This window comes from Salmo salar, chromosome 11, assembly GCF_965601325.2.
Source record: "Salmo salar chromosome 11, fSalSal1, whole genome shotgun sequence".
Taxonomy (NCBI): domain Eukaryota; kingdom Metazoa; phylum Chordata; class Actinopteri; order Salmoniformes; family Salmonidae; genus Salmo; species Salmo salar.
This window is the reverse complement of record NC_138301.1, coordinates 86396797-86468885: the sequence shown is the minus strand read 5'-3', so window position 1 is coordinate 86468885 and position 72089 is coordinate 86396797. Positions and strand designations below refer to the sequence as shown.

At 43.4% G+C, this 72089-nt stretch overlaps 2 protein-coding genes across 2 annotated transcripts; one reads left to right on the top strand and one right to left on the bottom strand.

Annotated features, from left to right (window-relative positions):
• Positions 1 to 11674: 11674 nt before the first annotated feature.
• Positions 11675 to 18492, top strand: npy8ar (neuropeptide Y receptor Y8a). Its single transcript, XM_014128279.3, has 5 exons — positions 11675 to 12291; positions 12422 to 12663; positions 12839 to 12985; positions 13460 to 13676; positions 13835 to 18492. The coding sequence occupies exons 1-5, from the start codon at positions 11983 to 11985 to the stop codon at positions 14048 to 14050; spliced, it is 1131 nt and encodes a 376-aa protein (XP_013983754.1). The 5' UTR covers positions 11675 to 11982; the 3' UTR covers positions 14051 to 18492.
• A 44122-nt stretch (positions 18493 to 62614) lies between these two features.
• actr1b (actin related protein 1B) lies at positions 62615 to 71211 on the bottom strand. The gene is made up of 11 exons (XM_014128280.3): positions 70939 to 71211; positions 68689 to 68753; positions 68506 to 68581; positions 68205 to 68330; positions 67934 to 68058; positions 67624 to 67840; positions 67417 to 67509; positions 67075 to 67249; positions 66848 to 66909; positions 66648 to 66688; positions 62615 to 64708 (listed from the first exon to the last, which is right to left on the bottom strand). Exons 1-11 carry the CDS (start codon positions 70984 to 70986, stop codon positions 64606 to 64608), a joined length of 1131 nt encoding a protein of 376 aa, XP_013983755.1. The 5' UTR covers positions 70987 to 71211; the 3' UTR covers positions 62615 to 64605.
• Between the last annotated feature and the right edge of the window lie 878 nt (positions 71212 to 72089).

Sequence of the window (72089 nt, the reverse complement as noted above, 5' to 3'; positions counted from 1 at the left end):
ATTGTTGAAGAAAAAGTTGAGCAGAGGCATTTTTAGGCTATCCACCCATGGGGAACATTTGTTAGCAGGGCCCGGAGAAGAATTGGCCTTTAAAAATGCATTTGTACTTAATTTACATGATAGAAGACATTAGCTAAATCTTTTTTTAATACTACACAAATGACTGAAATTAGTTGCTCCTCTGACGCTGACAAACTGAGATCAATCTGGTCTTGAATTTAAAAAATGATAGTATTATTGTGTGTGTATATATATATATATATATGTATGTATATGTATGTATGTATGTATGTATATGTATATATGTACGTACGTACGTATGTGTATATATGCTGTATATATATATGCTGTATATACTGTATATTGTAGGCTAGAGTAGACTGACTCACCTAATGATGACGTTGACGCCATAGGCTACTACTCAAGGTGATGGTCGATGCGTCTTGGCAAAAGCCTATCTCAAGATGAGCTTCTTTGAAAAACAGTGCTGCTGTTCGCCAAAAATGTGTGAGTTGTTGAGAAATATTTTTTTCTATTGGCTTTACATACAGATTAGTCTTCTCTTTTCAACAGTAGGTCATTTGTTCTCCAAACTGTCCATTTTTCCTGCGATTGTATATTGAAATTTGCAAAAGACAAAGAGCCACAACCAACCACTGAAATATAATCCATAGATGGCAGTTCCCATTCAAGTCAGGAGTGGTAGCCATTGCTAGTGTACCCATGACTTTAATAGTCAAATTGAAAGGGTAAGAGGTTCCAAAACCCTTTTATGGATTATACATTGAACAAAAATATAAACACAACATGTAAAGTGTTGATCCCATGTTTCATGAGCTGAAATAAAAGATCCCAGAAATTATCCATACACACAAAAAGCTTATTTCTCTCAAATGTTGTGCACAAATTTGTTTACATCCCTGTTAGTGAGCATTTCTCCTTTGCCAATATAATCCATCCACCTGACAGGTGTGGCATAAGAAGCTGATTAAACAGCATCATCATTACTAGGCGATTTTAGCATGTAAATCCTGGTGGGGCAAACCCCCCCCTACATTTTTTTTTAATGTATGTCAGCAAAGCAACTACACAACACAATAACAATACATGAATTGTACTATAATGGTAACAAATGGTGCCCACAAACTGTTAGGGCGAACATAAAGCTGTCCCAACAGCAGAGGTTTCTTTTCAGCACAATGGAGCGAATCCTTACCACCGCTACACCTGGCTATCAGTATAGACCTTGTCTGGCAGCCAAACAGTTCATTCAGCCTCATTTACTGCCTTTTAAAAAAACATAGCTGATATGGCTGACTTGCTTAAACAAATGTGGTTTCTACTGACAATTGAGGTGTACAAACTATGGCATAAGGGAACGATGAGTGGATAAGAGTCAATGCATAATTTCGATTAAGACATTAATGAGCGACCTAAGACGGACGTAGTCAATATAACTAACTATTTCTTCAGCACATTTGAAATGTACAGTGACAGAATTTAGAACATGGGCCGTTCTTACAATATTCTCCCTGTACACCAAGTCAGAATAAATAAAGGGGGGATATAAGCAGACAATGAACGCTCTTACAATGTTCGATGATGACATTTCTCTAAAACAGGCTATAGGCTACATGTGCACAACCAAGTTAGAACAGTAGGCTAAGTTATGAGGGGGAAAGGGACCAAATTATTAGGGTGTGGCACATGAGCTATTAACAGCTTACTATACAACATAAACTTAGTATTACTTTCTTAGCTACAGTATACATATCTCCCTGGCATATTACATAATTGATGCAGAAGCATACAATACATTTTTGGACTCACCTTGTTGTGCTGTGCTCACTTGAACAGGAAGGTGGCGCGGCGGTCCTTCTTGTGGGCAAATTTTGTAATCAAAGGTTGTCATCAAAGTCTGACTTCCCCTGGATTTATGTTGCTTTCAAGACAACTGGGAACTCTGGAAAAAAGCTCTAGAAAGAGGTCAGAGTTCCTGGCTTGGAATTCCGAGTTGGTTGACCATTCAAAACTTATTTTCCAAGTCGGAGCACATTTTATTGCGAGTTCCCAGTTGTCTTGAACTCACTGAAGTCTGAGATTTCCTTGTTCCAAGTTCCAGCTGTTTTAAACACGGAAAAAGTCATGCTGGATTGACAGCATGGCCAATGTATTCAACCTTTTCTGGCCCATGGTGTTGAATCTGAATGCCTATCCTTTTATGCTTGGCAAAGAGACCCTTACACCTAGCCTTAGACCATACACCCTCTCCACTGAATAGCAGGCTAGTGATTGGTTTGCAACGCTTGCAGTTAGCCACTGAATCCTTCCAAACCACTCGTTATTGAATTTTGCAATTTCCAACTTGTTGTGTAATGTTTATGTCCAGTGGCCGATGAGCACCTATAACATCTCTTCAAATGACAAGGCGTGAAAATGATTTGCCGACTTGATTCATTCGATTGTCGACTTGATTCATGATGACCGCTTGTCTAGCTTGCTAGCTAAGATTTTGAAAGTATGATGTTGACATGATCAGTCCAATCAAAGCTACGGTAGATATGTGATTTGACGTAATTTTATCTGTGGCAAATGACTTTGAGCTTTGTTGGATAGGCACTTCTAATGTAAACCTATGGCAGCACCCAAGGGGCTTGGATTTTCGAGCTCTCCCCATAGATTTTGCGGTGGTGTATTGTTCCCATGACTGACAGAACACTGAGCCATTCACGGCGCAACTAGAGAACATTACCAACCCCTACACTCTGTATTTTCCGTTGCCTGCCCCTCCAGCACAGAAAGCACTGAGCTAGGCTGAAACTCTTGTATTTTGGAGCTGCCTTACTCAAGAAAGCAAAAAATGACCATGTTTTTATGCGGCTTTATTACCTTTTTAAACTTTATTTTTTTACATTGTTTGCACACTGATTTGTGATACAAATGAATGCCGAAATAACATGCAAAACAGGCAACAAAAAAAGTACAGACAGTTCCAGTCAAAAGTTTGGACACACCTGCTTTTTCTTTCTTTTTACTATTATCTACATTGTAGAATAATAGTAAAGACATCAAAATGATGAAATAACACATGGAATCATGTAGTAACGAAAAAAGTGTTAACCACAACATTTATTTTTGATTTTAGATTCTTCAAAGTAGCCACCCTTTGCCATGATGACGGCTTTGCACACTCTTGGCATTCTCTCAAACATCTTCACCTGGAACACTTTTCCTACAGTCTCGAAAGAGTTCACACATATGCTGAGCACTTGTTGGCTGCTTTTACTTCACTCTGCGGTCCAACTCATCCCAAACCATCTCAATTGGGATGATGTCGTGTGATTGTGAAGGCCAGGTCATCTGATGCAGCAGTCCATCACTCTCCTTCTTGGTCAAATAGCCCTTACACGGCCTGGAGGTGTGATGGGTCATTGTCCTGTTGAAAAACAAACCAGATGGGATGGCGTATCGCTGCAGAATGCTGTGGTAGCCATGCTGGTTAAGTGTGCCTTGAATTCTAAATAAATCACTGACATTGTCACCAGCAAAGCACCCCAACACCATCACACCTCCTCCTCCATGCAACACGGGGGAACCACATATGCGGAGATCATCCGTTCACCTACTCTGCGTCTCACGAAGACACGGCGGTTAGAAGCAAAAAAAAATTTTCTTGGCCCAAGCAAGTCTCTTCTTCTTATTGGTGTCCTTTAGTGGGGGTTTCTTTACAGCAATTCAACCATGAAGGCCTGATTCACACAGTCTCCTCTGGACAGTTGATGTTGAGATGTGTCTGTTACTTGAAGCATTTATTTGGGCTGCAATTTCTGAGGTTGGTAACTCCAATGAACTTTAACCTCTACAGCAGAGGTAATTTTGGGTCTTCCTTTCCTGTGGCGGTCCTCATGAGAGCCAGTTTCATCATAGCGCTTGATGGTTTTTGCGACTGCACCTGAAAAAACGTTCAAAGTTCTTGAAATTTTCCGCATTGACTGACCTTCATGTCTTAAAGTAATGATAGACTGTCATTTCTCTTTTCTTATTTGAGCTGTTCTTGCCATAATATGGACTTGGTTTTTTACCAAATAGGGCTTCTTCTTTTTAACCACCCCTACCTTGTCACAACATAACTGATTGGCTCAAACGCATTAAGAATTATATTTTAACAAGTTACACCTGTTAATTGAAAGGAATTCCAGGTGACTACCTCATGAAGCTGGTTGAGGGAATGCCAAGAGTGTTTAAAGCTGTCATCAAGGCAAAGGGTGGTTACTTTGAAGAACACTTTTTTGGTTACTACATGATTCCATGTGTTATTTCATAGTTTTGATGTCTTCACTACTATTCTACAATGTAGAAAATAGTAAAAATAAAGAATGGAATGATCATTACACAGATGCACCTTGTGCTGAGGACAATAAAAGGCCATTCTAAAATGTGTAGTTTTGTCACACAACACAATGCCACAGACCTCAAGTTTTGAGGGAGCGTGCAATTGGCATGCTGACTGCAGGAATGTCCACCAGAGTTGTTGCCAAAGAATTGAATGTACATTTTTTTTACCATAAGCCGCCTCCAACGTCGTTTTAGAAAATTTGGCAGTACATCCAACCGGCTTCTTAATGCTACAGCATACAATGACATTCTAGACGATTCTTTGCTTCCAACCTTGTGGCAACAGTTTGGGGAAGGCCCTTTCCTGTTTCTGCATGACAATGCCCCCGAGCACAAAACGAGGTCCCATACAGATGGTTTGTCGAGATGTGGAAGAACTTGACTGGCCTGCACAGATCCCTGGCTTCAACCCCATTGAACACCTTTGATTTGAAATGGAATGCCGACTGCGAGCCAGGCCTAATCGGCCAACATCAGTGCCCGATCTCACTAATTCTCAGGTGGCTGAATGGAATTAAGTCCCCGCAGCAATGTTCCAACATCTAGTGGAAAGTCTTCCCAGAAGAGTGGAGGCTGTTATAGCAGCAAAGGGGGGACAAACTCCATATTAGTGCATATGATTTTGGAATGAGATGTTCGACAAGCAGGTGTCCCCATACTTTTGGTGGCCTCGCCAGTCTCATCCTTGATAGGTATCATACAAAACATAAGAGTTGGTTCCAAGCACCCTTAATGGGTTACAGAAGGGAATTTAGAGTTAAGCACGTTCTCTTCCTTTACTGACCTTAATGGGTATTCCCTCGCCCTCCCCCCACTTGGTAAAGTGATCGGTCGTCGTCAGACATCAGCTGTTGCCATTCCTGGATTCCATGAAGGGTCCGATGTTGTCCACGCCCTAATGTTTAAAGTATTAGATAGAAGATTACATCATTTTTACCCATATCTGTGTCATACAGTATGCAGATGTTAATATTTGTAAGGATACTGACACATGCCCATTGTATAATATTGAACTCTGCTGTGGTCAAATAAAGCAGCCATTACAAAACAACTTATCAGGGCAAAACGTGAATTGTGCCACTTACTGATCATGTGCCATGGTGAAACAACTAATGGGCTTCAACTCCGGCGCCACAGTCTTCACCCTCTCAAACTTCTGGTAGGCTAGACAGGTACTGACCTTTTTAAGCACAAAGTGACACATTTAAACATTGTGTGTTCTTTGATTATGACATTCATTTAAATAATAATAATTTCAGATATAATAGAATGTGATTGATAAACAAAAGGTTATTTCACTTGCCAAGCTGTCCACATCCTTGACAATCCCACAACAGAAGAAGCGTAGGTTGAGTTTGGCAATCATGTGCTTCACTCCAAAATGGCAAGCATGCATTTCGGTCAGCACAGCCTCCTTCTCGTGCTTAGTGAAAATCAGCCTCCTGTGTGGCTGGCCATCCTTCCCCCGCATGTGATTGCCTAACAAGTTGGAAGAGAAGAGTTGTTGAAATACGCAAGTCTTAAGTACATTTTCACTGCTGTCTTTCTCTCTCTGTTTCTCTCTCCATCTCTCTCTTTCTTCCACTCTCTTCCCACCTCTCTCTCTCTCCCTCTCTCACTTTCATCCTTTCTTTCTCACCCCCCCTCTCTGTTTGTGTAGTCTAGCTAAGAGACCTAGTTAAGGGCAGTTGGAATTACCATAATTGCTTCCACCTATCCATTTGATTGATCAGGTTTAACTTATAGCTCGATACCTCAATATGACAGACATATAACTAACTGCATGTATAGCTAGCAACATGTAAATGACCAACTAGCTAGATGGAAAATGGTTGTTGAAAAATGGTTGTACATAGCTAAATCTGCTTAACGTTACCCTGAATTGTGAATTTCTGTTTTCGAGATCAGTGGTGCCTTCATAGTACTTCGCCTGGTTGGAAAGATAAAAGAAAATCATTGAAGTGCAAGTTACATACAAACAGAAAACTACAATAACAGTTAGTTAGCTAGCTAACAATAGCTAAATAAAACTGTCTGGCTATCTAGCTGAGTAGGCAGGCTGAGCTAAATAAGTACATTAGCTAGCAACGTCAATCTGAAGACAGCTTAAATTATTTCTTCCTATTTAACAATATTTTCTTATATAAAGACATGTATATGGTAAAGAAAGTGTTCTCTTTCCAGTCTTTTCGGTCCTCTGAAGCAGTAGGTAGCAGGTAGTCGCCGTCAAAAACACCGTCCTTGGGGAGCAATTCTGAGCTAATAATTTTGCGCAGACTGAGCGAGCGCTGATGAGGTGAAATAGAACTAGAACTGCCCGCGTCCTCTGTCCTCCGTGACCGCTAGGTAAAATGGAGCCAAGCAACCTGCAGAGCAATGGACGCTTTGGTTCATTACGTAGACCGGTCAGAATTTTGCAAGTTCTAGCAACAGCCCTAGCAACGGAAGCTAGAACTCATTGAATCCCATTGTGAGGCATGAAGAGACACTTTATGGCAGGTGGACACTATTTGGAATGACAAGCCCCCGACAGGCCTGGGCCCAGGGGCTTCAGTGCCGGTAAGCCCCTGCATTAATCCGTCTCTGGGGCAGCCTGCTGTGAGATACTCAAGTCATTAGGGATGTAGTGGGAAAGTAAAGGGGAGAAGAGAGATGAGGGGTTAGGAGAGAAATGGGGTTAGGAGAGGAAAGAAATGGGGTTAGGAGAGAAGAAGGGGTTAGGAGAGGAGGGTTAGGAAGAGGATCATAGCCCGACCCTACCTTCGGGCTATGCTCAAACCCTACCCTACCACCTCTGGTCTCTTGGCCCTCCCACCCCAGATTCTGCTCACCCCAGTCCAAGCTCTTCTCTGTCCTGGCACCCCAATGGTGGAACCAGCTTCCCCCTGAAGGAAGGACAACAGAGTCCCTGCCCATCTTCCGAAAACATCTGAAATCATACCACTTCAAATAGTATCTTAAATAATCCCATCCACCACCAAATTGATCTGACCCATTCTGATCCTCACAGGACAGTCATGACACAGGATATTGAATGAGTCCATATCCAGCCATACGAAATGTGCATGTGTGATATTCAGAGTAATCCCAATATCATATATGTTTAAAGGACATATCTGGTTTCAGAATTTTCAGGAAATGGTGCATATCCACAAAACTCAAAATATGCTTTGGAAATGGTCTGTATTCTTTAGAATATAAAAAAACATGTCATGCGTTGTGTAAAGTTATCCCCTGTAATGGACCGTTTTCGCCTAGTGACTAAAATGTAAGAGAAGAGGGGTTAGGAGAGGAGAGAATAGGGGTTAAGAGAGGAGAGGGAAGGAGAAAAGAGGGGAGGTGAGTCAGTATTCTACCGTTTGAGAGAGAATACAGCTGGCATTTTCCAGCCCTAACGCCAGGTTCAGTAATTGACCTGTCTCATATCAGCTCGCTTGCGCTCAGATAGGTGTGGTGGAAATATTTGACGTGTGTCCTTAAAAGCATGATCCAAAGTACTAATTTCAGGCAGCGCTGATCGAATATATTAGACCAACCAAAAGCTGGTTTTAGCGGTAACACAGTTGGTTATGGCATGAATTGTGACAGCAGAAACGCAGCCTATTCGGCTGTGATGCACACTGCCCATATGCGCATGAAACAAGAGTAGCCCAATGTGCTTTTTTTGGTGCCTGTATACTTCGTATTTAGAAACATACTTTTTTTTTAAATTAAATTGTTTTTTCCCATTTCGTTTTATTTGATTAAAAACCAAGCATATCCTCCCCTCCTCTCAATGAAGGCTTTTTTTCTGCCCAATGGAATCTCATAGTCAAGACTGTCGATAATGGGTTTGGCTCCGAAGACCGTTTTAAGTTTGAAAGGAGTAAAACAGTGAGCTGACGTTCCCTTTTTATCTCTTCATTGTAGGTAGGCCCACATTATTTTAGACATGCAGTTCCCGTTTTGGACGTGCGTAAAAAACCCTCCATGATGTAGGCTACGTGTCCATGCCCATTATGAAATGAGCGATAAGTACATTGGTGAATACCGGTGAACCTCGTATTTAGAAGTTATCTGTAAACTGTTTTTTAAAAAAGCCCTCCTTTGGCCTATTATAACAAAGGTTGGTTCAACAGCAATGTGTCTTTTTTTATCATTGCATTTTACATTTATTTATTGTAGTTGTTAAAAAAAACTGCTTGTTTTTCGTTTAATGTTATTACAACCAAACTTATTAGAAGGATTCATCTTCCTGGTTTTATGGTGAAAACGTCCGTGGCGCACTTGCAATGCAACTTCTGGAGATGTGTGAATGCGATCTGATCTGTAAAATGGTTGCGATTGTGTTCATAAAACAGGTCTATTTGGGAGCAGTATAACGGCGAGTGGACATTCTCCCTTTCTCTTTATATTGGATCTTTGTCCAGCTACTGTGAACATTTTGGATATGCATAGAAAAGGTAATATTATATGCCCACGGGGAGAAATGATGATGCATGTAAGTGTGACATAGCCTATTTAAAACAAGTTGTGTTTAGAATTTGATTACAACTATTTGTTCTTTTTTAGGCCTTATCAATAATTAATGTAATATTGCTTATTGACAATGTTCGGCATGTCCATGAACAGCCATAATGCAATTTACAGTAGGCCCCTATATCAGTGTGAATGCTATTGAGGCCATGCAATTACTTAGAACAATGTGGACTGTAAATGGGTTCAAGTGAACACATTTAGCATAGATAGGTCTACGTTTTGTTATTTTCTTTCTGTAAGCAATTTAACTAACTATAACGCACTAACATTGCAATTGGAGTTGATTCCAAGGCAATACATAAAATACCATAATTTCACACCACATATTTCGCCATGGAGCACTTTCTGATTGGCCAGTCAGGGGCCAAGCCTCGACACACACACACACACACACACACACAACTTGATTATTCATCAAAACTCAGCCTTTTCGCTCCAACGCCAGCAAGTGCGCCGATAATTGTGATAGTGAAAATAGCTCAAATATTTCTGACACACTCTTGAACCAATAGTGCTACCGCCTGCGCTTAGAATTACCACTGCGATAGGTTTGTTAAAATAGAGCCCGCCGTGTCCATTTCCACTAGAACACCTATGGAGACACAAACGCTAGTGTGTGTGTGCGTCTGTGTGACAGGGTTAGTTGTTTATCCAAGCAGGGAGTTCTGGGGGATGTTGGATGGAGGATATTTGCATGATTATTGTCTTCCGCTGGATAAATTGTTTCCACTGAGTGACTCAAGTCTCTTGTCTTGCACACGCTAAGAAAGACGCTTGGCGAGACTGAGACGTGTTCTTCAGGCAGACAAATCCGATTGAAATCACTGGTCCTGTAGCATTTGTGTTCTACCTTTTTTATAATAAACCAGCCGTATGCTGCTCATCAACCCCTACCTGCTGCTTTAATGACTGAACAATATCATCAGACAGAAATAGAATGGGGAGGGAGGGAGAGAGAGAGAGGGGAGAGAGAGGGAAGCAGGAGGGAGTTAAAGAGCCAGAAAAAAGGAATTGGTGGTAAAAGATAGGGGAGACAGGGGGGAGTGAGGGAAGAGGCGGGGGAGTGTTAAATCTTGATGAAAGCGACTGGTCATTTGAGAGCAATATTCAGAGCACAGTAAAAACACCTAGAGAGTAGCTGGCGAAACAGAAGAGAGATATTAACGTTGTTTTTCCTGATTAGTGTTCGCGATAAGTGTCTGAGTTAATGAGACGGTGTCAAAAACATGATGTATTGTCTTTCAAAGTAGGTTTAATTAAACAGCTTTCTCAAACCAGGACACCGCTGGCCTGAGGGAGAGCGTGAAGCATGAACCAGATAAAGTAGGAGGGAGAAACGCTCACTGTGTTTGCGTACATACAGCATGTGTGTGCACGTGCATATTTGTGAGTGTTCATACTTGCGTGTGTGTGTTTGTGTGCATCCGAGCATGCATGCGTGTGTTATTAAATGTGTCTGGGAGCCATTGGTATTTTTAGAGAGGCCAGGGATTTCAGACAGGGAATATTCTACTACAGTTTATCTGTGTTCTACAGCCTATTCTATGTTTACGTTGTCTAGCTATACTGTTGTATATATCTACTACAAACTGTCTAGACTATTCGAAGGAGACACACGGGCGTGCATGTACGCGCACACACACACACACTTATTTTAGGGTCATATTAAGCCATTTGTCTCTAGTGTTTAATCTCATCAGAGGAGCCAGTAACTAACACCATTAACCCGAGGGCAGTGTGTGTCTGTTTTTGTTTTTGCTCTGTGTGTATTCCCAGTCTCTCTATAGTTGCCCACATCTCTCCTCTCCTGTGTGTGTGTGTGTGTGTGTGTGTGTGTGTGTGTGCTTGTTTCCTGTCCTAATGGGTAGTGTATGTATGATTGCATGACTTCATGCCTCATCTGAGCTGCATTCTCTCTTTTATGCAAATGAGCCAGAAATTACTGTTGCTGTCCAGCATTTAGCTTTGTGTTTGCTTGCGTGTGCGTGCATGTGTGTGCGCAACCTGCTGGGGGAAAAAGAAAGAAAAAAAAGACATGAAAGATGTTCTGAGGAAAGAGAGATGATACGATGGTTACAGTGGAGAGAGGGAGACAGACAAAGAGGTAGACAAAGAAATAAAGATGAGAATGAGAGAGGAAAAGAGAGAGTGAAAGAGAATCTGTAGTAATTGTTAGTCATACAGCGTTAAACAGAGACCTGCTTTCTTGAGGGAAGATAGACCGACATAATTATAGTCTCCCCTCCTCTACTTTCTCCTCTGTTAATATCTATCCCTGAGCTCTTCAACACTGGCTAGAGACTTAATACATTTTATGCATATTAAGTGGACATTTTTATATATAGTGGACAATGAAAGCCTTTCCTCCCTCTTATTTTCTTCTTCTCTTCTTATTAGTTATCCCCCTCTTCTCTCTTTTTCTGTTCAACTTTTTTCAACTCCTTTTTTCCGAATCTCAACCCTTCTCATATCTTCTGTCTTCATCTAAACTCTCTTTTCCTTTTTCTCATTTCCTTTTTCATTATCCTCTTGTCCTCTCCTCTCTTCTAGTCTCTTCTCTCCTCTCATCTCCTGTTCTGTCTTTTCACATGTTCTCTCATCTTCTCTACATTCTCCTTCTTATGGTCTTTTCGAAGCTATATTCTCTTTTCCTCCATCCCCTGCCTTTATTTTTTTTATTTGTAGATTATTCTCTACTCTTATACAGTAAATAGACTATGAGATTATCTTCTATTGTCTTCCCTGTTTTACACATAGAGACTTTGAGCTGATCCTGAGCCAAGCCAGTCCCAGTGTCTCCAGCAGACCGAGGGAGTGGGCTCAACCAATAAAAGTGATTAGCAGACTCGGACAGCCAATCACGGCGACTCTAGCAACATGACGACCAACCAGCTGTGGCCAACTGAGAAGAGTATAGAAAGACTATAACTGCCTGTCTACCCCATCACCCTGTACCCCTCTACACCGCCTTGAACTCTCTCTCGAGCCCCCCATCAACTCCCAGTCTCTACCCCCTCAGAGGGAGTTCAGTAAGCACCCTCTAACAGCCTTCAAAGCCCTTCTTCCACCATGACCAATAACAGCAGCTCCCCTGGCATCTGGGAGACCACTGATTGGTCCGAGTCAGGCCAGTGCCCGCCCTCGGTGTGCGGGGCCACATTCCTTATTGTGGCCTACAGCACGGTGATCGCGGTGGGGTTACTAGGCAACGTGGGCCTGGTGTTCATCATTGGGCGGCAGAAGGAGCTGCGTAACGTCACCAACATTCTGATCGCCAACCTGTCCTGCTCGGATATCCTGATGTGTGTGGTGTGTCTGCCAGTCACTGTCATCTACACTCTGATGGACCGCTGGGTATTGGGGGAGGCACTCTGCAAGGTGAGAACACAGTTCCTGCACCTGTATGTTTGTTGGATAACCGTTCCGTCTTTGTTTGTGTCTGTAATCTGTCTTTTTTTCTCCTCCCGCTCCCTCTCTTCTCCCTCATATCTCTTCTCTTCCCTCTCAGGTCACTCCGTTTGTACAGTGTGTGTCAGTGACGGTGTCTATATTCTCCCTGGTGTTGATTGCGTTGGAGCGCCATCAGTTGATCCTGCACCCTACTGGCTGGTCTCCAGCAGCAGGCCACTCCTATCTGGCCGTAGGTCTCACCTGGTTGGTCGCCTGCTTAATATCCCTCCCCTTCCTATCCTACAACATTCTGACTGACGATCCCTTCCAGAACCTCACACTGCCCGCCAACCCCTTCAGGTTAGTGTGTGTGTGTGTGTGTGTGTGTGTGTGTGTGTGTGTGTGTGTGTGTGTGTGTGTGTGTGTGTGTGTGTGTGTGTGTGTGTGTGTGTGTGTGTGTGTGTGTGTGTGTGTGTGTGTGTGTGTGTGTGTGATTGTGCATGCCAGATGTAGCACTCTCTCTCTCTCTCCTCAGAGACCATGTGATCTGTATGGAGAAATGGCCGACAGATAGACACCGTCTGGCCTACACCACCTTCCTGCTGCTGTTCCAGTACTGCGTCCCTCTGCTATTGGTGCTGCTCTGCTACCTCCGCATTTTCCTACGCCTACGTCGACGCAGGTGACACACACGTGCACGCACACTCACACACACACACACACACACACACACACACACACACACACACACACACACACACACACACACACACACACACACACACACAGGACAGTCAAAGAATTGGCAAATTAATGAGTCGTTCATAGTCAATGGAGTCATTGTGAAGAAAAGTTGAAGACAAATGAGAGTCTGCTTACTCAGACGCAGGTAATACATCAGGACAGGATTAAATGAATGGTAGTCAATAAATTACCAATGATGAATTGAAGAATGAAATAAATGAATGAGTGCAGTAGTAGTCCAATGATTATCAAAGAGGATAGCCAGTGAACAGTTAATGAGTAAATGTTAATGAAGTTAATGAGTACCTGGTATAGTGTGATATAAATCCCATCCATCTAGTCCGTTCCTGTGCCCCCCCCCCCCCCCCCCAAGTACAAATATAAAGTCCGTTCCTGTGTTTCTCCTGTCCAGGGACATGGTGGAGCGGAGCCGGAAGGCCCGAGGAGCCCAGAGGATCAATGCTATGCTGGCGGCCATCGTAGCTGCCTTCGCCCTTTGCTGGTTGCCGCTTAACGTGTTCAACGCGATATTCGACTGGCACCACCAGGCGCTGCCCGCCTGCCAGCACGATGCTTTGTTCTCTGCCTGCCACCTCACTGCCATGGCCTCCACCTGTGTCAACCCTGTGGTGAGTGGACTGGACTAGAATTGAACTTAACTGAATTGAAATTAAATGAAAAAAAAAAAATTTGAACTCAACTGTATTGATACAAATTGTGGAAATGTCATTACAAACATGTGCTGGTGCTGTACATTAACACCTTTTCTACACAAACACACACACAGGTGTACGGCTTCCTGAACAGTAACTTTCAAAAGGAGTTGAAGGTTCAGCTGCAGCGCTGCCACTGTGGCTTGGGGGCGCCAGAGAGCTATGAGAATTTCCCGCTCTCTACCGTCGGCAGCGAGGGGATAACCAAGATGTCAACGCTGAACCGGGCACGGTCAATGAGCACCGCGCTGCCTCCACGGGCCGAGCCCATTGTTAGCATACGCAGCTAACGTCTAGCCAACAGAGTGGCTAATGCTAATGGATAAGTAGTGTAGCGTGTACAGCTGTCAGACAGGGATACAGTTCACATCAAGTAAGCAGCAAACGAACAAACCCCCAAATGAACAGAGCTGGCATAGAGCAGCTAACGCTAATGGACAGAGCTAGCGGCTGATGCTAAAGAGAGACAGAGTGGAAATAAGCAGCTGGACAGACAGAGCTAGTTGGCCCCAGTCTCCATGAGGTTCAGTCAATTTCTGAATTCCTATAAAGCATTGCAGGCCGCGCAGACTATACAGAACTAATGTATGCACTTAGCTAAAATAAAAATGAACGAACAGATCCATACAGCTAATCAACAGTGCAGCTCGTGGCCAGAGTGCACACATGCAGCTACGCTAGGTAGCACACAGCTGGAGAGACTGCGACAGAGAGAGTGACGGACCCAGGGACGTGTGGGCTCTGTTTCCATGGTGATGGTGTATTTCTGAACTAAGTCAGTTTGTTCCCAGAAGAATTGTCGTCACCAGAGTTTGACATCATCCTAGGGTGTTAAGCTGCTGTCACGCCAGTCGGATGGATGGACGGACAGTCAGTCAGTCAGACAATTCTGAACTCAGGGCTGCCTTGAGCTGATATGACAGCTGTCTCTCTAACATCAGAATAACCTGTTGACACTGACAGCCCTCCCTCTCAGTCGCTGTCTCCCTGTGAGCTGTTCAGTAATCAGAGAGATCAGTCTGAGACATGCTGATGAAAGAGACAGAGAGAGGGGAGGAGAGAGAGAGTCCCTGACGTTGCTTACGCATTGCAGACAGATCATACACACACAGAGCAGGCTGACCGGACTGGCTGTCTGGTCTACTGACTGTCTGGCTGGTCTACTGTCTATCTGTCTAGGTGGCCGAGGGGCCGATTGGTTGGCTGGCCTACTGTAGATCTTCGTCATTAATCCACATCAACTTTATGATTGTATAAAACAGTGGAAATGGATGTAAAAAAATATATATCATGATTTTTATATTTTTGTCTAAAAGTGAAACAAAATTCTACTTCTTTCCATTTGTGATGAAACTGCCAAGGCTCCAGCTTGATGTTGTGCATCTGTAAATGTATATATGGAGTGTTTTTGTTATTGTTTTTAGTTGGCTCTGATTTTAATGATCCAACCATATTGCTCATGTATAAAATTAGTATTAGCTTGTGTGTGTGTGTGTGTGTGTGTGTGTGTGTGTGTGTGTGTGTGTGTGTGTGTGTGTGTGTGTGTGTGTGTGTGTGTGTGTGTGTGTGTGTGTGTGTGTGTGTGTGTGTGAACCCTCTTAGGTGTGTGTTCAGGATATAATCACCTCAGCCCTTCTCATTGGCTCCTGCCCCAGACATTGAGGCCTGTTTGGATCTTAACGTCAGGCAGTTTCCTGCTTCACTAGAGCCAATCATGTGTTAACATGTAAATGCTGCTACATGCTAACGTGTTAGCTTTGGCCAGTCCAGAAACAATCCTGGCCCTAACTCCTGGGCCCTGAACTAGAACAGGATCCTAGTGCAGATATGACCACTCACCATTGTAGTACAGATGTCGGATTTTAATTTGATCACTCTTTTGTCCCTCTCTCGCTCGCTCAAACACTAAAGCACCAGACAGTATATCTTTTTTTCTTCCTACTGCTACTGTAGACCTATAGGTCCTATTACTGCAACATTAAAATGTACAAAAATGTATCTGAAAGGAACCTATACACGTCAACAACCGTTGTTTTATATAGCTTAATAACAAAAGATAAAAATTGGTCCACTACGACATACAAATGTCAAGTGTATCCGAAATGCAGCCGTACAGTAGGCTACACCCAAATTATAGCCTACTGTAGCCTATCAAAACTAATTGCACACACAGGCCTATAACATTAGATGTAAAAGTGAAATTGAGAATAGTGAGGTAGCCTACGGAATGGAGCGTAATGCCGCATAAGAGAGCGACTGATTAAAAATACATTTAAAAAAAAAAACATTCTAAAAGGTTACGAATCAACTATCAAAATGTAGTTCAATTATGGCATGGGTTGGTCTAGCAGTCAGGGCTGCTACCTTCAGTGCCGTGTAGGCATGGGCTTGATTCTGGCACACACCCTTCTGACACCCACATTATTCAAACCACCCGATTGACTTGATTTAGTTACACATTTCAAATACTTACACATTTCAAATACACATTATTATTATTATTTTTTAAAGAGACCATACCAGATACTAATATTTTAAAGACTTTTGTATTTAATGGAACATAAATAGGAATTATGAATATCAAATAATAACAGTAGGCTACACCAACATTAGTTTCCATTCATACAAAGTGTTGGGTAAAATGCCACAGTAGATTTGCCATGGTAAATGAGGAAATACTTGATTTCAATTGTACTGAATGCTTGTAAAACACATAACTCACCCTTAGTCTGTTCGAAAAGGACAGAGGCCTAGGTTCAATCAGATCAACCGTTAACCGGAGAAAGCAGACACCCGCATAGTCGATGCTTTGGCGTTGTTGGAGGTGGAACTGCACTGGAGCCATCAAATGGTGAGCAGCTGCTCTTGCAATCATTGTCATGAAGCCACACCTGCCACCCTTGAATTATGAAATTCAGATCGAGGAAGTGTACGCTATATAGAAATAATTATGCTCAAATTGAAAATCATGAAACTAAATAATGAGGGTTTCTATCATCCTAATCGAGGTGTATAGTACATCTCAAATTCCAGTGTTCCAACTTGTAAACAAGGCTGCATGGGATTTCTGTTAATGCGACTCCGTGCAGCCAATGGCAATGTCCGCTTTAGGTATAATCAGTGGTGTGTATTCATGGGTGCCAAGGGAAGCCAGGCTTCCCAAAATATACAGTACCAGTCAAAAGCTTGGACACACCTACTCATTCCAGGGTTTTTCTTTATTTTTACTATTTTCTACATTGTAGAATAATAGTGAAGACATCAAAACTATGAAATAGCACATATGGAATCATGTAGTAAGCAAAAAAGTGTTAAACAAATCAAAATATATTTGAGATTCTTCAAAGTAGCCACCCTTTTGCCTTGAAGACAGCTTTGCACACTCTTGCATTCTCTCAACCAGATTCATGAGGTGGTCACCTGGAATGCATTTCAATTAACAGGTGTGCCTTGTTAATTTGTGGAATTTCTTTCCTTCTTAATGCGTTTGATTCAATCAGTTGTGTTATGACAAGGTAGGGGTGGTATATAGAAGATAGTCCTATTTGTTAACCTCTTACATCTAGACGTTCCGCTAGCGGAACACCTGCTCCAATATCCAATGATGGGCGTGGCGCGAAATACAAACTCCTCTAAAATACAAAAACTTCAATTTTTCAAACATATGACTATTTCACAGCTTTTTAAAGATAAGACTCAGATTTATCTAACCACACTGTCCGATTTCAAAAAGGCTTTACAACGAAAGCAAAACATTAGATTATGTCAGCAGAGTACCAAGCCAGAAATAATCAGACACCCATTTTTCAAGCTAGCATATAATGTCACAAAAACCCAGAAGACAGCTAAATGCAGCACTAACCTTTTATGATCTTCATCAGATGACAACCCTAGGACATTATGTTATACAATACATGCATGTTTTGTTCAATCAAGTTCATATTTATATCAAAAACCAGCTTTTTACATTAGCATGTGACGTTCAGAACTAGCATACCCCCCGCAAACTTCCGGAGAATTCGCTAACATTTTACTAAATTACTCACGATAAACATTCACAAAAAGCATAACAATTATTTTAAGAATTATAGATACAGACCTCCTCTATGCACTCGATATGTCCGATTTTAAAATAGCTTTTTGGTGAAAGCACATTTTGCAATATTCTAAGTACATAGCCCAGGCATCACGGGCTAGCTATTTAGACACCCGGCAAGTTTAGCACTCACCAATATCAGCTTTACTATTATAAAAGTTTCATTAACTTTTGTTGTCTTCGTCAGAATGCACTCCCAGGACTGCTACTTCAATAACAAATGTTGGTTTGGTCCAAAATAATCCATCGTTATATCCGAATAGCGGCGTTTTGTTCGTGCGTTCCAGACACTATCCGAAATGGTAAAGAAGGGTCGGGCGCATGGCGCAATTCGTGACAAAAAAATTCTAAATATTCCATTACCGTACTTCGAAGCATGTCAACCGCTGTTTAAAATCAATTTTTACGCCATTTTTCTCGTAGAAAAGCGATAATATTCCGACAGGGAATCTCCTTTTCGGCAAACAGAGGAAAAAATCACAAAGGCGGGGGCGGTCGGGTCATGCGCCTAAGCCCAGAGTCCCTTGATCGGCCACTTGAGAAAGGCGATAATGTGTTTCAGCCTGGGGCTGGGATGACGACATTCTGTTTTTTCCCGGGCTCTGAGCGCCTATGGACGACGTAGGAAGTGTCACGTTAGAGCAGAGATCCTTAGTAAAAGATAGAGATGGAAAAGAAGTTCAAGAAATGGTCAGACATGCCACTTCCTGTAAAGGAATCTCTCAGGTTTTGACCTGCCATTTGAGTTCTGTTATACTCACAGACACCATTCAAACAGTTTTAGAAACTTTAGGGTGTTTTCTATCCATATGTAATAAGTATATGCATATTCTAGTTACTGGGTAGGAGTGGTAACCAGATTAAATCGGGTATGTTTTTTATCCAGCCGTGAAAATACTGCCCCCTAGCCATAACAGGTTAAAACACCAAGTCCATATTATGGCAAGAACAGCTCAAATAAGAAAAGAGAAATGACAGTCCATCATTACTTTAAGACATCAAGGTCAGTCAATCGGGAAATCGTCACTCCTATCAAATCCCATTGAGAGCATACGTCATTGACAGAAAAACTTGAATTGTTGCATCTCATTGTGTTGTCCTCCGGTGGCTAGCTAGCCATCTCCTAAAATTGTCCTTTTCCTAAATTAGCCATGTATGGAGATAGGGATTTAGATTTGTGGTTTTACTTAATTCTCTGTACTGTTCAATGATTATAACGAAACAAGATTCTCTGGTCTGATGAAACCAAAATTGAACTCTTTGGCCTGAATGCCAAGTGTCACGTCTGGAGGAAACCTAGCACCATTCCTACTGTGAACCATGTTGGTGGCATCACGCTGTGGGGATGTTTTTCAGCGGCAGGGACTGGGAGACCAGCCAGGATCGAGGCAAAGATGAACGGAGCAAAGTACAAAGAAATCCTTGATGAAAACTTGCTCCAGAGCACTCGGGACCTCAGACTGGGGCTAAGGTTCACCTTCCAACAGGACAACGACCCTAAGCATACAGCCAAGACAATGCAGGAGTGGCTTCAAGACAAGTCTCTGAATGTCCTTGAGTGGCCCAGCCAGAGCCCGGACTTGAACCCAATCGAACATCTCTGGAGGGACCTGAAAATAGCTGTGCAGTGACACTCCCATCCAACTTGACAGAGCTTGAGAGGATCTGCAGAGAAGAATGGGAGAAAATCCTCAAATATAGGTGTGCCAAGCTTGTAGCGTCATACCCAAGAAGACTTGAGGCTGTCATCGCTGCCAAAGCTGTTTCAGCAAAGTACTGAGTAAAGGGTCTGAATACTTATGTAAATGTCATAAAATTCTACAAATCAGTTTTTGCTTTGTCATTATGGGGTATTATGAGAAGGAAAAAAAACGATTTAATCAATTTTAGAATAAGGCTGTAACATAACAAAATGTGGAAAAAGTCAAGGGGTCTGAGTACTTTCCGAATGCACTGTATATGTGTACATATAGGTAGGGGTAAGGAGATTAGGCAGCAGGATACTAGGGTTCCTTCGGTAGGGCATGCAAACCAGAGTTGGCTCGGCTGTGCATCCTGCTGGAAGCATGCATTGTCCAACAGGATCCTGAAGGCATGGTCAATCAATATAGGGCTTTTCAGTCTCAAAAGGCCGTGATCCTTTGAATGTGTATTACCATGAATAAACAGAATATTCCTAATTTAAGTTCATACTGTATGGGTTAAATGGAATAGTAACTGAAATATGGACACTGACTATAGGCCTATAACCTCTCACGTAGCGTAATATAATATAATTATGCATTTCTTGCAGTAAAATTATACAACAAATGTTAATTTTGTCTTAGGAACAAGAGAGGAGAAATATGATTCTTTCAGCATCTCTTGAGAAAATGCAAATGCGCATGTAATGTGTTATCTTTCTTTGACACTGTTATGCAAGCAGACAGTATTTCAACCACATAAAATATGCACCCAAGATGAACTGAAGTCTTTCATCATTTTCTCAGCTTTTTCATTTTCATTAAACCAGTCAAACTGATGACATTGGACATTTTGCACAGGACCCAATCTTTCCGCTGTTTTGAAATTCTTGATATTTCTCCCAGGTCCCTAAAATGAAACAGACAAATTTACCTGTGTTAACTAGATTACTAATGCATTCATTCTATCAATGTAAAACATTATTCTGGTGAGGACGTCTTTATTTAGTCTTCTGGGGCAACAAGTTAGGACAGAAGAAAAGCTGCCTGTAAGCCTATCTAACTATAGTCCGACAAACAAATGGCTTACCAAATGTCGGGAAATATAATATGGCCTACCAAATGCCGGGAAATATAATATGGCCTACCAAATGTCGGAAATTATAATATTCTAATCAGATGAAAACATCGTCACACAACACCTATGATATGTAAAACTGAGCCTGCGCAGCCTGTGAAAAACAACAGTAAGCGGGAAAAGAAGTTTACATGCCACAGTATCCCGTCTAAGATCAGCATATCCCTTATATGGGTTTCTCATATTCGGATACAAGCTTTTTCGGGTTATTGTAAACGGGATATGATGTTTCTATGCGTCAACTCAGAAAACAGAATACTTGAGTATCCTGAATAATAATGGGGATATTGGTGTGCATGTAAACGTGGTCATTGTAATCCAAACCCAACCCAACATTTACTCATTGTGACGCACGCAGGTTCCAAACTCCTTTTTCGATGAGACTAATTTATGTCAAAAATTATCCTATTTACAGTTTGTAGTCAATGTTGTCACTAGAATAAATGTTTCGTACTCATTTTGATGCCACAGAGGCCGTTTTCAAAGGGATTAGTTCTTTTTTAGGGGAAGTTGCTCTTGAAAGACTTTGGTTGCAAGCAGGACTAAGGTAACACAGACATCTTTTAGGGATAATGAGGTAACCAATATGGTTGCAATTGAGATTAGCTTTTTTTTTATTGATGGTTTAACGAGACATCAACTGACGATAATCTAGTGCCATCGATGGTTTGCAATAGGCCTCTTGTTTTTTGATTATATTCTAATACATTCTTTATGCTACCCGTTAGCCTGTCCATTGTTACATACTGTAATAAAAGGTGTGAAAACCGATAATAGCCTATTGTTTGTGTTTCCCTGGCTGAGTTGATGAGCTGATTTGAGCCATCAGTTGATTGACAGATGTAGGCCTACTGTAGAAAGATAAACCTTCCTCCAGTGTGGATGCTCGCCCATGTTTTATAGTTAGGCTATTTACAATACCTTCAGAAAGTATTCATACCCCTTGACTTGTTCCACATTTTGTTGTGTTACAGCCTGAATTCAAAATTGATTACATCGATTTTTTTTCTCTCTCACCCATCTACACACAATACCCCATAATGGCAAAGTGAAAACATGTTTTTAGAAATGTTAGCAAATGTATTGAAAATTAAATACAGTAACATTTAATATACATAAGTATTTACACCCCTGAGTCAATACATGTTAGAGTCACCTTTGGCAGTGATTACAACTGTAACTATGCATTTCAGGAACATTCAATGTTCCTGGTAAGCAACTCCAGTGTATATTTTGCCTTGTGTTTTATGTTATTGTCCTGCAGAAAACTGAACCAGGTTTTCCTCTAAGATTTTGCCTGCGCTTAGCTCCAGTCCATTTATTTTGTATCCTTGCCGATGACAAGCATACCCATAACATGATGCAGCCACCACCATGCTTGAAAATATGAAGAGTGGTACTCAGTGATGTGTTTTGTTGGATTTCCCCCAAACATAATGCTTTGTATTCAAGACATAAAAATAATTTCTCTGCCAAATTTTTTGCAGTTTTACTTTAGTGCCTTATTGCAAACAGGATGCATGTTTTGGAATATTTGTATTCTGTACAGGCATCCTTCTTTTCACTCTTTCATTTAGGTTAGTATTGTGGAGTAACTACAATGTTGTTGATCTATTCTCAGTTTTCTCCTATCACAAGCTATTAAACTCTGTAAATGTTTTAATCCCGGGGCAGTTTCCTTCCTCACCGGGAAACTGGTTTAGGAAGGACGTCTGTATCTTTGTAGCGACTGGGTGTATTGATACATCATCCAAAGTGTAATTAATAACTTTACCATGCTCAAACGGATATTCCAAGTCTGTTTAAAAAAAAAAAAAGGTTTTATCCCATCTACCAATAGCTGCCCTTCTTTGTGAGGCATTGGAAAACCTCCCTGGTCTTTGTGGTTGAATCTGTTTGAAATTCACTGCTCAACAGCGGGACCTTACAATTATCTGTATGTCTGGGTTACAGAGATGAGGTAGTCCTTTAAAAATCGTGTTAAACATTATTATTGCACACACAGTCAGCCCATGCAACTTGTTATGTGACTTGTAAAGCACATTTTTACACCTCAACTTATTTAGGCTTGCCATAACAAAGGGGTTAAATACTTTACTGACTCAAGACATTTCAGCTTTTCATTTGTTATTCATTTGTAAACATTTCTAAAAACATAATTCCACTTTGACATGATGGGGTATTGTGTATAGGACTGTGACACAAAATCTCAATTTAACACAACAAATTGTGGAAAAAGTCAAGGAGTGTGAATACTTTCTGAAGACAATATAGTTATGGTCTGGTGTGGATATCCCTTACTGTTGGTGAGATTTCCATTGCTAAGCTGTTATGGTCCGGCTACAGTAGCATAGGCCTACTGTACTTTCAGTTTGATGCCAGCATTTGAAGTCATTCTTATTGTGAATTTAAAGCCTGTATTGTATGGCTTTAATATTTCATTTCATAAAGGTGTCAAGATGTTGCATATGCATTTGAGCCTATCCAAAGAAAATGTTGTTGAGCTGAGACACTTTTCTTTGATGTGTAAATGATCAGACTATTCATTTTACTTCTTGAAAAAAAAGTATTACCTTGTGTGCCTAAATTAATTGTAAAATTAACAATCCAATTGTGGAACTTTTCCACTCATTCAGTGTGTGAATCAAAAGTGAAAGGGAAAACTTGCAATGTATTCAAGACTTAAAAGTCCTCTGAAGTGTTTCATTTCCTACTCAAAATATTTGACCTGAATTCCAGCACACAGAGTTTATTTTCTATTTCTTTGTTGCTTTCTCTTTCAATGGTGGAACATAGCATATATTGTTGCTTGCTAGATTTGTGCACGTTCGATTAATCAGTTTAGCCTACCTTGTATTTAGCCTAATCATGTTTTATGTTGGACGTGTGCTCACAATCAAATTGTTATTGTCCAATGATTTATTCTTTCTAAAAGGTATTTTTTTTACATGTTCGTAATTTTGTAGCTTTTATTGTAGAGATAGAACAGTGTTGGAAAGACGGGGAAGCTGGGGGAGTTTAAGGGAAGTGGAAATGTACTGTATTGCTTGCCTTAAACATATATATAATAAAACAATTGATATAAAAAATTCCCTGACAAAAAATATACAACTAACCCAAAAATAAAATATACATTTATTATAATCAACATAAGAATTCACACGAGACGTGCTGTATCCTGCACGTAGCCTACATAGGCTACTTGAACTGGTGCCCAAAGGAACTGCAGTCTAAGGTACAATGTATGTACAGTACTGCATTGTATACAAACGCCGCTTCCAGTTGTCCCCTGGCGGCGATTCAAAATATTTCTTCAGACATTCAAATCCCCTTGCTGCAGGATTATTTTCCTTCTGTGACAAAACGGGTCAAATTAAGATCCGACATCTGTAGGCGTGCTACAGAGGGTTATATAATATTGACTATGTTTCTAGTCTACAGTCTATCTGGTCATGCTGTTGATACTCCTATATCACATATTGATATAGCTCCAGTTCTCATGGTAATTGGGCATTGAGGATAATATGTTGGAATCTGAATGTATTGAAGAGAGATAGAACAATGAAAAGAATACTACTGTAAAGTACTGTTACTCAGACTGGTTGGTATGACAACCACAAGGAGTTGTCTTAAGCAGAAACGATCAGGCTGTAGATCAGAGTTGCTAAAAGGATAACAGGTCCTGGATCAGATAGAAGAGGGTTAGATTGAGGGAAACTTGTGTACTCTAGCTCACAGACTTGAACTGTCATCCTTTCTCTCTACTGTATCTCTCCACTGTACTTACATGCTTTACTCACATGCTTACTGTATTCTGACAAATTACTGTGCTGCTGTAAAAATACTGTACTGAGAAATACTGTACTGAGAAATATGGTACTGAGAAACCGGGCATTCTTATACTGAAGTGTTGGGAATAACCCTGCCTCATACTTGTTGTAGATGTTCATACGTTGAAATAAGAAACCCTGAATTTAAATTCCTGTTTCAGAATAGATAAAATTATGGTGTATGCACTTCCAACACACTTCACCGAGTCAGAGTACAAAACATGCCATGGAAAAGAAACACTACACACATGCACAACAGTGTGTGCACACACACACACATGCACACACACACACACACACACACACACACACACACACACACACACACACACACACACACAGAGGAGTTAAGACTGCTGTCACCAGCTGTTCAAATCGCACACAACAATTTGACAAGACAAATTTGACTCAGCATCTCTGGATGATTTCCTTGCCAAGAATATACTGTTTAAACCATCAACTCCAAGGGCTAAACACCCACGCACACACACACACTCACACAGTGACACACACTCACACAGTGACACATTCACACACACAGCCATTTTGCACCAGAAAGATCTCACAGCTAGGTGAGGAGAGAATCACGGTTTTATTTCTGGTTTTGTTTCCAATCACTTTTATTCATCTGAAAAGAAGAGGTGCAAACTCTAGATATGTTAAGTTGTGTTTCTCTCTGTGATATGACGATCTCTCTCTCGCCTTGGTGCCCCATGGTGCATCACTCTGTATGTTGTGGAGGAGTGTTTGGTAGGCTGATGCATGTTGCTGGTTAATTTAAGACACGTGCGCATGCGCGCACACATACTCACTCAAGGACATGAGTTAAAAGATAGATAACAGGTGGTTAAGGCTGTATGAGTCACAACAACATAAACATAATCATCGTGTGTGTGTTTGTGCGTTGCATAATCACTAGCCTAAGTGTGTTTGCCCTCACTAATGATCACACACTCATACATACAGGGACTTTGACATAGATTGCAGATACAGCAAACACAGACATTTAATGACACTACAGTGTGCTGGACATGACTACAAGACATCTGGACAATTGATGTGTGTGCTTTTGAGTGTGTCTGTACCGTAACTTTCAGAGAGAGCAGTTTATTATGTTGAAGTGGACTGAGATTCTTTTTAAATGCACTTTAAACCCCCCCCCCCAAAAAAAAAATGAACGTTTATCTTTCTTTTTCTTCTGTTTCCTGATGAATGTAACAGAGCCTCAAGCAGATATAGCCTCTGAACTAAGCTTTTAGATGTCTTAATTGATTTCTAATATACTTTCCATTATAGATTTTTATGAGGCTGAAATGTTCTGTAAATGTGTTTGAATACAAGGGTCCAACCTGTATCTCTGTAGTTTTGTGTTCTTTCAAGGATTCATTGCTAAAAAATGTTATTTTTCTGTTTTGCTGAAATGTCACAGGTCAGAGGAGGATACTCGGCTTGAGAGAGGGATGGATAGGAGTCAGGGCTTAAAGAAACAGGACCATCATGTTCGAAGAGAGCTTGTTGCCTCCTATATTCCTTTCCCTTCCTCTGTAATTCCTGCAGATCTAAGTCTCCATGGAGCAGATTACAGTGCCTGTGGAGTAATCTTTTCTCTTTTTTTCCCTCGCACATATGGGCCTGCTTGTGTTTTGCGTTTGCGAGAGAGAGCAAATGTGTTTGTGTTAGGGTGTTACTCTCTCCTCTTTGTGTAGTCTGTCCCTGATATTTCAGTGGTTCTTTCCTCCCTCTCGCATGGCGGAAGATTTCACGGATGGCTGCAGGAACAGGTCTCTCACCTCACTGGTGTGTTAAACATGATGAGCGACAGAGAGACTAGCAATTACTGATGCAATGCAGTTTCCTTGACTTCACGTTCTTCCTGCTCCCCCTTGTCGTTCCCTGGGCCCCCCACTCTGTTCTCTCCTCATTTATCTCTTGATAACTCATCCATAATTCATCATGTTATTTTCCTTCAAAATAAAGACAGAACATCAGAGACTTGCCAGACATTTTTTTTTAAAATTTATACTCTTTCTCTCTGTTCCTCCCTGTCTCTCCCATCCCCTCTCTGTTCCTCCCCCTCTCTCTGTCGTCCCCCCATAAATACCATGACAACACCATGGTGAGACAGACACACACACCCACACACTCACTGAAACACACTGCCAGGTCTGAGTGTATGCCAACCACTGGCTTTAAAACATTGAAGCGTACTCTTTTATTACCTTGTCTGTCTCTCTGTGTGTTGGTGACTGGGGAACTGGGCATGAGACATTTGCACAGTCACGCACGCACACACACACACACACACACACACCGCCACAGCAAAGATAACTGCATAGCAACTGTGTTAACACCGATAACACGATGCACACTTGAACTGTCCCCAACACTACGGTGGCCCTCTACTCATATTTGTTCTAATATCTGTCCGCTTGGACACAACCATAGATCCTTGTTTGTGTGCATAATAAATAAATCAGGTTTGATATATCCCTCAGAGAAGAATCCCTACAGACTGCCATGGTAAGTCTGGCTTACTGCTGCTCGTTACTTCTCACAGTCCGTCCAGCTCCTGTTGTAACAGAGACACCTGCTGGTGAGAGGCCCATTGTTAGACTAGCTCACTGATGAAAGTGGCACGTCAGCTCTACTGTAGAGAACCCTTCAAAACAAGAAATGTCTTACAAAATAAATACTTTTTTTATTTTATTTTTTTAAACAACGTCAGTCTCAGGTGGTGACTGTCAGTGTTCCATTAGGATAGAGTCCCCGCATCAATGGGAGACAACACAGTGCTAAATGTAAGCTTCATTCATATCACCGATTACTAATGGCCTCAACTAACAAGCACATAATATACACATGCGTTACTCATTAATCCTTCACTGTAGAGTAGTCTCCGAAACCAGGAACCAAATCTCACGTTAGTGGCATGCTGCACATCTGTACACAATCAGACTACTGCAGAAATTCTGTATGTTTAAGGTTTCAACATTTACAGCAGTATGCCGGTGAACTTTGATCGTTGAAAGGTTGGCAAAATAAAGCTAATGACACTCCTACCTTGCTCTTACACTTGTAATATAGACCTCTTCCGAGTTCTGTTTCAGTCTCTCTATCTATCTTTATTCTCCATCTGTCTGTTGAACTCCCTCAGCATCTTTGTCTGTTAGATCATGATGTTCCTCTGTAACTCCGGTAGAACTATCTTCATCAGGTTTCTCTCTGCTTCATCTCTGGCATCTTCTTCATGGTTCTCCATGATCTCCTCAATCTCCTGTCTGTGTCTCTCCTTCCTCTCATTCTCTCCATATCCTCCCTACTATCAGACTCTCTCTTCAGCTCCATCTCCAGCTCTTTTCTTCTCCTCTCTCTTCTTTCACCTGTCTCTCCAGTTCAAATCAAATCAAAGTTTATTTGTCACGTGCGCTGAATACAACAGGTGTAGACCTTACAGTGAAATGCTTACTTACAGGCTCTAACCAATAGTGCAAAAAAGGTATTAGGTGAACAATAGGTAGGCAAAGAAATCAAACAACAGTAAAAAGACAGGCTATATACAGTAGCGAGGCTATAAAAGTAGCGAGGCTACATACAGACACCGGTTAGTCAGGCTGATTGAGGTAGTATGTACATGTAGATATGGTTAAAGTGAATATGCATATATGATGAACAGAGAGTAGCAATAGCGTAAAAGAGGGGTTGGCGGGTGGTGGGTGGGACACAATTCAGATAGCCAGTGTGCGGGAGCACTGGTTGGTCGGCCCAATTGAGGTAGTATGTACATGAATGTATAGTTAAAGTGACTATGCATATATGATAAACAGAGAGTGGGTCTTTCTCTGAGTGTTCTGATATCTACCTCATATATCACCCCCTCTATCTTCTTTAGAGTCCTGCAGCTCCCTCTCAACCCTCTGTCTCATCTCTTTCCTCTCTCTGTGTGTATTATTCCTTACATATCTCTGACCTGGGCCTCTGCCTCCTAGTATATCTGACTGCTGTAGAAGCTCTTTCTGTTTCCTGCCAACATCTCCACTACCTGCTCCAGGAACTCTGAGACCTGAGTGCCATGTCCTTAATGTTGAAAACATGGTACCTGCTTCCACATTTCTCTACAAGCTGCTGGAGGTCCTGGCTCCCTGCTTGGAGAAACTGCACAATGCTCTACTGGTAGGATCAGATGGAAGGCATAGGGTCCCAGGGTCAGGCAGACTGACACAGAGCCACACATCCTGTCTCATCTCCTCCAGAGAGAGTCCAGGGCAGATTCAGTCTGGAGTGTCCACCAGCACCAATTGTCATTTACATTGAATTATAAACTGGGTGGTTCGAGCCCTGAATACTGATTGGCTGACAGCCGTGGTATATCAGACCGTATACCACTGGTATGACAAAGCATTTATTTGTGCTGCTCTAATTACGTTAGTAACCAGTTTATAATAGCAATAAGGCACCTCGGGGGTTTGTGATACGTTGCCAATATACCACAGCTAAGGGGTGTATCCAGGGACTCTGTGTTGCGTCGTACATAAGAACAGTCCTTAGCCGTGGTATATCGGCCATATACCACACCCCTTGTGCCTTATTGCTTAAATATATCGTGTTTGGACAAAATGAGGTTTTATTAAACCCTTATTTTACCAGGTGAGTTGACTTAGAACACATACTCATTTACAGCAACAACCTGGGGAATAGTTACAGGGGAGAGGAGGGGGGATGAATGAGCCAATTATAAGCTGGGGATGATTAGGTGGCTGTGATGGTATGAGGACCAGATTGGGAATTTAGCCAGGACACCAGGGTGAACACCCCTACTCTTACAATAAGTGCCATGGGAACTTTAGTGACCACAGAGAGTCAGGACACCCATTTAACATGCCATCCATAAGACGTCCACCCTACACAGGGCAATGTCGCCCTGGGGCATTGGAATATTTTTCCTCCTACTGGCCCTCCAACACCAAATCGAGCACCATTTAGGGACCAACCCTGCTTAGCTTCAGAGACAAGCCAGCAGTGGGATGCAAGGTGGTATGCTGCTGGCCAATATAATAATAACCTCACAATATAACAATATGCCTCAGTTTCATAGCTATGTTGATATAGGTTCTGAAAAATGCAAACAATCAAATGCTATAAATGGATTGGATTATTGGTGTGATGTGTGATGTCATGCCTGCTCATTAATACACTAATAGTGTTCGTGTTCCCCTCCAAATCCCTTCATAGATTTTATGCTACATCGAAACATTACTTTACATATTTCCTCTAGTTCTCTCACCAGAACATTGCTGTAGTTCTCCAATTCTGTGAAAGTCGTTGAATTGTTTCGATACATTTCAGATATTTTGGGGATATTTAGCAACGTCTTCTTTATGAGCAGTGTGTGTCAAGTTGACACGTCGGAAAAGACCGCGCTAAAATAAAACCAACCATCCACTGGGAAAAAAACTGGTTGAATCAAAGTAGTTTCGATGTAATTTCAACTCCCAAAAATCTGTGATGAAGTTGAATCAACTTGGAAAACTGATTGGATTTGCAAAAAGTTCTCAATGTAAGGGCATTTCGTATTTTTTTCATCCAGCTTTCAACCTAAATCCAATGACGTGAGACATTTTTAGTTGATTTCCCGTTAAATGCACGATAGTTGAAAACTCGATCAAATGTAAAACAAAATCAAGACTCTCCTTTCAACAGTTTATTTATATTCACAAATGCAAAAAAAAAAAAAAAACACCTAGGAGATTTAAAGCAGAGAGCTCGAATGTTTACAAGCAGGGTGTGACTTCTGCTTCCTATTATAGTGAGGAAGAAGAAAAATTGGCAATCACGTGTGACAACCTGACGGATGCTTTTGGCCCCATCAGGTGGCTAAATAAACCTGGTAATTGACTGCAGCTGCACACTACACACCTGGCGGCAATTAGGGCTGCAGCAGCAGCAGCAGCATATAGGCCATGCAGTGGCATTCACATTTTGGAGTAGTGATGGGAAACCAAGGCTTTCTGAAGGCTTCGGCACTTTCACCAAATTGGGCCAAAAACTATTTGTTACTTGGAGCTTCATAATCTGCACATTAGTGACATCTGGTGGTCAGCAATAAATAGCAGCGTGTGATTATCAGAATGATAACGTGTGATTATACGTCTTTTTCTACAGTGTTTTCATCAAAACTTCGTGGTGCAGTGGTAAATCGTTGGCTATAGTGGCCTGTAGACAGTTGGAATACCAGGTTTTGCATCTTCCATCAAGTTTACTATTTTTCAAAAACGGAATCTATGGCATTTTCTAGGATGGTTAAGACAGAAGCTTATACTATACTAAATAAAACAAATTATGTGAACAACAGTGCAGAAAGTGTGGTTTCAAATAAAAATATTTTCTAAATAGTGTGTCTTCAACGGGTTTCGACCACTAAACACAAATGCTTCATATGTCAATTCCATTTATTTTGATACTAGTATATTTAAAACCAAATACATTTAGACTTTTACTCAAGTAGTATTTTACTTGGTGACTTTCACTTGAGTCATTTTCTAGTGTCAAGTATGACAATTGAGTACTTTCTCCTACACTTCTCATACCCACGTCCCTGAATGTTCCCTACTCTACCTGCTAAACTACCCCATCAACTTTTGTACAAAATCCTGACTATGTTTAAGTATTGTGTCCAGTAGGTCACTGTTTGAAAGAAGTTTGTAATAGAAGAAAGCTCTGGAACCACGGCGAAATCAGTGGGTTCTCGCATTTTGCAATACACCATTTGAAAAAGCATGTGATCAAACGAAGCTTCGGACGTCATTGATGACGTACTTCTAATAAAGCGATACAAACATCGGCACACTGCTTCAAAGTAACATGCTGACCACACTGATCGAGTCGTGTGCGCGAGCATTGCAAAATAAATGTGCACATACACATTGGTGGATTTAGGTGTGGGCCACATGGGCAGCTGCCCACGACGGGGCCGGAATGGGGCGCACGCACAAAAAAAAATCTGAAAATTATGACATTTGCACGTTCGGTTTTCTATTGCTCATTTGCACATCACGTCAATGATATCATGTCACCATGTGGGACTTTGGGTCAATTAACTTCTCTAGGGTAGGGGGCAGTATTTTGACGTTCGGATGAAAGGCGCACCTATATTAAACTGCCTGCTACTTAGGCTCAGAAGGTAGGATATGCATATTATTAGTAGGTTTGGATAGAAAACAATCTGAAGTTTCTAAAACTGTTTGAATTATGTCTGTGAGTATAACAGAACTCATATGGCAGGCAAAAACCTGAGAAAAATCCAACCAGGAAGTGTGGAAATCTGAGGTTTGTAGTTTTTCAAGTGATTGCCTATACATTATACAGTGACTTAGGGGTCATTTTGCACTTCCTAAGGCTTCCACTAGATGTCAACAGTCTTTAGAACGTTGTTTCATGCTTCTACTGTGAACATGGAGCGAACAAGAGGGCCTGGAAGTTGATGAGTGAGAAAATGACATGAGCTCAGAGGCGCCCGCTCACATGAGAGTTAGCTGTGTTCCTTTTCTTTTCTGAAGACATTGGAATTGTCCGGTTGGAATATTACTGAAGATGTATGTTAAAAACGTCCTAAAGATTGATGCTATACATCGTTTGACATATTTCTACGAACGTAAATATAACTTTTTTGGACTTTTCGTCGTGACATTTTGCGTGCGCTTCCTGCATTTGGAGTAGTGGACTGAACGCACAAACAAAAATGAGGTATTTGGACATAAATTATGGACTTTATCGAACAAAACAAACATTTATTGTGGACCTGGGACTTCTGGGAGTGCATTCTGATGAAGATCAAAGGTAAGTGAATATTTATAATATTATTTCTGAGTTTTGTTGACTCCACAAAATGGCAGGTTTGGTTTCGTGTCTGAACGCTGTACTCAGATTATTGCAAAGTGTGCTTTCGCTGTAAAGTTTTTTTGAAATCTGACACAGCGGTTGCATTAAGGAGAAGTGTATCTATAATTCTTTGAATAACAGTTTAATATTTTATCAATGTTTATGATGAGTATTTCTGTAAATTGATGTGCTCATTCACCGGAAGTTCTGGGAGGCAAAACATTTCTGAACATTACACGCCAATGTAAAATGGGGTTTTTGGATATAAATATGCACTTTATCGAGCAAAACATACATGTATTGTGTAACATGAAGTCCTATGAGTGCCATCTGATGAAGATCATCAAAGGTTAGTGATTAATATTAGCTGTATTTCTGGTTTTTGTGATGCCTCTCCTTGCTTGTAAAATGGCTGTGTGGTTTTTCTTGTTTAGGTGCTGTCCTAAAATAATCTAATGTTATGCTTTCGCCGTAAAGCCTTTTTGAAGTCGGACAATGTGGTTGGATTAACAAGAAGTGTATCTTTATGGGATATAATAGTTGTATGTTTGAGAAATTTGATTATGAGATTTTTGTTGTTTTGAATTTGGCGCCCTGCTATATTTCACTGGCTGTTGGCAGTGTGTCCCGCAGGTGGGATGCTAGTGTCCCACATACCCCAGAGAGGTTAACCTTGTCGGAGTGGGCGCCCTGATTCTAGTTTGTCAGCTAGGCAGGCTAATGCCTGGAAAGGTCTCCCACTTGTTATGTTTGTTCCTTATATAATGACAAACCGGGGCATAGGTTTAACTACTTTTAATGAACACATACTTCAGCTAGAAAACTCCATGTTTAGCCATGCAAGGCATTCTTCAACCACCTGCCCCCCGCATAGCCTGCTGGGTACCGTAGTCTAAATGTTATTAAACAATAACAACACATCTTCTTTCCTTTAAAAGAAAACTACTTTTCTATGTAACTACACATCACATCAGTTTACTCAACCTGCATAACATGCAATTTTCAATAACACATTTCTTTCCCCAAATATTTTTTTCTTAAAAAAAAAAAAAAATGATTTTTTCAACTAAATATAGTCTGTCCAACAATACTCTATTGTGGCTCTATTTCTTTTCACATTAACAAAACATTCAGTCCAGATGCCCCTTTTTTGTATTTTCTTTTTTAGCAATTCTCAATAAGCCTTTCAGGGGCTCTGACAGTCCTTTTTGGTCGTTCTGCTAAAGTGCTTCCTGAAACAGTTGAACAGCGTTCATTGTCAGTCAGGGTATTCTGAATGAATTGTCAATTTCTAAAGGCATTTGACGCTTCAGCAGTATCCTGATGATCCTCAGTCCCTTGAGTGAATGGCTGAAGCCTTAGATCCACTCTGTTTCGTCTCAGTTGTGATCCATGCTCCGTTTGGATCTCATAGGACCGCGGTGCAACTTCTCTCTGCACACACCCTTGCTGCATCCAGGTTCCTGTCGTGATGTCTCGGAGTCGTACATGATCTCCAGGTTTCAGTTCAGGTAAGTGTCTTGCACTTTTGTCGTCTCTCTGTTTTTGTTTGTCTTTCTGTTTTTCCTTTGCGAGTTTGACTTTGTGAGCACCTCTGGGTGTTAGCAAGTCCTCGTGAATGGGTAGGTTGGTTCTGATGCGACGTCCCATCAACATTTGTGCAGGTGAAAGTCCATTCTGCAGCGGTGCGCTGCAGTAGATCATCAGATTATTTAGGAAATCCTCCTTTCCAATCGTGTGCCTTTTTCATCAGACCTTTGACAATTTTTACTGAACTCTCTGCTAAGCCATTGGACCTTGGGTAGTTGGGGCTGGAAGTGTTGTGTTGGAATCCCCAGTCGTTAGCAAACGATCGGAATTCGGAACTTGAAAACTGCGGGCCATTGTCCGAGTACAGTTCAGACGCAACCCCATGTCTTGGAAATACTGATTTCAGGTAGGTGGCTTACAGCTTTGCTGGAGGTAGTTGGCAGTGTTGCTACTTCAGGGTAGTTTGAGTAGTAGTCGGTAACAACAATGTGACTTTTGCCATTGCAGTCAAAATGGTCAACTCCAACTTTGTAGTAGGGTCTGTTGGGTACTGGATGAGGCATTAGCGGCTCTGCTTGCTGCTTTGGCCTGTAGGTCAAACACAGTTCACATGAAGTAGTGGTCTGGCTGATTTCCTGGTTCATTCTTGGCCAGTACATTACTTCTCGTGCTCGTCGTTTGCATTTTTCCTCACCCAAGTGGCCTTCGTGTATTTTCTGTAACATTTCTTTGCGTAGTGTCATGGGTATGACAATCTTGTTGCCTTTGAACACTATGTCATCCACAACGGTGAGCTCTGCTCTGCACATCCAGTAATCCTGTATTCTCCTTGGACAGTTGTTTTTCTGTGCGGGCCATCCTATCAGTGTTGTTTCTTTCAACTCTGTCATTGTTTGGTCAGCTGCGGTCTCTCTTTTGATCTGCTCCATTCTCTCAGAAGACACAGGAATTGATGCTACGATCATGTCGACGTAGGCCTGAATCTCAGTGTTTTTCTGTGTGTCGAAGCTCTCCTTCTTGTCGACTGCTCGAGAAAGTGTGTCGGCGGCAATCATGAACTTTCCCGGGGTATAGATCATCTTCACATCATACTTTTGCAGTCTGATCAACATTCTCTGGATTCTCATTGGACAATCATTCAGTGGCTTAGACATGATTGACACCAATGGTTTGTGGTCGGTTTCTACTTTGAAGTCTCGTCCGTAGACATATTGGTGAAACCTTTCGCAAGCGTATGTGCTCGCCAGTAGTTCTTTCTCCATTTGTGCATACCTTGTCTCAGCGCCTGTCAAGGCTCTGGACGCATAAGTGACGGGTTGCCATGTGTCGTCATGCTGTTGCAGAAGAACTGCTCCCAGGCCAAACTGTGACGCGTCTGCAGAAATCCTTGTGCTTTTCTCTGGATCATAGAACCTGAGCACTGGCTCTTCTGTGATTGTCTTCTTTAGGTTTTTGAAGCAGTTTTCCTGTTCATGGTCCAGCACTTATCTCACTCTCGCATCGTGTTCTTCTTTTGTGGACGCCAGACGATGATGTCATCCATCATAGTCTCCACTCCTGGAATGTGCTCGAAGATCATGTGGATTGTCTTGTGGTATACCTCTGGCGCTGAGAGAATCCCATATGGTAGACGAAGAAATCTGTACCTGCCCTCAGGTGTGTTGAATGTGCATAGCCTTGAGCTTGCATCATCTAGCTTCATTTGCCAGAATCCTGATGAGGCATCAATCTTAATGAACCACTTTGCTCCAGCAAACTGTGACATTATCTGTTCTCTGGTTGGCAACTTGAAATGCTCTCTCTTGATTGCTTTGTTGAGATCTCTCGGGTCTACACATATCCTGAGATCGCAGTTCTTTTTCACCAGAATAACCAGTGAGCTTACCCAGTCTGTAGGTTCATCCATTTTTGTGATGACATCCATCTTTTTCATTTGTCTGAGTTCCTCTTTGAGCTTCTTCCTCAGTGCCAATGGAACTTTTCTGCATGCATCCACAACTGGAGTAATTTTGTCATCAGTACATATTTTGTGTTCTCCTGGTAAACATCCAAGACCCTCAAACACGTCCTCATACTCAGCCAGGATCGATTCTTGGTCATTTTCAGTCTGTGATGTCACTACATACACTCTTTTCAACAAATTGAGCTTTTCACATGCATTGATTCCTAGAATAGGCTGTACACTCTTTTCCACAATCAGCAGCTGTGCTCTGAACTGTTTTCCTTTGTGCTGTAAAGTTACTATGCAGCTACCTTTGACTGGTACGTTCTCCCTCAGTATAACCAGTAACCTTAATTTTCACCGGTTGTATTTTGCTCTTCACCTTCAGTGTTTTGTAGTCATCCAGCGACAACAGGTTTACCTGTGCTCCAGTATCAAGCTTGAATGGTATTATAGTTTCATTCACAGTCAATGGCACAATCCATTCAGCTTTTACTGCATTGCATATTTCCACAGAATCAACAAAGAATTCTTTAATCTCCTCCTTGACTGTGTGAACCTTTTTCTTTATAGCCTCAGCTTTGCAGCATTTTGAGAAATGATTATTTTTCCCACAGTTGTTACATGATTTGCCATATGCAGGGCATTTTTTTGGCTTGTGGATAAATCCACATTTTCCACATGTAGAGTTTTAATTTCTCTCTTTTGCTTGTTTTTGTTTTGTAAGGAGTTGTGTGTGGTGCTCCTGTCTTTTTATTGCATACACTGATGTCTCATCCCTGCACAGCTCTTTAGCTTGTGCTCTGGTGGTTTCAGCTGCTGGACACATATTCACTGCTTTATCCAAAGTTAAATCTCTCCTTGAGTCCATTATCAAGTATGCCACAGACTATCCTGTCTTTCACTAGTGAGTCTTTCAGATTTTCAAATTCACACGTTTTGCTTAGTGTGTTCAGCTCAGCCAAATACTGGTCAAAACTGACTCCCTGTTTCTGATCATGAGAGAAAAACTTGTATCTCTCAAACGTGACGTTCTGGCTTGGTACACAGTACTCCTCAAATTTAGCCATTAGCACAGTCAATGTCAAGTTTGCTTCGTCTTGCTGAAAGCTATTGTAAATGCCCAATGCATCCTCTCCGATAACATGCAGAAAAATGGAAGCTTTCAATTTGTCATCATCTCCCCCTGCACCACTGGCTGCTAGGTAGATATTGAATGTCTGCTTGAAACGTTTCCAATTGTCAGCTAGATTGCCTGTTAACTGCATGGGAGTAGGAGGACTAAGCCTATCCATGACGGAGAACAGGAACAGTGTCAATTCCTCTTACTTCAGTATGTTGCTCATCAACTTGCTCGTCAACAGATCCCAATGCAGCCTCGCTCTCGCTGCTGTCACTCTCACTGCTGTGGCTCGTTGTCCTCGCTCTTGCAAGCTAGCATCTTCGACTACTCACGTCACTTGACTTGTGGTAGAATGTTCAATTTTCGTCGCGGAAATTTGCAGAGTTACTCCTTTCTTTTCTCTGTCTCGTCATAGCGACTACCAATCTGACACCATGTTATGTTTGTTCCTTATATAATGACAAACCTTGGCATAGGTTTAACCTCTCTGGGCCAGTGGGACGCTTGCGTCAACAGCCAGTGTAATCCCGTGGCGCGATATTCAAATACCTTAGAAATGCTATTACTTCAATTTCTCAAACATATGACTATTTTACACCATTTTAAAGACAAGACTCTCGTTAATCTAACCACACTGTCCGATTTCAAAAAGGCGTTACAACGAAAGCAAAACATTAGATTATGTCAGCAGAGTACCCAGCCAGAAATAATCAGACACCCATTTTTCAAGCTAGCATATAATGTCACATAAACCCAAACCACAGCTAAATGCAGCACTAACCTTTGATCTTCATCAGATGACAATCCTAGGACATTATGTTATACAATACATGCATGTTTTGTTCAATCAAGTTCATATTTATATCAAAAACCAGCTTTTTACATTAGCATGTGACTAGCATGTGACTAGCATTCCCTCCGAACACTTCCAGTGAATTTACTAAATTACTCACGATAAACGTTCACAAAAAACATAACAATTATTTTAAGAATTATAGATACAGAACTCCTTTATGCAGTCGCTATGTCCGATTTTAAAATAGCTTTTCGGTGAAAGCACATTTTGCAATATTCTGAGTAGATAGCCCGGCCATCACAGGCTAGCTATTTTGACACCCACCAAGTGTGGTACTCACCAAACTCCGATTTACTATTAGAAAAGTTTGATTACCTTTGCTGTCTTCGTCAGAATGCACTCCCAGGACTTCTACTTCAATAACAAATGTTGGTTTGGTTCAAAATAATCCATAGTTATATCCAAATAGTGGTGTTTTGTTCGTGCTTTCAAGACACTATCCGATGGGTAAAGAAGGGTGACGCGCCCGACGCGTTTCGTGACAAACAAAAAAAAAATATATTCCATTACCGTACTTCGAAGCATGTCAACCGCTGTTTAAAATCAATTTTTATGCTATTTTTCACGTAAAAAAGCGATAATATTCCGACCGGGAGTGGTTGTTTTCGTTCAAAGAGAGAGAAAGTAAACATGGTGCCGGCTCGGGCACGCGCCTCCAGTCTCATTGTCCTCAGATCGACCACTTACAAAATGCGCTAATGTTTTTCAGCCAGGGCCTGCAAAGCCACCATTCAGCTTTCTGGCGCCTTCTGAGAGCCTATGGGAGCGTTAGAAAATGTCACGTCATGCCAGAGATCCCCTGTTTTGGTTAGAGATGATCAAGAAGGCCATGAAATGGTCAGAGAGAGCGCTTCCTGTTTGGAATCTTCTCAGGTTTTGGCCTGCCAAATGAGTTCTGTTATACTCACAGACACCATTCAAACAGTTTTAGAAACTTTAGGGTGTTTTCTATCCAAATCAAACAATTATATGCATATTCTAGTTACTGGGCAGGAGTAGTAACCAGATTAAATCGGGTACGTTTTTTATCCGGCCGTGCAAATACTGCCCCCTATCCCCAACAGGTTAACTACTTTTAATGAGCATATACTTCAGCTAGAAAACTCCATGTTTAGCCATGCAAGGCATTCTTCAACCACCTGCCCCCCACATAGCCTGCTGGGTAACATAGTCTAAATGTTATTAAACAATAACAACACACCACTCAGAAGTACGAGATGGGGAGGGGGGGCGGGGGTAGGTTGACCTCAAGTCTCCCCACTGGAAGCCCGAGGTAGGGGGAGTGGAGGAATCTATCAAATAGCGCACATCTAACTTTGTACAGTACTAATGCAACTGGACAAATCAGTCACACTACGGAATGCTACCAAATAAACCACAATTCATTCATAATACTGTGAATATATAGTTTCTCAGACATATTGTTGCATTTATATACTGTATTTCAATGCAATTTCAGAGGCACTTCTGAAATATTTTGGAGCACCCTCTGGCACTGGCCAGGATGAGGAGCCATCCACCTCCTCAGCCACACAGGTGTCTTCATAAATGTTGTCTGAGCCTGAGGATGAGGATAAAGACCCATTTGCTTCCACTTCTCCTCAGCAGAATTCTTCAGGTGTGTTTGTGTGCACGCGCACGTGTGTGTGTGTGTGTGTGGGGGGGGGGGGGGGTACACGTACATGTGTTTATATGTGCATCCCTGCATAACATAAATACAATAAATCAAGTTTTAAGTTTCCATATGGTCGGTAACAATGATGATTTTATTATTACTGGGTTTGTATGTGGTTTGTATGTGCCACCATCCGTCGGTGTCGTGACAGTACTCCCCCCCTGACGCGCGGCTCCCGCAGCGCGCCGACGCCGGCCTCGAGGACGTCCCGGAGGGCGAGGCGCAGGGCGATCCGGATGGAGGCTGTGGAACTCCCGGATGAGCGCTGGGTCCAATATGTCCTCCACCGGTACCCAGCACCTCTCCTCCGGGCCGTACCCCTCCCAGTCCACGAGGTACTGCAGGCCCCTCGCCCGGCGTCTGGAGTCCAAGATGGACCGGACTGTGTACGCCGGGGGCCCCCCGATGTCCAGGGGGGGTGGAGGGACCTCCCGCACCTCATTTTCCTGCAGCAGACCAGCTACCACCGGCCTGAGGAGAGACACATGAAACGAGGGGTTGAGACCCAGCTTCCCGGCAGGGCAGGCGGAGGGGCAGGTTCCGGGTCGAGAGCCAGACTCTCTCCCCTGGGGTAAACACGGGGGCCTCGCTGCGGCGCCGGTCAGCGTTCGACTTTTGTCGTTCCCTGGCTCGTTCCAGGGATTCCTGCACAGCGTCCCAGGTCTCCCTTGAGCGCTGAACCCATTCCTCTACCGCAGGGGCCTCCGTCTGGCTCTGATGCCATGGCCCCAGGACCGGCTGATAACCCAACACACATTGGAACGGCGACATGTTGGTAGAGGAGTGGCGTAAAGAGTTCTGAGCCATTTCGGCCCATGGCACGAACCTTGCCCACTCCCCTGGCCGGTCCTGGCAGTAGGACCGCAGAAACCTGCCCACTTCCTGATTTACCCTTTCCACCTGCCCATTACTTTCGGGGTGAAACCCTGAGGTCAAACTGACCGAAACCCCCAGTCGCTCCATAAACGCGCGCCACACTCGGGACGTGAACTGGGGGCCTCGATCTGAGACGATATCCTCGGGCACCCCGTAGTGCCGGAAGACATGGGTGAATAAGGCCTCCGCGGTCTGCAGGGCCGTAGGAAGACCGGGTAAAGGAAGCAGACGGCAGGACTTAGAGAACCGGTCCACAACGACCAGGATCGTGGTGTTGCCCTGAGACGGCGGGAGATCGGTCAGGAAATCCACCGCCAGGTGGGACCATGGTCGCTGTGGAACCGGGAGGGGCTGTAATTTCCCTCTAGGCAGGTGCCTGGGAGCCTTACTCTGAGCGCACACCGAACAGGAGGAGACATAGTGCCTCACGTCCCTCACCAAGGTGTGCCACCAGTATCTCCCACTAAGACCACACACTGTCCGCTCAACCCCGGGGTGACCCGAGGAGGGAAGCGTGTGCGCCCACCGAATCAGACGATCGCGAACACCGAGCGGAACGTACTTACGACCCACTGGACACTGAGGAGGAGTAGGCTCCGTCCGTAACGCCCGCTCGATGTCCGCGTCCACCTCCCAGAGCACCTGTGCCATCAGGCAGGAGGCTGGAAGTATGGGAGTGGGATCGGTGGACCGTTCCTCGGCGTCATGGAGACGAGACAGTGCGTCGGCCTTAGTGTTCCGGGAACCTGGGATATACGAGATGTTAAACTGAAATCTGGTAAAGAACATCGCCCACCTGGCTTGACGCGGGTTCTGTCTCCTCGCCGCCCGGATGTACTCCAGATTGTGGTGGTCAGTCCAGATGAGAAAAGGGTGACGCGCCCCCTCAAGCCAATGTGTCCACACCTTCAGGGCTCTGACCACAGCCAACAACTCCCTGTCCCCCACATCATAGTTACGCTCCGCCGGACTCAACTTCCTAGAGAAGAAGGCGCAGGGGCGGAGCTTGGGGGGGGTGCCCGAGCGCTGGAATCGCACGGCTCCTACCCCAGCCTCGGACGCATCCACCTCCACTATGAAGGGCAAAGAGGGGTCCGGATGCGCCAGCACTGGAGCTTCGGTGAACAAAACCTTCAGACGACTAAAGGCCCTGTCCGCCTCCGCGGACCATCGCAACCGCACCGGGCTCCTGTTCATCAGTGAGGTAATGGGAGCCGCCACCTGCCCAAAGCCCCGGATAAACCTCCGGTAGTAATTGGCAAATCCAAAAAACCGCTGCACCTCCTTCACCGTGGTGGGAGTCGGCCAATTACGCACGGCTGATATGCGGTCACATTCCATCACTACCCCTGATGTGGAAATGCAATACCCCAAGAAAGAGACGGCTGGTTTGGAAAACTCACATTTCTCAGCCTTGACGTATAGCTCATGCTCCACCAGTCGCCCAAGCACTTTACGCACCAGAGACACATGCTCGGCGCGTGTAGCGGAGTAGACCAGAATGTCATTGATGTACACCACTACACCCTGACCGAGCAGGTCCCGGAGAATCTCGTCCACAAAGGATTGGAAGACTGCGGGAGCATTCTTTAACCCATACGGCATGACGAGGTACTCATAATGGCCAGATGTGGTACTAAATGCAGTTTTCCACTCGTCCCCTCCTCGGATACGCACCAAATTATATGCACTCCTGAGATCCAATTTCGTGAAGAAGCGCGCCCCGTGAAATGACTCTATCGCTGATGCGATGAGAGGTAGTGGGTAACTGAAACCCACTGTGATGGCATTTAGACCTCTATAGTCAATGCACGGGCGCAGACCTCCCTCCTTCTTCTTCACAAAAAAGAAGCTCGAGGAGACGGGTGAGTTAGATGGCCGAATGTATCCCTGCCTCAAAGACTCAGTGACGTATGTTTCCATAGCCGCTGTTTCTTCCTGAGACAGGGGATAAACGTGACTACGAGGAAGTGCAGCGCTCACCTGGAGGTTTATCGCACAGTCTCCTTGTCGATGAGGTGGTAATTGGGTCGCCTTCGTTTTACTGAAGGCGATAGCCAAATCGGCATACTCTGAGGGAATGTGCACGGTGGAGACTTGGTCTGGACTCTCCACCGTAGTCGCACCGATGGAAACTCCTATGCACCTGCCCGAGCATTCATTTGACCACCCCTTAAGAGCCCTCTGTCCCCACGAAATCTTAGGGTTGTGAGTAGCTAGCCAGGGAATCCCTAGAACCACTGGAAACGCTGGGGAATCAATGAGGAAAAGACTAATCCGCTCCTCATGACCCCCCCCCCCCCCCCGCATTACCATGACCAGTGGCACAGTGACCTCCCTGACCAGCCCTGACCATAGTGGTCGACTGTCTAGGGCGTGCACGGGGAAGGGTTGGTCCAACTGGACCAGGGGAATCCCTAACTTAGCCGCGACCCCACGGTCCATAAAACTCCCAGCCGCGCCTGAATAGACTAGCGCCTTAAACCGGGAGTGAGGGGAGAAACAAGGAAAAGACACTGACACATACATGTGACGGACAGGAGGCTCTGGGTGAGGCTGGTGCTGACTCACCTGAGGTGTCAAAGGAGCGCTCTGCATGCATTCTGGACTCCCAGGTGAGTCTCTCCAGCACCCGTCCACAGTGTGCCCTCTGCGACCACATGAGGTGCAGGAGCGAACTCCCCCTCCAGTCTTCCTGGCTGCTGCCCCCCCCTATCTCCATAGGCGTGGGAGCAGGAGGGCTGGAGGGTGGAATGAGCAGGGCCCGGGTCGGACGTCCGCGGGCAGCCAGCAGATTGTCCAGTCGGATGGACAGGTCCACCAGTTGGTCCAGGGTGATGGTCGTGTCCCGACAGGCTAATTCCCGGCGGACGTCCTCCCTCAAACTACATCGGTAGTGATCTATAAGGGCCCTCTCATTCCACCCTGCTCCCGCGGCCAGGGTCCGGAACTCGAGAGCAAAATCCTGCGCGCTCCTCGTCTCCAGTCTCAGGTGAAACAGCCGCTCACCCGCCGCTCTCCCCTCTGGGGAATGATCGAACACTGCCCGAAAATGGCGGGTGAACTCTGGGTAGTTGTCCCTGGCTGAGTCCGGACTGTCCCACACGGCGTTTGCCCATTCCAGGGCCCTACCCATGAGACAGGAGACGAGGACGCTGACGCTGACGCTCTCCTCCCCCGAGGGAGAGGGACGAACGGTCGCCAGGTATAACTCCAACTGGAGTAAGAAGCCCTTACAGCCGGCGGCCGTCCCATCATACTCCCTGGGGGGAGCGAGTTTCACCCCACTGGTACTAGGTGCTGTGGGTGCTGGTTGGGGCGCAGGCTGTTGACCTGCCGCGTTCGTGGGGCCGAGAGCGCTTCGGTCCCAGCTCTCCATGCGCGCCAACACCTGATCCATGGCGGTACCCAGACGGTGGAGCAGGGTGGAGTGTTGGGCAACTCTTTCCTCCATGGACGGGGTTGGCGCTGAAGCTCCTGCTGACTCCATCAATTAGTTGTGTGATTTCTGTCAAGGCTGGCTCAAGGAAGCAGGAGAGGTAGAGTCAAGCGCAGGAGACAGTAAATTCTTGAACACACTTTAATCCGTATGTACAAAAATAAAGATAGTCCAAACACGGTAGGGTAGGGCGTCAAATAGTATCGCGCTCCAAAACCCTTGTAGACGTCACAAAATGGGACACAGCCCATAAATACCTCTGCGGTGATAAAACACAAAACCAACCACAGGCAGAGGGAAAAAACACACGTTCCTCAAGAACCACAAAACCTGACAAGGAACATAATCACGCACAAACACAGACATACCTCGCTAAACTAAATAACCCCCCCCTACTAATAACTAACCCAAAACAGGTGCGTGCCTACCTAGACCTAACCAACAGAAAGTGAAACAAAAAGGATCGATGGCAGCTAGTAGGCCGCGACGACGACCGCCGAGCGCCGCCTGGTCGAGGAGGGGCGCCACCATCCGTCGGTGTCGTGACACCACTGTCTACAGACCCTGCTGACTGGCCTTCAGTTCTGACTGACAGGACTCGGACACAACTAGTTTGCAGAGGATCAAGTGAGGTCCCACCTAACTTTGTTTTCCCAAGGAATGAGAGTGATGGAAGAAGTTGCCACCACCAGTATTTCAGGAAGACCTTGGTGAGTGGTGAAAATAATCCCTAGAAGTTGGTTGTTGTATTCTGAAAGAAACAACAGCATTTTCCTCTTCTGTTGCAAACTATTTTCTATTTTAATTTAGCTATCTCAGCACTGACAGACTGGGAACATGCAAGTTCTTTGCTGACTTCACACGACAGCAGTCCAGAACACCAAAACTGCATGAAAACAAGGATAGAACTGGCAATGAGGATAAAAAAAGGGGAAACAATTGATAAGCACGAGATGGCACTTATGGAGGCTGAGAGGATAAGATGGAGAGAGTTGTTGACACGTCTGACTGCTATTGTACAGTCTCTGGCAATTCGAAATCTGGCACTAAGGGGACACTGTACTCTCCATCAAATGGACATTTCCTCAAAGAAGTTGAACTGATTGCACAATTTGATCCAGTCATGAAAGAGCACCTTAACCGTGCCTTAAAAGAGACCTCGAGTCACACCACCAGCTACATTGGCCAAATACAGAATGAACTCATTGACATGTTGAGCAGCGAGGTCATTTCAATAACGGTGAGTGATTGGCAAAATTATTCTCTATCATTCTAGAACGCACCTCAGATGTCAGCCACACTGAGCATTTGTCAGTTGTGATTGTAATTGTGTCACTGAAGGAGGAGCCCCACATAAAGGAACATTTTCTGGGGTTTTTTGGAGGCAGAGGAGTCCATGGGCCAACATTTGGCATCCCGGATTCTCATTTGGTATCCCTGATTCCTTTTGAGGACTGCAGAGGACAGTCTTATGATAATGGGGCCAACATGAGAGGCAAAAACAAAGGTGTCCATGCCAGACCCCTGGAAATGAATCCAAGAGCTCTATTTGTGCCATGTGGGGCTCACACATTGAACTTGGTTGTGGCTGATTCTGCTAAAAGTTCTGTCGATGCCACAGCTTACTGTGGCATCTTACACAAACTGTACACCTTGCTCTCAGCCTCCACACAGCGATGGGCCATTCTGAAAAAACATGTGGACATCGCTTTGAAGATGTGAACTGAGACATGGTGGGAGAGTAAAGTTAAGAGTGTCGAGCCACTGATGTATCAGGCAGCAGCGGTGAGAGAGGAACTGATTGAGGTGAGGGATCAAACCAAAGACCCTGTGATAAAGATTGAGGCCCAGTCCTTGTCAGAGGAGGTGGGATCATACCGCTTCAGCATCTGTACAGCGGTGTGGTATGACATCTTGAGCCAGATCCAACATGTGAGAAAGCTGATGCAGTCTCCCAGTATGCATGTGGCTGTTGCAGTCAGTCTTCTCAGAAAGACAGAGAGAGGTCTCAGCAACTACAGGGCAACAGGCTTTATAACTGCACAAATGTCAGCCAAGGATATTTGCCAGGGTATGAACGTAGAGGCCGTTCTACAACAAAAAAAGACTGAGGTCCACAAAGCTGCATTTTTCATACGAATCATTTGATGAGCCTTTGAGTGATGCCTTTAAGAAGCTGGAGGTGACATTTTTCAATGTCGTCGTTGATGCTGCAACCTCAGCCCTTCAGGAAAGATTTTTCACATTGGAAAATGTGGGAGAGAAGTTTGGAGTGCTGTCAGCTTTCCAAAGTCTCTCAAATGAGGAGCTGACAGAACAATGTGAGGCCCTTAGTATGACGCTGCACTATAAAGAACACTCAGACTTGTATGGCAGAGAACTTGCACAGGAAATGAAGAACTTGCCTGACTTGCCATCGAAGACCATGACCCTGCTTGAGATGCTGATATTTATACACGAAAGGGAGCTCTCAGAAATGTATCCAAATTTGTGGACTGCTCTCAGAATTTGTCTTCCTCTTCCAGAGACCATAGCTGAAGCAGAGAGGAGCTTTTCAAGGCTGAAGCTTATCAAATACTACCTGAGGTCCACCATGTTACAGGAACGCCTTAGTGGCCTTGCTGTCATCAGTATTAACCATGCAATTGCTGGGCAGATTTCTTATGATTATGTAATTGATGACTTGCATCAAGGTAGGCAAGAAAGGGTTAGATGGCAGTTGTGCAATTTAGTTTGTGTGTTTCTTGTTTGAAGTGCAATAGTGTAATAATCAGGTTCTCTTCTTTATAAGTGTGTTATTCTATTTGTGTATTTGTGTGATATAGGATTTGTGCAATTTAGTTTTATTTGTGTGTTTTTTGTTAGCAATAGGGTAATAGTGTAATAATTTGATTCTCTTTTTTATTTGTATTTATACTACAATTTGTATGTATTTGTATTTGTTACTTCTTTTTGATATTTATGAGTCTTATTTTTGTATATATTTTTATATGTATATACTTCTAAATGTTATGATTATTTATTTGTGTTGTTCCAAATGTCTGAATAAAAATTACAGTTAGTGCAGAAGGGGGGGGGGGGTTCGCCCAGGGAGCCATGCAAGCTAGAACTGCCACTGAACTTACATGTTATTCAATCATTGCACCCACTTTGCTCGCGAGCGTCTGCATAGCCAGGTGCTAAAATAGAACTTGGTTCTATTTGTGACGCATGACGTGCTGCAAGTCCCGCCTCTCTCATCTCCTCTTTGGTCTTTAGGAGCATATACCCACGTGGGAGATTGAAAGATGAACTGAGGTCCAAACTCCAGCCCAGTTGGTTGTGGTAATGCACCTCAAAGTTGGTTGCCAACCACGATATAAAGTCCAAAAAAGGAGAAGAAACCTGAAGGAGGAGAGATTACTAGAAACTAACTCGGTTTACCCTTTTATCTGTGGATGAATTGTCGGAGTAGAGGACCATGTGCATTTCAGGTAAAATTACAACCCAATGTTTATGTCCCAGGACAAATTAGCTAGCAACAGCAAGCTAGCTAGTTAAATTGCCATAAATGTTTAATGCTTTTCGACCCGTCCCCAAATTAATACAGTTGGTTCGGAGTTCGTTTTGATATCTCAACCTGCGTGTCCTGATCGCGTCTGGTGTGGGTGGACAAAATCAACATGCGCGTGATGGCGCACGCGGACGCACACATGCGAGCAGTTTGTTGAGCATGTTAGCTGCTTAGCAAATGCAGCGCATTGCCTCGGAGCTCCGGTATCAAACGTAACATCAATAGTTTGGAGAGAGAGCTGTGTGGAGGACCTGCTGAAGCTCAGTGAAGTCATTAGGCAGGTTTTCATTGACCCAGATTTATTTGACAAAAACAATGTCGCAAAAAACTACAACATTGGGACATGTGTAATGGAAATGGCAGCTATAAGGAGAAATGTTCTAAACATAGACAACATTTGTATATGTTCGACAGGGGTGGATTTTTCTTTTGTCAAACTTTCTTTATTGCGACAAATGATGATCGAGACAGTGTTTTTGAAATAAATGATTCCTGAATCATTTTGAAGGTACCCGGGGCACGTGAAGTCAACACATAACTATAAAGCTCCACTCCACAATGTATTCTAAATGCCTACTGCATCGATTTTTTCAAATACAAAAATGTTTCTTGTAGGACAAGGATTACCCTGACTTTCAATATTGCCTGAAATGCTTCACCTTGCTATTCTGGTTGGGTGGATGCAAGTTTCGCCATCCAATTATTTCAGATCTAGAAGAGTGAAAGTTTCAGCAAGGCACAGACCGTGGCAATATGTTTGTGGGCTGTATTTTCCTGGCATGGTTTAGGTCCACTTGTAGAATCTATGCCAAGACACATTGAAGGTTTTCTGACAGCTCATGGTGGACCAACATCTTTTTAAGACACTTGATGTTGGTGTTTCCTTTATTTTGGCAGTTACCCATATGCTCTTGAAATAGCATTTTATCCACAGTTATATTTTTGAAACTTTTGATCCTCTGTTGCTAAATTATGCTTTCTGGTGTATTTTGAACATTGAGAGCGGGCTCCTGTGGTTGGGCCCCTGACCAGTCATATTTATTTATTATGCAGTTAACTTTTTTATTTTCAGTTACCCAATCAAGGCAGGGCCCCCCAGTTACCCACGTGGGCCCCTACCTCCTCCCCTCCCCCATCTGACCACTAGCAGAGCAGCAGGCTGTCTACACTCATTGAGAGCGGGCTCCTGAATCCTTCCTGCAGTTGGCGGTTGCAGTAAATATACTGTGCCTTAGGAAAGTATTCAGACCCTTTGACTTTTTCCACATTTTGTTACGCTACAGCCTTGTCCTAAAATCGATTAAATAAATAAAATATCCTCAGCAATCTACAAACAATACCCCATAATGACATAGCGAAAACAGGTTTTTAGACATTTCTTCAAATGTATTCAAACCAAAAGCCATGAGGTTGAAGGAATTGTCCGTAAAGCTCCGAGACAGGATTGTGTCAAGGCACAGATCTGGGGAAGGGTACCAAAACATTTCTGCAGCATTGAAGGTCCCCAACAACACAGTGGCCAACATTCTTAAACGGAAGATGTCTCTCCAGAGATGCTCTGGCTGGGCCACTCAAGGACATTCAGACATCCTGAAGCCACTCCTCCGTTGTCTTGGCTGTGTGCTTAGGAGCGTTGTCCTGTTGAAAGGTGAACCTTCGATCCTGACTAGTCTCCCAGTCCCTGCCGCTGAAAAACATCCCCACAGCACGATGCCGCCACAACCATGCTTCACCGTAGGAATGGTGCCAGGTTTCCTCAAGACGTGACGCTTGGCATTCAGGCCGAAGAGTTCTCCCCGATTGCTCAGTTTGGCCAGGCGGCCAGCTCTTGGAAGAGTCTTAGTGGTTCCAAAAAAACACTTCATATAAGGGCTATGTTTCGTGTAGGCTTACCCTGGCATGACGCTTTGATAACCATGTAAATATCTCTCGGACAAGGTGACTTTTATCCATATATTCCACTCTATTTTCTCTCAGATTCGAAAATGATAATTAGTATCAAAGTAGACATCATGCAAGACTACAAATTCCTGTAAGCTCCTGCATGCCATCTCTAGCTAACACCTTTGCTAAACAGGTATTGTGTAAATGTAAAATTTGCAGAAGACAGTTCATAGAACTGTCAATTTAAAGAAATGTAGCCAATAATATGAATTACTCAATTTAGCTAACATTAGATAGTTAATCCAGAGATTCTTACCTTTGCCTGGATTCAGTAGTCTCGTACAGATCATCATGGCATTTGTAGTTCTTTATGATAGCCACATTAGCAGCTAATTAGCATTTCATTTTTGGGGGGTAAATACAGGCGAATATATTGATAAAAGTCACCTTGTCCTAGAAAGATTTGCACGCATATCGAAACATCAAGCCAGTGTAAGTCCACATGAAGCACAGCCCTTATTTTAAGTGTTTCTAAAAAAAACAAATAGGGAAAATTAATGATGGAAAAAGAATTGGAACCATTTCTCTGTTTGACCACTAGGTTTTGTGGGTATTATGACTCATACAGTGGTACTCTAGGCATTGACAAGTCTACTAGATGCTAATAGGCACTCCTGTCCTTAGTGGATGGTATAGTGTCCACATTTCACCAAGGTCAAACGTAATCTGATACCTGCAGAATCGGCACCTCCTGGCGTATTCCAGAAGAGAATAGGCTGGAGATGCTCGCCAATTTATAACATAATGGTTTTGTCTAATGGTTTCATTAGTTGGTTCAATCTGATAGGCTACTGCGTTGATAGTACTGTATACTCTAAGATAGCTTCCTCTCCTTCTCTCCTTTCCTTTAACTGCACTGTTGTGAAAGAACAGCACAGGTCAAATTAAATTCAGGTGGGGTGAAAGTAAATTAGTTAGCATCACCAATATTACTTTCTCCTCCCCTACATTTTCAGATCAGTGCAGAAAGAGTTCAGGAGAGGAAACAAAGGAGACAAGAAAGGGAAAGAGTGGAGAAGAGGAGACAAGGAAGGTGAGGAGTGGAAGCCAGCCAAGACCATTGAGATGAAGAGATGAGGAGGTAGGAGAGGTAAAGCTAAATCAGATGAACCCGTACTGTATAAAAGCATTGAGAGGAAGCTCATGTTAGCTCATTGAGCTGTGCCCCTGGTGTTTTCTGTCAGTAAAAGGAGCGGGTAGGTCCATATTTATCAAGTGTAAAAGGACAGAACATCCCTCACCTCTCCTTTCAGATCAATCATCTCATGTGGGACACATTCACTTGGCTGCCCTATTCGTAGGGTTGCTGGTTCAAGCCCAGCTCAACCACCGCTGTCTTCTACAATCTCTACATTGAGGCAGTTGTAAGTAGAGTTCCTGTCTGCCATGAGTAATTGGGAATCAGTGTGTGCGTGTGTCAGTGCTCAACAGGCCTCTACTCTCTCTTTGAGGTGTCTGTATGGACATGATGCCACACATCTCCATGGGGGCCACATCATTTTGGGGGGGAAATCATTGCTAATGTTCTTTAGAAGCTTCAGGGAAGTTGCATTCACTGTGCAATCTGAGTTCACACATTGTTCAGAATAACTGCTGCCGAAGGTGAAAAAAGCCACTGGGAGAAATGAAACAAGCAGATTGTAGAGCTGCCTTTGTTCACAACTGTTCGCAATTTACTTTGATAATGAGTTCCTGATTCTCAGAGATGGATTGCATACTAAGAGAGAAATACAGAGAGAGAGGGGTGGAGGGAAACAGGGTGGGAGAGAGGGATACAAAGATCCCAGCTAACAACAAACGTTCTGAAAACTTGAGAGAATGCTCTGAATATGTTTGTTTTCTAACATCAGGGCCGTTTTCCTAAAGAAGTTAAGTTTGCTTCATGTTTTGTTTCCTTGCCATGACACTAACAAATATTTTGATACTGGTATCGCCCCGGCCCTAATGCTTATGCGCGAGTGAAGCGAGTTCAGAAAAACTGAAGGTAGGCCTATGTATCTTAGAAATTGTTTTTACTTACAAACATTATATGTCCGAATTCAGAAGTCAATAGGCTTCCACAAAATAACATGGTCGCTGTGGTAGAAAGTTTATTTGTGAATTTCTCAAAATCCCATCATGTAGCCTGATTACAGATGTGTCACGTAAACAAGATTATTAGGGAAATCGTTCCTCTTGCACAGCATGTAAATGTTTAAATCAAACTATTATATTAATATGACTTCACAATGATCGCATTATTGTGTGCATACTCAGTGCCGATCGTGTTCCTATTGGTCAGTCACCGGGATCAGCTCGTAACACCAGCCACACGACACGATAAAGGCCCAAAAAATCTGACATGACCAGAACTTTGTCTGAGCCTACGACCACACGTAGTGGTACTTAATCGGCAGACCTAGACCCTGCCACACTGAGGAGCCAAGATTACTGACAATCGTTTACGACCTATGAATTTGCCCACGACTTAAATGTTGTCTGGGACAGCAAAATCGTGGCATAAGACGGCTAAAATCGTACTGGCTGCAAAGGCCTTGAGTAGTTGGAGTCATTCAGTACTCACCATCTCATTTTGATGAATCATCAATTCCTAATTACTGATTGGTTTGAAGGTAGTGGTGTGTGTGTGTGTGTGTGGTGTGTGTGTGTGTGTGTGTGTGTGTGTGTGTGTGTGTGTGTGTGTGTGTGTGTGTGTGTGTGTGTGTGTGTGTGTGTGTGTGTGTGTGTGTGTGTGTGTGTGTGTGTGGGGGATGCATTCACAGACACGGCGATCAGCTTGTTGGGGGGTGAACTGGGAGCACAGTGCTGTAGAGGTGGGACCAAGGAGACGGCAACAGAGAGGGCTTTGTCATGAGCCCTATACTAACGAATCAGGTTGAAGGAGTTAGTGAGGTAACTTTGGTCAACTCTGAGTTCAACTCGGGATAACCGGTACCATGAAAGTGGCTCACCTTATAGCCAGGTAAATTTGTATGGCAATACATTCTTCAGAACTAACTTGCTTCAGGGCAGGCAAGCTCAAGGCCTAACTCCATTTATCCTGAATAAAGTGTCTGAGGCACGAGTTGAGGACAAATGAAATCAGATACCCTCCTTCTCGGAAAGATTGTGTCATCATACCCTTCATTTGAGGAAAACAAGTGATTCAATATTTTATCAATCAAAAATGATCACGTTAAAATATCTATCACAATACACATTTAGTTAGAACAGCATTTGCTTTCCAAACTGAATGTTTTTAGCGTGATTGTATTTTGATTGTTGTGAAAGGTAAACTCACAGCCACAACCAACCATAGACACATAATCCATAGATGGCAGTTTCCATTCAAGTCAAGACTGGCAGCCATTGGTAGTGTACCCATGAGTTTAATAACAGTCAAATTGCCAGGGTTAGAGGTTCCATTTACATTACATTTTACATTTACATTTTAGTCATTTAGCAGACGCTCTTATCCAGAGCGACTTACAGTAGTGAATGCATACATTTCATACATTTTTTTCTGTACTGGTCCCCCGTGGGAATTGAACCCACAACCCTGGCGTTGCAAACACCATGCTCTACCAACTGAGCCACACGGGTTCCAAAACCCATCTATTGGTTATACGGTATGTCTATGGCCCACAACAAAACAAGCTGTTCCAGAAGGATCGAGTGAGAAAAAGGTGCTTGTGCATTGATGAGCACACCAAAGACAGCATTAACAATAATTCAAATCAAACTTTATTTGTCACATGCGCCAAATACAAGAAGTATAGACCTTACCGTGAAATGCGTACTTACAAGCCCTTAACCAACAGTGCAGTTCAAGAAGAGTTAAGAAAATATTTAACAATTAAAGAGATGAAAAAACTAACTTTTTTTTTTTTAAGTAACACAATAACATAACAATAATGAGGCTATATACAGGGGGTACAGCTATATACCAAGTCAGTGTGCGGGGGTACAGGATAGTTGAGGTAATTTGTACATGTAGGTAGGGGTGAAGTGCATAGATAATAAACAGCTATTAGCAGCAATGTACAAAACAATTGGAGGGGGGTCAATATAATAGTCCGGTGGCCATTTGATTAATTGTTCAGCAGTCTTATGGCTTGGGGGTGGAAACTGTTAAGGAGCCTTTTGGTCCTACACTTGGTGCTCCAGTATTGCTTGCCGTGTGGTAGCAGAGAAAACTGTCTATGACGGGTGACTGGAGTCTCTGACAATTTTATGGGTTTTCCTCTGACACCGCCTATGATATAGGTCCTGGATTGCAGGAAGCTTGGCCCCAGTGATCAAATCAAATCAAATGTTATTAGCCACATGCGCCGAATAAAACAGGTGTAGACCTCACAGTGAAATGCTTACTTACAAGCAACAATGCAGTTTAAAAAATACGAATAACAATAAGAAATAAAAGTAACAAGTAGTTAAAGAGCAGCAGTAAAATAACAATAACGAGACTATATACAGTGGGTACCAGTACAGAGTACAATGTGTGGGGGCACCGGTTAGTCAACGAAATTGAGGTAATATGTACAGTTGAAGTCGGAGGTTTACATACACTTAGGTTGGAGTCATTAAAACTATTTTTTCAACCACTCCACAAATTTCTTGTTAAAAAACTATAGTTTTGGTAAGTCGGTTAGGACATCTACTTTGTGCATAGCACAAGTCATTTTTACAACAATTGTTTACAGACAGATTATTTCACTTATAATTCACTGTATCACAATTCCAGTGGGTCAGAAGTTTACATACACTGAGTTGACTGTGCCTTTAAACCAGAAAATGATGTCATGGCTTTAGAAGCTTCTGATAGGCTAATTGACATCATTTGAGTCAATTGGAGATGTAACTGTGTATGTATTTCAAGGCCTACCTTCAAACTCAGTGGCTCTTTGCTTGACATCATAGGAAAATCAAAGGAAATCAGCCAAGACCTCAGAAAAAAAATTATAGGCCTCCACAAGTCTGGTTCATCCTTGGGAGCAATTTCCAAATGCCTGAAGGTATCACGTTCATCTGTACAAACAATAGTACGCAAGTATAAACACCATGGGACCACCCAGCCGTCATACCTCTCAGGAAGGAGACGTGTTCTGTCTCCTAGAGATGAACGTACTTTGGTGCGAAAAGTGCAAATCAATCCCAGAACAACAGCAAAGGACCTTGTGAAGATGCTGGAGGAACCAGGTACAAAAGTATCTATATCCACAGTAAAATGAGTCCTATATCAAATCAAAATCAAATCAAATTTATTTATATAGCCCTTCGTACATCAGCTGATATCTCAAAGTGCTGTACAGAAACCCAGCCTAAAACCCCAAACAGCAAGCAATGCATGTGAAAGAAGCACGGTGGCTAGGAAAAACTCCCTAGGAAAAAATATCGACATAACCCTAAAGCCCGCTGCAAGGAAGAAGCCACTGCTCCAAAACCGCCATAAAAAAGCCAGACTACGGTTTGCAACTGCACATGAGGACAAAGATCGTACATTTTGGAGAAATGTCCTCTGGTCTGATGATTCTGGTCTCCTGATTCTGCCTCCTCAACCCTCCTCTCCTCCCTTTCTGCATCCTTTGATTTTCTCTGTCCCATATCCTCCAGGCCGGCTCGGTCCTCCCCTCCTGCTCCGTGGCTCGACGACTCACTGCGAGCTCACAGAACAGGGCTCCGGGCAGCCGAGCGGAAATGGAGGAAAACTCGCCTCCCTGCGGACCTGGCATCCTTTCACTCCCTCCTCTCTACATTTTCCTCTTCTGTCTCTGCTGCTAAAGCCACTTTCTACCACTCTAAATTCCAAGCATCTGCCTCTAACCCTAGGAAGCTCTTTGCCACCTTCTCCTCCCTCCTGAATCCCCCCCCCCCTCCTCCCTCTCTGCGGATGACTTCGTCAACCATTTTGAAAAGAAGGTTGACGACATCCGATCCTCGTTTGCTAAGTCAAACGACACTGCTGGTCCTGCTCACACTGCCCTACCCTGTGCTTTGACCTCTTTCTCCCCTCTCTCTCCAGATGAAATCTCACGTCTTGTGACGGCCGGCCGCCCAACAACCTGCCCACTTGACCCTATCCCCTCCTCTCTTCTCCAGACCATTTCCGGAGACCTTCTCCCTTACCTCACCTCGCTCATCAACTCATCCTTGACCGCTGGCTACGTCCCTTCCGTCTTCAAGAGAGCGAGAGTTGCACCCCTTCTGAAAAAACCTACAATCGATCCCTCCGATGTCAACAACTACAGACCAGTATCCCTTCTTTCTTTTCTCTCCAAAACTCTTGAACGTGCCGTCCTTGGCCAGCTCTCCTGCTATCTCTCTCAGAATGACCTTCTTGATCCAAATCAGTCAGGTTTCAAGACTGGTCATTCAACTGAGACTGCTCTTCTCTGTGTCACGGAGGCTCTCCGCACTGCTAAAGCTAACTCTCTCTCCTCTGCTCTCATCCTTCTAGACCTATCTGCTGCCTTTGATACTGTGAACCATCAGATCCTCCTCTCCACCCTCTCCGAGTTGGGTATCTCCGGCGCGGCCCACGCTTGGATTGCGTCCTACCTGACAGGTCGCTCCTACCAGGTGGCGTGGCGAGAATCTGTCTCCGCACCACGTGCTCTCACCACTGGTGTCCCCCAGGGCTTTGTTCTAGGCCCTCTCCTATTCTCGCTATACACCAAGTCACTTGGCTCTGTCATATCCTCACATGGTCTCTCCTATCATTGCTATGCAGACGACACACAATTAATCTTCTCCTTTCCCCCTTCTGATAACCAGGTGGCGAATCGCATCTCTGCATGTCTGGCAGACATATCAGTGTGGATGACGGATCACCACCTCAAGCTGAACCTCGGCAAGACGGAGCTGCTCTTCCTCCCGGGGAAGTACTGCCCGTTCCATGATCTCGCCATCACGGTTGACAACTCCCTTGTGTCCTCCTCCCAGAGTGCTAAGAACCTTGGCGTGACCCTGGACAACACCCTGTCGTTCTCCACTAACATCAAGGCGGTGACCCGATCCTGTAGGTTCATGCTCTACAACATTCGCAGAGTACGACCCTGCCTCACACAGGAAGCGGCGCAGGTCCTAATCCAGGCACTTGTCATCTCCCGTCTGGATTACTGCAACTCGCTGTTGGCTGGGCTCCCTGCCTGTGCCATTAAACCCCTACAACTCATCCAGAACGCCGCAGCCCGTCTGGTGTTCAACCTTCCCAAGTTCTCTCACGTCACCCCGCTCCTCCGCTCTCTCCACTGGCTTCCAGTTGAAGCGCGCATCTGCTACAAGACCATGGTGTTTGCCTACGGAGCTGTGAGGGGAACGGCACCTCCGTACCTTCAGGCTCTGATCAGGCCCTACACCCAAACAAGGGCACTGCGTTCATCCACCTCTGGCCTGCTCGCCTCCCTACCTCTGAGGAAGCACAGTTCCCGCTCAGCCCAGTCAAAACTGTTCGCTGCTCTGGCACCCCAATGGTGGAACAAGCTCCCTCACGACACCAGGACAGCGGAGTCAATCACCACCTTCCGGAGACACCTGAAACCCCACCTCTTTAAGGAATACCTGGGATAGGATAAAGTAATCCTTCTAACCCCCCCCCCCCCCCCCTTAAAAGATTTAGATGCACTATTGTAAAGTGGTTGTTCCACTGGATATCATAAGGTGAATGCACCAATTTGTAAGTCGCTCTGGATAAGAGTGTCTGCTAAATGACTTAAATGTAATGTAAATGTAAATGTGTTACTTGTGTCCAGGTGGGTAAGGGCAGTGTGGAGTGCAATAGAGATTGCATCATCTGTGTATCTGTTAGGGCGTTATGCAAATTGGAGTGGGTCTAGGGTTTCTGGGATAATGGTGTTGATGTGAGCTATGACCAGCCTTTCAAAGCACTTCATGGCTACAGACGTGAGTGAAAACACCTGCCAGTTGGTCAGCACATGCTCGCAGTACACGTCCTGGTAATCTGTCTGGCCCTGCGGCCTTGTGAATGTTGACCTGTTTCAAGGTCTTACTCACATCAGCTGAGGAGAGCGTGATCACACAGTCGTCCGGAACAGCTGGTGTTCTCATGCATGTTTCAGTGTTATTTGCCTCGAAGTGAGCATAGAAGTAGTTCAGCTTGTCTGGTAGGCTTGTGTCACTGAGCAGCTCTCGGCTGTGCTTCCCTTTGTAGTCTGTAATGGTTTGCAAGCCCTGCCACATCCGACGAGTGTCAGAGCCGGTGTAGTACAATTTGATCTTAGTCCTGTATTGACACTTTGCCTGCTTGATGGTTCGTCGGAGGGCATGGCGGGATTTCTTATAAGCTTCCGGGTTAGAGTCCCGCTCCTTGAAAGCGGCAGCTCCTGCCTTTAGCTCAGTGCGGATGTTGCCTGTAATATATGGCTTCTGGTTGGGGTATGTACGTACAGTCACTGTGGGGACGACGTCATTGATGCACTTATTGAGGAAGCCAGTGACTGATGTGGTGTACTCCTCAATGCCATTGGAAGAATCCCAGAACATATTGGAGTCTGTACTAGTGAAACAGTCCCTCATCTGCTTCATCTGACCACTTTTTTATTGACTGAGTCACTGGTGCTTCCTGCTTTAATTTTTGCTTGTAAGCAGGAATCAGGAGGATAGAATTATGGTCAGATTTGCCAAATGGAGGGCGAGGGAGAGCTTTGTACGCGTCTCTGTATGTGGAGTAAAGGTGGTCTAGATTTTTTTACCCTCTGGTTACACATCTAAAATGCTGATAGAAATTTGCTAAAAATGGATTTAAGTTTCCCTGCATTAAAGTCCCCGACCACTAGGAACGACGCCTGTGGATGAACATTTAACTGTTTGCTTATGGAGGTATACAGCTCATTGTGTGCGGTCTTAGTGCCAGTATCCATCTGTGGTGGTATGTAGACAGCTACGAAAAATACAGATGAAATCTCTCTAGGTAGATAGTGTGGTCTACAGCTTAACATGAGATACTCTACCTCAGGCGAGCAAAACCTTGAGACTTCCTTAGATATCGCGCACAAGCTGTTGTTTACAAATATACATAGACCGCCACCCCTTGTCTTACCAGAGGCTGCTGTTCTATCCTGCCGATGCAATGTATAACCCACCAGCTGTATGTTATTCATGTTGTCGTTCAGCCACGACTCGGTGAAACATAAGATATTACAGTTTTGAATGTCCCATTGGTAGGATATACGTGCTTCTTATCATGACACAAGGCGAGACCCAGATGCAGAAACAGGAGGCAGATGGTTGGAGTCTAAGTTCAATAGTCCAAAAAGGCGTAGGCAAGAGAATGGTCATGGACAGGCAAACGGTCAAAACCAGTTCAGAGTCCAGGAGGTACAGAGTGGCAGACAGGCTCGAGGTCAAGGCAGGCAGAATGGTCAGGCAGGTGGGTACAGAGTCCAGAAACAGGCAAGGGTCAAAACCAGGAGGACTAGAAAAAGGAGAATAGCAAAGGCAGGTGAATGAGAAAAAATGCACCTGGAGGGGGTGGAGACAATAACAAGGACCGGTGAAACAGATCAGGGTGTGACACTTTTAGCTCGTCCAATTTATATTCCAGCGATTGTACGTTGGCCAGTAGTACGGATGGCAAGAACAGATTAGCCACTCGTCGGCGAATCCTCACAAGGCACCTGATCTCTTTTCGAGATATTTTTTCCGTCGTTTTCTTCTGCGAATGACGGGGATGAGGGCCTGTTCGGGTGTCTGGAGTAAATCCCTCTTGTCCGACTCATTAAAGAGAAATTCTTCGTCCAGTTCAAGGTGAGTAATCGCTGTTCTGATTTCCAGAAGCTCTTTTCAGTCATAAGAGATGGTAGCAGCAAAATTATGTACAAAATAAGTTGCAAAAAATGCGAAAAAACAAGCAAAATAGCATGATTGGTTAAGAGCCCATTAAACGGCAGCCATCCTCTCCGGCGCCATCTTAGTCAATGTAAATCATGTAATGGAGGATACCTAGTCAGTTGTACAACTGAATGCCTTCAACTGAAATGTGTCTTCCACATTTAACCCAACCCCTCTGAATCAGAGAGATGCGGGGGGCTGCCATAATCGACATCCACGTCTTCGGCGCCCGAGGAACAGTGGGTTAACTGCCTTGCGACATTAGCACAGTTAGCATTCCCATAGAGAAAACATGGATGGTTAGTTAGCTAGCGCATTAAGACTGTATCTAGTGTATCTATTTCCCTTTTCAATCAAAGAGTAATACTTGAAAGGACAATGTTGTTAGAGACAGAATACGATTAACAAAGGACCAAAACAATGGAAATATTGTTTATGTGGATAACTGTTGTGCCACATTTCGCTAGCTAGCTAACCATCAATGTTATCTTTATAGGAATGCTAACTGCGCTAACGTCTGCGTAATTTTGCTTATACAGAATAAAAACAAACGTTGAAATTCCTCAAGAGAGAATAAACATATCTTTCAGATTATGTGCATTTTATTTAATACTTTTGATACATTTAATTTATATTCAGGCATCTCCTCCCTGTTTGTCAATGTTGCAGAAGTTGAAAAATGATTGCAATAAATATGTCCGGGTCCTTGTTGTCAAGATACATAAGGTGAATACATTTAGTAGAATTTGAAGAATGTCTAATCTCCTTGTGTAGGAAAAGCATGAGATAATCAGCAACATTCAGTCCAGTTTATTGCCATCAGATAATAAAGTCTGATTGGTTCTTGAGGCTTGGCTCTGAACATTCTAGTTCCAAAGATCAGTAACAATGACAAAATCACCAACTCAACTGAGGATCAACTTTGATCCTAGATCACATTATATACTTTACTGTTACCTGCTGGCAATAAACTTTACTGCATGTTGGTGATTCTGATGCCAGCAACCCCTCCAGCTCACTCCTGCTAGATTAACCCCGTCAGCCCTGCCATTCAGACCAGCAAACCTCTGGTTACTGGCCCACCACTCTAATCTTGATGTTACCACCACCCCCTAGTGCCACTCCCTGTAGATAAGAGATGCGTGCGCACAGGAAAAGTATTAGCCTTTTTTTGTATTTAAAAAAAAAACATGAATGTATTGATATACAGTACGTTTTAGTAACTTGAAAAGTACTGCTCAAGTAACACGCATTGAACAATAAACACATGCATCACTCATCAATCCTTCACTGTAGAAACATACAGTATTTCTGTGCACTTGGATTGATTAAAACATATAAATATTGTGGGGTAAATACAGTGTAGTTCTCTCTCTGCAAATAGTAAACCTTCTCCAACACTGAGTAAAAGTCTCACTCATCTTTAGAGTTCTCTGACTCTCCCAGGTCCTCCAGCCTACCTGACACAACACCCCTAACAAGCCTATCCATTCTAAAAGTGTGCAGGGAAAGGTCACTAATCTACCTTGGTTTGGAATTTTGTTCTAAATTTCATCGAGACCTTTACAGGCGTCCCTCCCCCTCCTTCTCTAGACCCAGTAGACAGGACCAGACTCTGACCGGTATTCCCCATGTTCACCATGACACACACCACGGTACAGTGGACAGTAGATCTGATCTCGTTCTACACATGACTGTGATGGTGAATCCTATCAGATTGTGAAGAAGCCAACTTGATGACTTTCTCCTGACCCAGCCCAACATAACTCACTAAGTGGAGGTTCCTCCATGCTCTTTCTTCTCTTCAGTGGACGTTTGGGGTCACTTCTCCCACTGCAACATACCACAGGACACTGGTCAACATACTGACTCATCAGAGACCCATTTAAGATGGTTGTTAAATAATGTTGGATCTTATTTGGCATCAACATTAGACATCATCTAAGAATTTTCCTCAACAGAGAATAAACATATCTTTCAGATTATGTGCATTTTATTTAATATTTTTGATAAATGTAATTTCTCTTTAGGACATCTCCTCCCTGTTTGTCAATGTGCCGGAAGTTGAAAAACAATCGCAATAAATATGTCCTTGCCGGGATACATAAGGTGAACACATTCAGTAGATTTTGATGAATGTCTATTCACCTTCTCTAGCCCGGCAACAAGGGAAATAGCCTGTGTGGATAACGACCATTAGATACAGTCAAAATGCGCTAGCAAGCTAACCATGCCATCTCTATGGGAACGCTAACTGCAATAACGTTGGCATCGTCGTGCTTGCACTAGCTACAGGAAAACAAACGTACATTTTTTACAAATATTTTTCCTCAACGTAAACATATAGTAGCTACAATATATTAAGCCAACACCCAGTGACCTCGTCAAGAGATTTGGACCTCTTGGCATAACGGGTAAGGTGTTGGCTTCACAGTCACTAGATCTGGGCTTGAGTCCCAGTCAGGGCTACCTCCCTAATTCACTATATCTTTCAAATTCTGTGCACTTTTGTACATAGTTTTGACAAATGTAATTCACATTTACTGATGGTTTTACTTGTGTGTCAATGGGCCGGAAGTTGAAAGACAAACACACAATAATGCAACCTACTTCGAGAGCGTTTGGGGAGAGTATTGTTACCTGTAAGCAAGCAGATATACTTTGAGCCTTGAAAACACACTGATGTTCACAAGGCCTCTACTTCTTTATAGTATTAGTGTCATTGGTACAAAACAGCCAAATAAGTATTTACCCACCCAATATCCCTCCTGATCATCCATTATCTACGATGGACAGTCATGAATAATGATAATGTAAAACAAAATAGTTATCACTACCTTCAAAATCACTATCTGGCACGTTATCCAATTAAATGCTAGCGAGATGTAATATGCATCAGAGGGGTATGAGTGTTCATCACATGTATTACTAATGAGAAGCAAATGCTTTAGGACATCAAGCCAAGAGTGATTGTAATATGCATTATAACTAGTTCATATTCAGAATTAATATTGTCTATTAATCCTACCTACTATACATGAGAAAATAGAAGTGTGCTGTACAAGGAAACAGACTGGTTGTTATCGTTTAGATGTTCATAAACATGTACTGTAGCGTTCAGCACTTACAAAGCACTTACCTCCGACCAATAAACCCACTGCAGCCTCCTTCTGTTCTCCATGGATGACCTCCATAGATTACCTCTTATTAAGTGAGAAAAGATCCAGAGAGCACTCTGTTTATTTAATAGGACGCTTATAAATGTGGTATGACTTTGGAAAGCATTTATCTAGTGCTTACGAATGAATGCTTTATAAAGCCTTTTTATGTCTGTTTAATAAAACGGGACCAAAGTTACAAGTGTAACCGAACTGGGTCACAATGTCGAAAAGACTTCACAGCATCCTGTTGGTTATGGTTATAATTACGACTATAATTAATTATATATAAAACACAGACACCTCCAACAGCAGTCATTAACTTATTTTATTATACTGAATTTACAAAATGAAAAGTAAAAGCAAGACTTGAATAAACAGTATTGTACATTTTTATTCCTGTATTTAACGATCTTCTTTAGTTGTTGACTTTTTGAAAAGTGTTCCACTGTACACAAGGCTGATGAAGTTTAGAACCTTTTTAAAAACACCCAGAAGATAAAGTGGACTTTCCGGTGTCGGGGCACGGAAGGAAGGCGGACACAGGTTTGGACACAACCTCTTTACTGCCAATGAGATGCAGGGAACCCAGCTTAGCCATAATAACACCCAGACTTCTACTGGTACATGAGGGGGGAAATAGATGGTAGAAACTAACTGATAATACTCCGCCATCTTGTGCTTCTACATCCTTATTGTGAGAATGGTCTTACTACAGTCTATAGCAACTAAACATCTCTCAATGTTTCTATCCCATACATACACTTAAAACAACAGTTGCATATTTAACAGTTAATCCCCACCATGGTTTAAATGGAGCCTTTGGAGATGAAAAATTAAAATGTTTGTCGGAGGAGGATCGCAGTGGCCTTCCCTTGACCTCTAACACTGAGATCAGAGTTCACTCACGGTTTAAGATCAGATAAACAATCAAACAATCTGAAGGTTAACCAGTTGGGTGATAAATAAATCTGACCCTGCAACAGTGGTTAGGGGAGACTTAAGACCTCCTCAAAATGTAACCTGTCCAGGTACACAGCTCTCAGACCAGTCTCTCTGTTGAACACAGACCACTAATAACAGGAACACATCTGATGTCGGCCTAAATGTCAACTTTTTCCACAGACAGCACTTTGTCAGATAAATCTTTTATAAGGCATTCAAGTTTAGCGTTCATATCTTTAAACGGTCATTTAGAAATAGTAATGGTCACAATGTCTAAATCCCCATATTGGGTTTTGTACTGAGTGAGGAGGGTACATCTCATCACTCCTCTGTTGTCAAACCATTTCACAAACATCCTTTTTAGACAAAGAGGGGAAAAAAACACAGCTAACCGAATGGAGATACTTTATATTTTGCCACATCAACATAAGGAAGCGTTAAACATCGCTGCCGTCTAAACATGACCAGTAGTCATTGTTGTTAAACACCTGTAGGAGGGTTGGCGGAGAGAGAAGTTCCTTTAATGTTTTCCAATGAATTCCTTGGATGTTTTATGAGCCGATGTCAAACACAGTGGTATTCTTTACCCCAGACCCCACAGAGCAGCATAACCTATCCCAATACCCCTCAATACAAACTAATTCAACATATGGAAACTAAAACAACGGTGACTTCAACCATCGACGTCAACATGGTGATTTGTAACCGTGATGACCGAAATACTAAAAAATAACTTTAAAAAGCAAAAGTCAATCATCTCTTCGGTTTGGAATGAAATTCTTACAGTATCGAGAAGAACAAAAACATTCACCTTCATTGTCACTGAATGATATGATGCTAGGCATCGTACAGGGCAGGGTAGATAGGAAAGTAATATAAATACTTCAGGGTTGAGTAGAGTATAGCATTGCCCCCTTAAGAACAGAAAAACAGACAGTCCACAGTATTGACAGAAGCACACACAGCCCTGGGTGTGTGAAGGGTATCTTTGGGGTCGAGGGGTGTGTGTGTGGAGGGAGGAGGTGATGGGGTCACAGGTTTACCTGAAGGGGCATCCTGCTTTCTCCCTACACCCATGGGTGCGGTGGGTCGCAACAAAAGGCATGCTGAACTGAGGGAAGGTGTATATAGAAACTCCCCTGGCCAGAGGATTGGGGGGGGGGGGGGGGGGGGGGGGGGCAGACATTGGGCTGTATGGCGTGGTAATGGAGGGCAATATGGGGGTAGTTGGAATTATCTGTGGAAAATTGGTAATGTGGGGCGACTGAGGGCTGATACAGAAGCATTCGATGGTAGTGTGAGGAAAGGTTGGGGGGCAGATAGCTAAGGTTGAGAGCAGTTTAATGGCAGCGGTGTTAGAAGGTCTTCCTGTGGATGGCCCGTGCTCTGTCCTCCTCATACTCCTTCTTACTGACCCACATCTTCTTAAAGGTGTCCAACGACGCCAGGATGGAGCCACTACACAGAACACAAGAGAGATGAGAGGTGAGTGAGTGCTATCAGGTCGTAAGTCACAGCTGGCCTGGTACATGGTTTGCTGCCTCCAGCCATTAGGGATTCAGTTTCAATGACTCAATATTTTGTACAAAAACGGACAAACGTCGACACATTTAAACTAGCAAGGGCAATGATCACAAATGAGTCATAATGTGACTAATAGGCTAGGTTATCTATTTGTGTGGCCATTTATTTAGCGAGCTACAAACTCGGAGCCTAATGTTAGCTAGCTATCTTCTGGGACGATGTCATGTCATTGGACGGATGGGTGAGTGGCCGACTTTTTCGCCCCCGTGTCGTTTTTCTGTGGCTACAGCTTGAGATGCAGGTGTCATTTGGTTAGCTAGCAAGAAATGTGAATCACTTTGCTAGCTAGCTATGCTGAACTCGAACGACTGTTATCCACAGTTAGCATACGTCTTAGTTGTCAATCCAATGTATTTGGCATCGATCAAAATGGGCAGGGAGGCAGGCAAGTTCCCATTCAGTTATTCAAATGTGGGTTGGGACAAGCATGCATTGGCAGGCAAGCTGCAGAATGGCGAGCAGGCTACCATTCCCCATCGTTTATCAGTGCTATTTTGACGGCCATCTTCAAGCGGAAAAAGTTTGAGAGGGTTTATCTACTGTTCCCTCGTTAGATTTTAGCTCATCTCGCTCAAGCTAACATTAGTTGTTGATTTGTTGATGTGGATAGGAAACTGAGGGAGAGAGCGCCTAAATGCTCATGGTTGTTTGAGCAATAAGACTGTAAAGTTCCCAAATGTAAGAGGACTCCCGTGGTGTTTACATATTTGCAGAAATCCATCCAGGTGTATTTTGTGGCGTTTGGTGAATGCGTTCTAATGATCTAAAGTCACGCTGTTGTAACTGCCTGTAAACACACAGTCCAGTTCAAAGTGAATGATGGCAGGCTCGTGTGACAAATGGCTTATTTGCATATAGGCCTACTGTAGCTCTGATTGGCAATGGCGCACCGGTCTGTGTAGAGTCCGGTCCTGGACAACACATATTTTTTATTAGGTTTTATTTACTGCAGTGATCTATTGATTTTCCAAACGCACGGCCGCTTTTCCATTCTATATTGAATCTTCACAAATGCCTCACTCTACGTCATTCCCAAGCATTCTATGAAAGTATGAAAACGTGAAAATTAGTGGTCGCTTGTCAGACAACGTAAAAATATGAACAGATTTTAATACGATTTCATGTTTCTAAAACACTGTCAGTTCCACTTTAAAAACAGCCATGGTTTATGAAATTATATAAAACAACGCAGGAATTCATGGTAGAAAGGTGGCTCCAGTAAATTGGGCATAACCTTTGAATGGTTTAGGCTAGAGACATACGGTGTTTAGCGATGTAAAAGGCGCAAGCATGACCGCCACTGTGCTCTGTTTTTCCTCTATGGCACTCAGAGGCTGCGTGACAGTGGAGCCTAGTCAGACTGGTCTGTGCTCTTGGTTCTAAACAGGCGAAATGAAAAGACACTATGTATCCACTTCGCTCGAGCTGCTCCAATAATTACACAAATGTAACAGAAGACTTGTCAGTTTCTGCATACCCTGGCTCGCCGACGCGGCTAAATTAGATTTAAAGATGCACAGAAAGAGTGGACGGGGAGACGCAGGTGAGTAATGGTTGGCAGAGGATGCGGCTGGCTGATCACAGCGGAAACACGTGATTTTGAATGAAGCACTGATTCTGATCTGACATCATGCTATTCCCTTATTAGAATGCGTAGGGATGCATTCTGTGCTCAGTCAATGATTTCCATACTTTTTTTTCTCTTCCTTCGGATCTACACGGACAGCCTATTCTGAGATCAAAAAACGGCGAACACCGCCAATAAGCGACGAGTTTGCATCCCTGGTGTGTGTATGTTGTGGTGATCTCTTACCCAATCCACGTGGAGTACAATCTCTCCTGAGGGGCGGAGATCTGGACATGAAACAGAGCGAGGGAGACAGGAAGTCAGCAGGGGCTTGCTGACATGACAACATCCTGCCAACATATGCTAAAAACATCAGGCTTACATACTAACATGCTGAGTTCTGGCCAAGAAGAGTTCCCTGGGCATGAACTTATTAGCTACTATACCTTGATTTTCACGTCTTTGGGAGCGAGCTTCTTCACTTCGCTTAGTAGCCTGTCACCGAAGCCTACAGCAGAAAAGACTATGTTAGCTAACAGGGTGTGTGTGTTTGTGCAATGCTGAGCTAAGGAGCCTTAAACCACATGAGAAAACACCCACTTCCCATTCACAACACACTGGTATTAGTTGATGTTGAACAGTCAGTGTGTGTGCGTGTGTGTGTGCGCGTAACCTTTGAGCAGTGTGGATCCTCCAGACAGTACGATGTTGGAGAAGAGTGTGCGTCGGAGGTCCATGTCAGACTTCTGGATAGCGAAGGCCAGCACCTCATGGATGCCCTCGCTCTCATCTCCGATCAAGTCTGGCCTGAACAGCAGCTCTGGTGCTCGGAACCGGGCTGGACCAATCTGGACGGGGGGGGGGGGGGTGCAGAGGTCAAAAGTCAAAGTTAGGGTCAACTGGGTGTCAGAGATTAGGCTCAGGGTCATCATGGTGATTATGATGTTGTTGATGTTTGTAATCCTTCAAAATAAAACAAAAAGGTTGTGTGTGTGTGTGTGTGTTAAATACTAACATCCAGTGTGCTGCCGTCGGGGAGGGTGTACTGGGCCTTATCGGTCTCCAGAGTCTCATCCTTCTGGGGGTTCAGGGACAGGTAGCAGGCTCTCTGAGGACAGAAACACACATTATTGACACATTCCTATCGACAGCTATAGAGCCCTGCGTTTCTTTTCGTTTAGTGACACACGTGTGTGTCTGGGTCACACAGTCCGTCCCGTACCTCTTTGATGGTGCGAACCACCTCAAACTCTGCGGAGGTGTGAAAGTCGTAGCCCTCCTTGCGTAGCAGCAGTCGGAGGTAGCGGGACACGTCCCTGCCAGCGATGTCCACCCTCATGATGGAGTGGGGGATGGCAAAGCCCTCGTAGATGGGCACCGCGTGGGTCACCCCGTCGCCCGCATCTAACACCACCCCCGTGGTGCGCCCTGTCGCATAGCTGAGCAAGAGAGGGATGCGAGTAGAACATACACACAAAAGCGTGAGTGAGACACTACCACACACACACAAACACACAGTGAAACATACTCACAGACTGAGGACTGCCTGCATGGAGATAAAGAGGGCGGGGACGTTGAAGGTCTCAAAGAAAACCTCAGCCGCCTTCTCCCTGTTCTTACTGGGGTTCAGGGGAGCTTCAGTCAACAGGACAGGGTGCTGGAGGGAAGGAGAGAGAGAAGGACAGTTTAATAATCTGTGACTAAAGCCAGTGGCCGTGGCTACTGAAGGAAGCATGTGGTCGACTGTTCTGCAATGACCACCAAAACAAGGAATGAGGTTATGAAAGAGAGAGGAGAGCTCACCTCCTCTGAGAAGGTCTGCAGCTGTTCCTTGGAGTAGACGTACTGCCAGATCCTCTCCATGTCGTTCCAGTCCTTCACTATGCCGTGCTCCATGGGATACCTCACTGACAGCAACCCTCTGTGCTCCTGAGAGGGGAGGGGTAAGAGAAGGGTTAGATAGAGGCTTGTTGAGACAGGCCCATTCATAGTGTGTGTGTGTGTGTGTGTGTGTGTGTGTGTGTGTGTGTGTGTGTGTGTGTGTGTGTGTGTGTGTGTGTGTGTGTGTGTGCGCGAATGAGGAAGCCAATGGTGTGAAGCCTACCTCTGCTTTGGGTCCGATGAAGAGGTCCCCCTCCAGGGCTCCTGCCATCACGCGCACATGCTTGGGACGGCCCACACTGGAACACAACAGAGTCATGAACACAACACAAATCCCTTGGATGCTATCTGACTGAATATCAGCGGTGTGTTGTTGGTGTAGGATAAGTAAAAATGGAGGTCTTACTAGTTGGGGAAGCAATATTTGGGGATCTGGTCTCCAGCAAAGCCAGCTTTGACAACGCCTGAACCCTGGGGAGAAAAAGAACGATATAGGTAAATAGGAGTAGAAATTAAAACAGAGAGAAATGGGTCCATATTGAGCTAAAAACTGCTTGTGTTGTCTGCCCCCACCCAATGCAATTAACACTCCTCATATGTGTGTGTGTGTGTCTCACAAGACACCGCCTGAAGCTGAAGAAGGCATCATCCCTCTCTGGATGAGATATTACACTTTGCAGTCTTTGTCTGCTGGGTCATGGCAGCATCACAGTCCCTTCTTTATAATTCAACTTTTCATAAGGGTTTGAGTACCCTTCTAGTAAAACAGTATGCTACTTGTATTGCTTTAAAAACAGAGCCCATGACGGTCCTCGGGGCTAATCAGGGCAAGAGATGACACAGGTAAGCACCACGTCGACAACAACCTGCATGGTCGGGTACACTCATTCAGGATAAATAATCTAGCAAAGAAAATTGAAAATGCAATTTCAAGTAGGTATTTTTTGGATTGAAGTTTTTCATTTTTAGACTGGTATGCCCTAAGGCGCATGATCAGTGACTGATGGTGATAGTTAGCGCTTGCTAATGCTGCTAGCTAGCTAACTTCTCTGGCAATGCAGGGCTAGCATCAGGGTCGTTCCACTTCAAAAAGCATAAGAAAATGGATTGACACCCACCATCTCAGATTGCTCTTAAAATGTTGATGTAGCTATTAATAGATACGATTAGCATTTCCTAAAAATCCCCCCAAAATTGTCAAAATCCATCCACATACACCCCATCCCAATCCCATTCCAACAACCGGTAAACAGTATAAGTTATCTATGTTAGACAAGTAGTATGAAGCTGTGACTTGGAGTATTGCTTCTCCATACTATGTAATGTATTCCCTGTAAATCTGGTGATGTTTTTCCTCCTGTTTGGAGAATGTGTAATTGAAGTCGCTTGCAATATTTACCATTATACCAAGTTCACCACTAGATGTCGTTGTTTCTGCTATAACGCCACACTATCCATTTGGCTGGTGTCTTGTGTGTATTAAATATATCACAACATTTCCTTTGCAACTTTAGGTTGTAAACCAATCGATTTAACTCAATTCAAGCCAGTCCTCCATGAAAGCAATTCAGTTTGCCCATCTCTTAGCAACCTAATACTTCAACCCAACTCTCCTTGAATAGTCCAACAAGAGGCCGCTCTCTGAGACGGCTATCCATCCCTATTCAATTCCCATATGAATACTTTTTTGACAAGCCCAAAACGTTGATGGATAAATGGGCTAAAATAAAACAATACAAATGGTTTAAAATGTTGTGACAACCCTAATACAATAATGAATTGCATGGCAGTCTTATGTTTCCCTAAATAATTATCAGGAAACAGCTCTATATGTATATGATTAGTGACATTTACCAACAACAACAAAAAACACCAATTGCAAAACACTATACAGTGTGTGCTTGGGACTTTCACCATTGAAGACCATAACATTGAAACCATTAGAACTGCTCTAGTCGAATAGTTTGCTTGTTCACCAGGAATGGTCTAACAAAAATTGCCAATTTGGGTGCAATCAAATAGCTTAATTTCTCCAAGACAAAATTACATTTTATGAAAATAATGTTTCAGGAATGTCAATCATATCGGTTTCTAACTACTGAAAAAAATATCAGAACAATCGGAGATGGTGGGTGTTATGGCTTGCTGAAATGACATGGAACGACTCAGCATAGATGGCTAGCCGTTAGCAAGCCAAGGTGGGGTTCGTCTCCCGGCGAAATAATGTGTCTAGCCGGTGTTGCAGCTAGCTACCTAGTAGCTGATGCGACTATAATTTTATCATTATGTATCTTGTTATTCTTCCAGCACAGAAAATATGATGGAGATGTGAGATGTAGTTAGCGTTATACCGCGTTTAAATGAAAAAACCACGTAACGTAAGCTAGATAGCTAGCACTAGCAAGCTGGTTCTGTAGCACACAAGTTAGCTAGCAAGCTATGCAATGCAACAAAACTAAATTGACAAAGAGACATTCTACACGACATGCACATGGGAAGAGCTAGGTGCAACTGGAATATATTGATGAATAGCAAGCTGGTACACAGTATTCAATAATATCAGCTAACAAAGCTTCCAACACAATAAGCTAGCTAACCTTCCTGGCTAGTCATTTAGCGGGCAAGGCAGGGTGTGGATGAGTGACATCATACTTACATTATCGATCACAACCGGTTGGTTAGCTATAATGTCATACGACTCCATGACGAACTGATTGTTTAAGATATGTTTCAATAATTCCTTCAATAAAATGTGGCCTACTGGATATTTTAATCATGTAAATAACGCCCTGTCACTCTGGGCTCATACGACTCGCTGCCGATGCTTGCTTTGATCACAACCTAACCGTGTCTGGTTGTCTAAACGGACACTGGCAACAGCCAATCGCAATGCTGCCAGCTGGAGTTTACGTACTCACTGTCAAACCCTCTATTCAGGGTTGTCAGCGTGTGCACCGTTTTGGCTGGCTGGCTTTTCCATCATCTTCATGAATACATTTATCTTCAGCTAAATCAACTTTTCTCCCTTTACAAGATGACTAGATGAGCATTAGCGAAGTTATATTTGTGTGCATGTTTTTGAAATCATGGTTAATTAGAATTGGTAATTAGCTATTACTGAATATAAGTTATGTGTAGTGTATCTGTCATAAATTCCAGAACACCCAAAAATGTTTAGATAGGGTTTCTTTCCCTTTAAGAATAAAGTCTGTAATCAGAAGGACTGTTGTGTACTTTTGGCACAGAGGTATGGATTTTTGGCGGTCAGTAGGACAGTCAGACCTCTGAGAAGCAAGCAAGAAAAAGCAAGACCTAGAAAGAATAACGCGGTGACTTTGGCGATATCCCTTCAAAATAAAAGTATTGTAATGAAGATGGTACAAAATTATACAAATGGTAAAAATTCGTAATATTTTGTGAGGAAATGTTAGCACTTACAATTTTGTTTAACCAGTTAAATGAAACTAAATGTCATCGAAAATGTAATCTACATAATTGCCATAAGTAATTATCATGAGAGGGCAAAAAACAATAACTAGTAATGCTGCATACTCAAAGTAAAAATAGCTCAAATACACAATACAAATATAATATAAATATGAAACATTTTATATGATGTATTTCTATTCAACAAAACTGTATGAATAAGGCTTAAAATTACAGTTGAAGTCAGAAGTTTACATACACCTTAGCCAAATACATTTAAACTCAGTTTTTCACAAATCCTGACATTTAATCCTAGTAAAAAGTCCAGTTTTAGGTCAGTTAGGATCCCCACTTTATTTTAAGAATGTAAATGTCAGAATA

Bases quoted from the DNA above. Each gene is read 5' to 3' on its own strand.
- actr1b (XM_014128280.3), bottom strand. From the start codon at position 70,986: ATGGAGTCGTATGACATTATAGCTAACCAACCGGTTGTGATCGATAAT. The intron at 68,582-68,688 runs GTAAGACCTCCA...GTTGTGTTCCAG, and splicing joins AAATATTGCTTCCCCAACTA to TGTGGGCCGTCCCAAGCATG. The intron at 68,331-68,505 runs GTAGGCTTCACA...CTCCCCTCTCAG, and splicing joins TCATCGGACCCAAAGCAGAG to GAGCACAGAGGGTTGCTGTC.
- npy8ar (XM_014128279.3), top strand. From the start codon at position 11,983: ATGACCAATAACAGCAGCTCCCCTGGCATCTGGGAGACCACTGATTGG. The intron at 12,986-13,459 runs GTGACACACACG...TCTCCTGTCCAG, and splicing joins CTACGCCTACGTCGACGCAG to GGACATGGTGGAGCGGAGCC. The intron at 13,677-13,834 runs GTGAGTGGACTG...ACACACACACAG, and splicing joins CCACCTGTGTCAACCCTGTG to GTGTACGGCTTCCTGAACAG.